The following is a 61911-nucleotide window of genomic DNA, read 5'->3' on the forward strand; positions in this document are numbered from 1 at the left end:
GTTGATATATGTGTCTATAAATTTATAGCTTTAATATTTCGATTGGGGGAGAAAGCTATCCCAATGAAATGTTAGACCAAGTTGACCCATACTGTGCCAAACTCAATGCCAAATTTTGGCAACACATTCTTGGTGTTTTAGCAATTGTTGATCTCCATCGTCGTAGTGGCCATTTTCTTCTCTTCTCTTATTCGGATTTTGCTCGGGATCTCTCCCATCTCAACTGCCATCAATTTAATGCATCGGAAGCGAACTGGGGATGGGATTGTGCAGGGGATGCACAATACCGTGTTGTAGGCATCTGAACTGTTGATTTTGACAATCAACTGTCCAGATTAAAACCAAACTTTTACAAACTCAATAATGATCTAGTACGCCACGATAGCTCTACCATAGTTGCAGCTTAATATCTCTATGTCTCCATCCTGGTTTCCAGTGGTTCTTGCGACCAGATCATGACTTTTACAAACTCAATTGAAAGACCTAATTCTGATTCACGGGGATGTTAGCCTAATATTAGGAAATATTATATGCTACCACAGTTTGTAGAATACATTATTCTGTCATGTTTTAATTCTAATCAGTCTAGGTTTTATTACTATGCATGTTTAGTTAGTTCGTTTAAATTTAATGGTCATCAAGTTTTGTAGTTTATATACTGTATATAATTAAAGGCATCTAAATGTTATGTTCTAATATATGAATGAAAGCGAGGTTCTAGACAATTTAATTTGCTTTCTAGCATTGTACGTATCAGACATCACTATTGATCAATAAACTAACGCTTGTACTACTAATCACGGCTTCTGTTTTCTTGCGTGATTAATGTTCTTTTCTCGTATCTTTTTCATGTAAATCAGATGTTGATTGAGCCGGTCGTCATTCGAGACTACGCTTTCGATCAAAAGTTACTGCATTTTCAATTTTTTACGTTTTGTGTAACGCAGTATATTAGTAGCTGATTTGTCCAGGGAAAAAGGCTGTAAAGGAAAAAGGTTAAAAAGTTTCTGAATAATTGATCAAAAAAAGAAAAAAAAAAAAAGGAAAAGAAAAAGGATTCATGTCGTGTTCCAGAGGAATGAATCTTTGACCACCTTTTGGAGGACTAGGATGTTTCACTAGGTCCTAATTTGTAAGACAAAATTGAAAAAATTAACTTTAGTTTTCGTAATATATATTTATAGCAAATTTTTTTGACAAATTGAATAATTAAATCTCAGGAAACTACTAATTTTATATATCAATGACACACGATATCATAATGCATATAATTAAATCACCATGTGAGCAGACAGAAGAGTGTAAAATTGGTCTAAATATTGTCACTATGGACGACATTTATGCAGTTTTTCCTTTGAGCACATGAGAAATTATATAAAAAAGAAACAAAATTAGGACAAATTAGAAAAAGAAACACCACCGCGCGGGCCTGGTTCCAATAATGCAAAACTTTTTGTCAATAAAATAGAATGCACGTACGTAGGTACTCTCAACGTGAAGATGTATATTGAAAGGTTTATCCAAAAAACTTTTTATCAGATTGATGGGTTGAGTGCAGCATATGCCAAAAAAAAAAGAAGAAAGTGTCCACTTCAGTTTTATTTTTGTTTCTTGGATCGATGTTTTTAAAACAAAGAACTCTTCTTGTGCTAGCACGTACTGTTGTATTCATCTCCCTTTATGAATTGTCGTCTAAAAGAAGATAAAAGTTAATGGTAGACAGTAGACTATATACTTGCTGACATTGAACTCCATATATGCATGGACGAACGACATTGAGCGGGCTAGCTAGTAGTGTTTATAAGAGTTACTGATGATATAGTACTGTCTTATTGGACGGGGTAGCTTTATAGATAGAAATTGACAAAGCTCACATGCTTTCCGAGTTTGGAAGCTGAAATCTGATCGAGCCGTATACAGAGGTTAATTTGACTATTATTCTTGAGAAATGCTTGCCCAATGTGGAGATTGAGTCTGATTCCCTCAATGCCCTCAAGCTGATCAATGATGTCTGTAATGAACTTTACTATGCTTGCACTTCTGATGCGATACTCTGTTTCGATCTAGTTTGAATGAGTTTCTTACGGTCTGAATTAAACATGCATTAGATATGTAATTTCACGTATGTAGTAAGAGACATTCGATCCATGGTAGAATTGTCAAAATAGGGTACGCAGTAGTGGATGGAGGAGGTAGGGCTATAGCTACATGAAAGCCGGTTATATGTGCATCACGCAATTGTTAATGATTAATGGTGATATATATATATTTGTCTTGATTTTTGAGAGAGAGAGAGAGAGAGAGAGAGAGAGAGAGAGAGAGAGAGAGAGAGAGAGAGAGAGAGAGTCCTTAAAAATAAATTCATTGTCTTCTGAAACCCGTCATTTAACAAACTATTCGGTGTTGAATGTGGCACTCCCTCTATATTTGGATGCCCATAATTGTGAGTAAGAACCATGAGAATTTTTTTTATTCGGCAAAAAGAAGATATTTACTGATAGAAACTTAATAAGGGTATGTACATCCAAGAAGAAATAAAAGAAGGAAAATCACCTACTTCATAATACTGATGCATGAAGCAAAATGCATATGATTAACCAAACAAAACAAACATGCGATTATCATCATTAATGATATGATTAACCAAATTAAGGAGTATTATAGTGGGCTGATTGTATCTAGTTTCCATGCATATGGATGGTGGAGCAATTGGTAATTGGTGTGTGGCATGATTATCAATTTTCCAGCTGCATTGAATTTAATATATATATAGTGGAATCTAACGTACGCATCGATCAAAACAAAGTAAAAGATCACTACTGAATTTGTCCCTACCCTCTGCCAACTCTACCACAGAATTACTGTAATTCCAACATCCGAGGGAGACAACTTGCTGCCCCTGCCCCACACGCTCCCCTAATAGTTCCCTTCGCTCCACTTCCTAGAGCTAGACAAGTAATTTTTCAAATGGTCTTGGGGCACCGACATGTCCCGTTCCATTTCACGGTGTAGGATATGCCCCGTCCTACGTCAAAACTCTCTCCTAGGGCATTCAAGCCGACTCATTATGTCCCGATTATTATTTGTCCTTTTTCTGTCACCAATAATACTGCCCAGATATATATAGCCCGGTAAGGCCCTGAAAGCCCCAATCACTTCATATATTGTGACCAAGATTACCCCGACCATGTCGTTGCTCCAGTACTCGATCCACATGTGTTCCATCAGAATGTGTACAAAAAACATGCCTTGATCTTTTGGACTTTTTGGAGGGCTGTTGATCTGTTGCAAATCTACAAGAGTACTGCATCCAAGATCCTCATTAAATCGGCAAAGATCACGAAGAAACCTGGGATCATCGGGAAATTGCAACTGATGTCTAGTACCATGTCCATTGGTTAGGTTTTTTTGGTGTTGTGTGTCCATTATGGTGTATTGTAGTTTTCGTACTTTGGTTTGTTTGGTTGGTGCATGTCTTGCAAACTTTGCTCGAGGTTTGATATGCACATCATTTGTTGGCACATCGATCATTGGATTGGCAGTTTGTATCGACTATACTTCGTTGACAATAATGCTTATTGTAATGTCTGCTCAAGTTAATAAAATTCTTTTCCTATTATGAAAAAAAACCCATGCCTTGTCCTTGTTTTGTTTTAAAATAACTTAGGATATCAAGAGTTGTTCCTATGGCACTGCCAACAATGCGCCCCTTAATATCATACATTATTGTGTGGTCTATACACTTGGTGGTAGATCTCACAAAATTAAATAAAGGAAAATCACTGTGATGTTTGTATAAAAAATATGTAAGTAATTAGTCCAACGATGTTTTCCTTGAAATAAAGGGATGGAAAATATTCATGAACATGATTTCATTAAACAATCCCAACCAATGTAAACTCTCTTTTATTCATTTTTATGGTTTACACTTCAAAATTGGACCTTTCTCGCGTCCACCTCAATGATCGGGACCGTTCACATCTTGAATCTTGTAATTCATTCCGAAAGTATATCAAAGGTCTGATTCGCATATTTTCCGGTTATATTCATCTTCTCAATGAGTTCTAAAAAATGAATTGTTAAATTATTGAGATAAGTCCGCAAAAATCCAAAACGACTTGGAATTGAAGTGAACCCTACATGGAGAGAATCCAACTCCATATCTCCAATCTACTCAAATTATCAAAGGGGGGCTTAAGGTAGACCCCATGCGTGTTCCCTTACATGAGGGGATCCTCTTGAAGCTTACCCCCAGCCCCACTCCACCATTTTCCCAATGCATTTCGCATTGTAGGACACCTGATTACTCCAAAATCACACATTTATGCGGGGTTTCTACACTTAGTTATGCATCCTACGAGATTGTGTAGTTGTGGATTGGTCCAGAGCACCACGTGGCGATGCTTCCGGACTGTTGCATAATTTCACCCCCTCCTCTATAAGGAAAAAATTGCTCCATGGTTTTGGGGCACCACGCAACACCTGCACACATTGTGTGAATCCCATAGAAATGTGTACTGGAAAAAGGTGTTGCGAGGTGCCCAAAATCACTGAAAAATTATTCCACCCAAAAGGGCACCCCACTAGTTACATCACACTAAACTACACCTTTTCTTTTCCTTATTAAACCCTGTGGCCATGGATTTCCTATAATAAGGTCCTTACGACCCTTATCATTGTTGTTTGTGACGAAAATGATGGGACAATCCTTAGTTGGGTTTCTGCACTCGTTGCCTCTCAATTGTGTCGGGCCTTTGCATATATGGGGGAACGATCGACATGACCAAGCTGGTGTCGAGATTATTGCAAGCTGAATCGGATCCCCATTTTGGCTTTCTAGCTGGGTGCTACCTCCACTTTTCTTCACCCACCCCAACTCCCTTTCCTCTCGACTCCCATGCCCGACCCCAACTTGTCTCGCGCGGCCACGAAAGCGGTCAATGTAGTCATTTCACGTCTACAAACGTCTTGTTGTCGCGTAATGGTTTTCGTAAGAAACAGTGTTTTATTAATGAGTGTACTACTGTGTACAGGATATCTCAATGGTGAAAAAGGACATTATCATGAACAGGGGAGGCATGCACTTCTGTCTATACGCAAAAAATCGAAACTTCGGCGTGCATTTTCCGATAGTTCATGATGTGCCAAGTACTGATGATCCCTATTCGTCGAGCAAAATCTAAATCTCAGTACTCTACTAAAAAGGGATGCATTAATCCAAATAAACCGGTAAAATTTATCGAGGACAAAAGAAAAGAAATGAGAAAACAAACAAAATTAATGGCACTTGTAGAAAATAATTAAGCTAATTAAATTCTCTGCATTTGTTTGCTGAGTAGAGATAACATGGAGAAAATGATTCTTGTACCCAAAAAAATTGAAGAAAATTATTCTGCTTAGGCATTAGCTAGTTAGATTATTATTAGGGGTATTGTTGTTGTTCCATCAATATAAACTCAAGGTCTCACAGCACAAAGTGATGCTAAACGAACACCAAACCAATTGTGTCAGTGTTTTATCTAAGTTACGCCAAAAAAAAAAAAAAAAGACAAGACAAAAATTAGTAGTTCTATTTTCCTTTCCCTCAACAAATTAGTCAGAGCATCCGGTTTAGAGGAGAAATGTAATTGAGTGATATGAAGTGGAGTACTGTTTCTAGCCCCCGTTTAATTTTGTAATCTTGTTTAGAATAAATGGAGGATGATGGAATTGCTGATATGGAGGACAGTGCCTCTCTCTCTTTGGAGTTCTGATTCCTGCCTCTTCTCTCCGTTTGATTGTTCTTCGGAATTGTCCATGAACTAGCGAGAGTGTTGTACATGGGTTTCTTAGTCGGTTTTGGTGTTTTATTTTTTGTTCTTTTAGTCATATGGATGCTTGCTGGTTCTAGGCAGTTATAACAGGGTCGTGGGTGTTGGCTGTTTTTGGTGCTTTGCTTCTGTTTGGTCAGGTTGTTCCTGCAATAGTATATGTTTATTGGTTGGGTTTCCTGGGTTGGAGGTATTTGGGTGTTTGGTTTGGGCGTTCTTCAATTCTTCTTTATTATTTTGATTGTCACCTTACCTTCCTGATTTTTTGGGTTTTGTGTGGCATTTGCCTTGGCAGATCATGGTTCGTTTAATCTTTACATAAACTTTTCAAAGATTAATAAATTTCAATTGCCGAGAACAAAAATAAAGACATCTTTCCAATTTCCTTTTTTCTCAGTAAAGGAAGTTGTGCTACTCTTGAGTTTCATTAATTTTGGTTTGGTGTTTGGGCCCCGAAAAGCAGCACCAAAAAAGGTTGGGAATCAGGAATCAGAATACTACATACATATGAAGCTACACGTAAATCAATCTACATGTGGATCACAGTTTTAGCTATCAAAAGCATCCAATTACTTTGGATGGCATACGCAACAGATGAAATTGTTGGAAATTCTTGAGGGAAAAGGACATCCAACTATACATTTCTTTGAGACATTCGATCTGCACATAATGGAACGTCATTCTAATTGAAGCTAGCAAGCAATTAATTAATGGGTTGGCTAACATTAATTAGTTTATATACCAAATAAGGAAATTAATTAATTATTACGTACACATAAAGTACACATGCATATATGCTAATTCTAATTCCCAAAAGAAATTGAACTTAACCCTTTGAAGTTATAAGCTCTTGTATACTTATTGTTTTAAGCAGACAACGATAAGAAAGAAAGACCAAACATAACAGACAAGATCAAAATTAAGAGTCCTTAATTAATTACTGGTTAATATATGTTGAAATATACATGCAACTATATAAGTGGACCCTACGAGTTGGGGTAAGCCGGCCATTGTCTAACCCTAGCTAGAGAATAGATCGAGAAGCCAAAGCTGGAAGCAGAGGAAAATGAGATTCGCATCTTGTAAGAAGCTAGCTCAGCCTCCGCCCAATGGAGAGCCACTTTGTATGATGAAATACACATTCATAAACTTTTTATATATAGCTTGTCAACAGAACTATGAAAAGGATACAATACACACAAGATTAATTGTAACATTTCCTTGTCTTATTATATAGTACTAGATATACTAAAAAGAGACCTAATTATCCACTAGATCATCCATAGCAATCTTAACTTTTCTGCCCTTTTTACCCCCAATCTAAATTCATTTAGGCACGGAATCAATTTCCCTATATCTGCATATATGGCATTGTAGCAACTAAAAATTATGCCCAAAATATTGTTGTATTTCTTTTCTTCCTTTCCAGCATTTCGCTAGATTTACTTCCATGCCTCTGCTTTGCTAATGAGTACTTCTCATTGGTTTGGTTTTGGGGCTTCCCCTCGATGTATATATCCTTTGTAGAGTTCTAATAAATAAATTTTGTTGCAGGTAAAAAAATAAAATAAAATAAAAACTAGATTATGCCCAAATTATCAAAAGTGCGTACTCTTTATATCTAATTGTGGCCAAGGTGTTGGAACACTCAGATTGTTAATTAGTCCAATCAAGAAATTAAGTATGAGCATCATAAATTAAGCTCCCATTGAAACATATATAAGATCTTGGGTAATTAATTAAGCTAACATGTACATGCATGCATGTTTGAATCCACTCTCTCTGCTTTTAAAAGCAGAGAGTACTCAACTACTCAATCCCGGCCGGGTTCTTTCGTCGAAGAATATTATTAATCAGCTAGACAAAATGGTAGTGATCACTCAAATCATCAAATGGATTTTCCCTGCCCACGTGTGGAAATTCCTCCATCAGTTAGTGGGTACATGTATATATATATATATATATGCCTGACTAGACGTTCACGTTCAATTAGATATGCCCGGCTGGATTAGGGTACGTTGTGTTTTGATAAAGCAAGCAGATTATGTACGTTTTTATCATTGTTAGGCTGTTTACGAGATTTGTAAGTATTACATTTGGGGCAAGACGAGAGTGCTAGCTAGCTAGTGCAAGATGTCCGTTCATTCGAGATACGTACCTTATGATTAATTTACGTATCATTGCTAAACACCTTAATTCTATATTAGTATCCATATTTTTGGTTGTATCCATATGCATTCCCTTTTCTTTTTTTACTCTCATGTGATAATTGATTCGCAATATATTCGTTTGATGTCGATCTTAATTAAACAAATGAAAGGGGAGTAACTTTATAGAAAATCTATGGTATCTCCCTCTTATGATGTGACCAAAACATATGATCATGTTATGTCTTTTCTTGTCAAATGTTATACTCCATCTTTCGTCCTTTTTTTAGAGTTCAGTATTTTATTTTGGGTTATCATTTAATCAGTATCTATTTTGGAAAGTTATATAGTGGGTAAAAGTTAGTACATTTTTCATTTTGCCCCTTAAAGTAGATTTTATTTTGAAAAGTTAGTGAGTAAAATAGTAATAATAATATCTCCATATATGGTAAGTAGGAAAAGTTATAACTTTTAGAGTGTAACGATGATGTCTTCATAAAAAGTTGAATTTATGAAGTGGGGCTCTTAAAAGGGACGGAAGAAGTACCATTTTGTGGTGAATTTTATGATGAGAGATACCGTAAAACCAATTGATTTTGAAAATGCTATTCATGCCATTTTAAAAAATTATTACGCATGATAGGGTGAAAATGTTATACCTTCTTTTGATAAATGTTATGTCATTTTATGGCATTAGTTTGTTAGGGCATTAGCGATGTTTTATTACATCTTATGGTTAATGTTATGTCTTCTCACAATGAAAGTCAAATGAGGTATGGATCCCTAGACAATTAGAGTATGAATTTGTTCACACCCCACAAAAGAGGGCCGGATGGATGGATGGATCTGGGGGTGCTGTAGTGCACCCCTGTGTAGTGCGCGTGTAGGGCGACACACAACCGTCGATCTCATCAATCGACGATTCAAATCAAAAATCAATTATGACTGGTAATAAATGATCCTTATCGGTCATAATTAAAAATCATATATCAACCATTCATTGTCAAGATCGATGGCCCGTGTGTGCCCTACAAGGTGTCTTGCAGGGTCTTGCACTACAGGATTTTCCAATCCCGAATGAACAATACCCTTCACCCTATAATTGGCTCTTACCATCTTATGAGCACCCATAATTTCCAAAAATCACCAAGGAGTCCCTATAATTTCCAAGAACTTTAGTGGAAGTCCATCTAATTGCCCCTAGAATTTTGAAAAGTGGAAGATCACCGAATATCGTTCAAGCAAAAAAAAAAAATTTATTGAAAACAAAAGCATTTTTTATTTTGCTAAAAAACGTTGCAGTGGAATTCTATGCACATAGCTACGTGCCAGTACTGATCATTTGGCTGCTCTATGGAATAGTGTATCTATTTTGTCTCTCAAACAAAATACGCAGGATAGAGAAATACGTGCTTTATAAAATCTTGTTTCTAGAAACTTTAGAAAAATAAAATAAAAGAGGGACCCAAAAGTATCAAATGTGGGCGGGAAGAGAATATTGCAGTGGCATAGATGCAAAGCTCACGAAAATCAAAAAAATAAATTAATATATGTACATTCATGATATGATCCCATGACTTATAAGCGTATTAGAAATTCTCACAATATATACAATTAACGAATAAAGTGACGATGCCGAATATTTGGTAAAGACTACTCAGAATATGAGACATCATTCAGCTCCTATACAACCATTTTTTATTTTATTTTTTATAATCGAATGTTCGGGCCAGTTTGGCACACCTCGGCTAAATCTAAAGTTAACGATTAGGCAAACCTTCCAGTGACCCCAACGTTTGAAATGTTCGGCTTCATTGGAATTCGAACAGCTAATCTCATGAAAAAACACTTGTTTAGTTTCTTATGTCAGGCCCCTCGGCCAAACTCGTTGGGATTAACTGTATAATTTTGATATACCAAATTAACGAATTATATTAATGTAGAATCTCTCTGTTGGGTTGAAATTCCTCTCTATCGCAATCCTGCAAGTGGGTATTTTGCGAGCGTAATCAGCTTCCCAAGTGCTTGGTACAAAAGGAATCTGGAGCCACCCCACCCCCACAAATCTCTGCTACTGAGAATACAAATCTAATTGAAAACCCCCCTGATAAGGTTCTTGTTACATCATCATGGTTACTTCACATGAAACACATTAGCCTAAACGAATCCGAATTGTTTAATGTGTCATTGCGATGCATATTGTTCCAATTAGGTGTGTGTCGACAAAGTGATTCCTACTAGGGATGCATTCTGCAACTTAAAAGTATATCGTAGATGCGAAAATGATGGTGTTTTGCTGAATTCATTTACAGAATCATTGCCAAAAATTTAGGTTTCTGCAGGATTGTTTAGGGTGTGGGGTTGGCTTCTTGCCTTCTTTTTTATTTTGGTTTTCAGATGGCGTTTTTGTTGGTGTGCCCAAGATATGTTTAATCTTTGTTATCTCTTTTTTTTTTTTTTGAGGGAGAGCAAGAGGGTAATTTCACCTACCAAACTCACCTAGGCAATTGCTGACTAAGGAGACTTTGTTATCTCTTTCAAAGACTAATAAAATCTTTTTAGCCTAGCAAAAATGTTATAATTGACAGTGACACCTAGCAAGTCGCCAAAAATCACAACCTTAGTTATGTATCTCTGTCTTTTCTCTAAGGATGCTGATTTTAGTGCTTTATTTTTGTATGCTACATTTTTAATGTGAAGTTACAAGTAACTTCATGTATATAGTAGAGCGCCTGCATGCAAAAGTGAAGCGCGAAAATCAATTTCCTTTCTCTACTGGCCAAAGCAAAACTATGGTCTTTTCGATGGGTGTCGGCTCAGTCTCGCCGTAATTGTTAACTATTTATTTTGTTTGAACACCAAATTTTTCTTATTAATTTTGAAATTGTTACAAGACTAAAAGGAGCAAGAAAATAGCATGCTCAAAGGATAAGCATCTGTCCAATCCGAGAACTAAAACCTCAATTGGCTTGTTCATTGAGCATGCTATTTCATTGCTCCTTTTAGTCTTGTAACAATTTCAAGATTAATAAAATTTTACTGGACTGAAATTGTTAACTCTCTATTGATGCAAGCACGGTAATTGCATGCGCAACTTTGCTCTTATATATACCCCTATAACGCCCTTTAGAACCTACACAAGAATTAAAAAATAGTAAGAGTATGATGGTAAAATGTTAATTCACAATTCAATAATAACACCCGGCCAATGGCACTTAGTTATTCACTTTCATTTTTCCTAGAATATATAGCAGTGATATTATTGGGCAATATCCATATATACATAAAGACATTTTGGGAACCTTGATGGAATCTTTTGCTTCGAAATTGATGAGACCCAAATCTGCCCCATTATTTTCTTCGATCTAACTACGTACAGATTTCTTATTCCGTCCATACGGTGCAAACACAACATCTCCTAGAAGTGAAAATGCATTTCTTATATATATATATATATATATATATATATATATATATATATATATATATATATATATCTCTACAACTGTATACAACTTTTCTCAACTAAATTAGAATAGCTAGGAAACTTGCAAAGGAAACGCAAAGTAACCTTCTTTAAGAAAGTGGGCAAAGTACCACTACAGGCCATGGAAAAATAACCATCAACAACGTAACACTTTCGTGTATGACAATGCAACCAACCCAAACAGAGGAATCAGAGGAGCAACTCAACACAACAAGCAATATTAAATATTGGGGAGAAAAAAAATGAACAATCATTTTCAATTAAGTACTACTATGAACTATTCTATATTTTCCACAGATCGATTATGGGTTCACCAAATGTACACCAGATTGTGGGGGTCAGCCGTCAAGATGCCACACGAATGATTTGAGCCGTTTCATTCATTTAAAATATTTTTCTAAGGATATTGGATCAAATTAGTTCAAGTGAATATCAATAAAAGCTTGAAAGATTCATTAGATATTTGTCTCTTGAAATTCTGGAACCAAAAATTAAATGAACTGGTGAAGCTTTTAACGATATTTAATTGAACTGATTTTTTAAACTGACTCTTAAAAAAAAACCATATGAAACAAACCGAATCATTTGTGTAGAAATCCGAAGTAATGCCATACAATTACGTGTACACCCGTAGGATTTGTTTATACTGTATATATATTTTGCATTAGTACTTCGGTTTGCGTCACTCGACAAGCCATACTCGGTACATAATCAGATAGCACTAATTGAAACGAAACAGTGCGTAACTATTTAACAAAGGTTCGGTGGAAGAACTGCTCCGATGGATCGGACGCGTCGGAACGCCGCCGCGTGGGGAAGAATAGGACCCCCACAAATAAGTTCCACCACAACCAACTTGAGGCCCCACAATTAGCATCAGCATTTCACTAAATCTCACTCATATCAGTTTCCCACTGAACAAAAAACAATACTACGTAATTACCAAATTAAAAAAAAAAACATGCGGAACCCACTTAACATAATTAATCTCCCAGTCGATCCACGTGGAACCCATTTCGACCATTTGCAGATAGGGGAGTGATTTTCGCACCTCCCTTTTATCTGTATGCACTCCATTTTTCATCTTCATTCACATGAACTTATAAGATTGTTCTCTACGAGCGAAGAGCTTAATTAAAAAGTAACACTAGCTAGTTTTGTAATTGCACAAGAATAAAGACAGAAATGAAAGTGCGTAAGTACATCTGAATAAAAGAAGAGTGTAAAAATCATTTTACATGTGGATATATACAAATTATACATACGACAAGGCAGAATATTCAATGTTGGATGCAGGGGGGTTAGTGCGTGTCTAGAGTGAGCAATATGCTCGCACGCTTGAAATTCCTCCCAAAGTGAACATGTGAGCCTATTCCTTTGGGGATAAAACATTGCTACATACCCAAATTTATGCATCCAAATTCATAAATAATTGTGCTCGAAATCGTTTGATTCACGTGAATATCCAAGACAATAATATTGAACCAACGTGCAATCATATGACCCCGAACACAAATATAAACCCCAAAGGGTTAATTTGGCCAGGTAAGAATGGAAAAGCAAAAAAGTTCTTGTCCTCCATGAGGCCGAACACTAGAATCTCACGGGGCCAAACATTCAAAACCCTTGGGGCTATTAGAAGATTTGCCCTACTTTAAGACCTTGAATTAGTCAAAATGCGCACAAACTGTATGCCCTGAATATTTGGTTATTAAAAAAACACAAATTAATATATTCGCAAAAGAGAAATATACACTAGAATCCATGCATACACATAAATCGGTATATATGTATAAACTTTTTCATTTAGAGATAGTGGTCCCTCTCCGAAGTGCTATAAATAGATGAGGGTATTAACATCTATTCCTCAGGAGAAACACAGGCAAGCAACAAATAGCTGTCAAAGTGTTCCTTCCCCTCTCTAATTCTCTCTCTCTCTCTTTTAATCTCCTCTGCTTCTTTCATATTCTTTAGTTGAGCCAAACAAATTAAAGAAGAAGAAGAAGAAGAAGAAGAAATGGAGGGAAAAATGGGGTGTTTCGGGGACTTTATTCAGAGGGCAAAGCCATACATAGCCATGATATCCTTGCAATTTGGGTATGCGGGAATGAACATCATAACCAAAGTTTCACTCAACAGAGGAATGAGTCACTACGTTCTTGTTGTCTATAGACATGCCTTTGCCACTGCCGTTATTGCTCCTTTTGCCATTATCCTTGAAAGGTATAATTTCAATTTTAATTTATAAAACTCGATCATCAAACTGTGACTCTACATCTTTTTCTTAATTAATATATATAAGTTAAGCCTGATTCATTTATTTTCATGTGGTTTTGTGGGATATAGGAAAGTGAGGCCAAAGATCACATTTCCCATGTTCATGCAAATATTTGTGCTGGGCCTTCTTGGGTGAGTAGTCTTTACTTCTTAATTAGTTAGCACGCCAAATTTCCATTACTATATATCTCGTTAAAAATTAAGTACTGCTCCTATATGAATTTTTATTCATACGTTTGAAATTTCGACAGACCTGTAATAGATCAGAATTTCTATTACGCGGGGCTGAAATTCACCTCACCCACCTTCTCATGTGCCATGAGTAACATGCTTCCGGCAATGACATTCATCATGGCCGTCCTTTGCCGGTATAACTCTCTCTCTCTCTCTCTCTCTCTCTCTCTCTCTCTGCGTAGAATTTGATAGTTTATTTAGTGAAAAAAAAAAAACCTAAATTATAATGTTTTTTTTTTTTCTTGTTTGGGTGAAAAAAATAAAATAGGATGGAGAAGGTGGACATAAAGAAGGTGAGATGCCAAGCAAAGGTGGTGGGAACAATAGTGACAGTGTGTGGGGCCATGTTGATGACACTGTACAAAGGACGCGTCATCAACTTTGTGTGGTCCCAGTACATCCATCCTCCTCACTCATCCTCTCCTCCTCTCTCAGCTGCGGCTGCTGACAAGGACTGGGTTAAGGGCTCCATTCTCCTTATAATTGCCACTTTTGCATGGGCCTCTTTCTTCATTCTTCAGGTATATATATAATCTGCCTTGATTTTTTTAGGAAAAAACAAAAATAAAAAAACAAGAAATGAATACCTTAATCTTACTATTATGCTAATTAAATTAATTATTGGCAGGCAATTACAATGAGGAAGTACACAGCACATTTGTCGCTCACATCCCTCGTGTGCTTTATGGGTACTTTGCAATCTATTGCTGTCACCTTTGTAATGGAGCACAGACCCTCTGTTTGGTCTATCGGGTGGGACATGAACCTCCTAGCTGCTGCCTATGCTGTAAGCCTCTCTCTCTCTCTCTCTCTCTCTCTCTGAGATATTAAGAAATTAAATTTGGTGTTTGATTGCAGGGTATAGTATCATCAAGCATTGCATACTATGTGCAAGGTTTGGTCATGCAAAAAAGAGGGCCTGTGTTTGTGACTGCTTTCAGTCCATTGATGATGATTATTGTTGCAATCATGGGATCCTTCATCCTCGCTGAGAAGATCTATGTTGGAGGGTGAGATTAATTCTCATTTATTTTCCATCCCTATCGAAGGAAACAAATACCCACTTTCTTTGTCAAATATTCTCAATAAAATGTTTCTTTTGCCGATAAAAAACAAACAAACAAACAAGGACCCACTTTCATTTCTATCCTTCTCAACAGTACTATGTCCTGAATATCATTGTTAAAGGGCATAAACATTTCAACTAGAGTCAAAAATCGAACGTGTTTATTTCTGCAAAACAAACCATTTATAGTTTCAAATTTTAGCCCAACGTACTGATCATCTTTTCCGCTCGTGGGTACTGCAGTGTTCTTGGAGCTGTGTTAATCGTGGCCGGACTTTACTCGGTTCTGTGGGGCAAATACAAGGAGTACAAGGAGAAGGAAGCCGAGGCAATCCCGGAACCAGTAAAGCACAACGGAGGAAACAACCAGATGATTATGATAATCGATGACCTTGAAGCAAACGATGTCGAGATGCAGAAATCACAAGTGAACAGGAATTTTGTACCAGCTATCGCGATTAGCGCCCCGATTCCACAACCCCCCATGTTGGCTGTGGCAGCACCAAAACCCTAAGCAGTTGGAAAACGTGAAATGAACAAATTAATTAAGACAAGAAAAAGAAGAACAAGAACAAAGGGCGTAAGCTAGGCAGGGGATAAGGGGCTTTTTTTGTACTTTTATTAATCTCACCGCGTTTTTCCAACCTTTTTTTTTTTTTTTCCTTTTTTGGGAAAATGTCCTTACTTATTGGACTTGTTATGCTTTATGTGTAACCTAATATTCTGATGAGAACTTTACGAGAAGAGAATGAGGATTTGGGAATTGCAGATTTTCTTAGTTACCATGTGCACTGACCCACTGAATAATTTTTTCTTTTTTTGAAGAGAACTGAATAATTCTCTCAATTTCCCTAGTAGTAATTTGCACAAGTACTGGCAAAAGTTGCTGACGTCTGATTCAGATTCCACTAAGAAGGCTAGTGCTTGAATTTTTATTCCAACTTTTCATCAACTGGTTAATTTGGATATCAATTTTGATGCCACCTTCCTCATTTTGTAGAACACAAATTCCTGGCTGAGAAAAAAACATGTACTCGTGGCTACCTCTGTTTCAAGAATTTAAAAACTGAAATCTTAGAGATCAGCTAATATTTATGAACAACTCTTTAGTACTATATTTTTTGATACTCGTGAACAATTCTTGAAAATAATTATCAATGCGTAAATATATAACGTGATCAAGCATTATATATCAGAAATTGTAAACCTGTGTTACGGTCTTTTTTGTCAAACTAAAAGCCCACATACCACCGGTGGCTCGACATTGTTCACAAGGCGATCAATTGAACACCCTTTTAAGAAGAAAAATTTTAGAATACTTATAGTCATTTTGGTGTAGTCATTTTTTAACAACCAATCCCAATAGTCATGAACGCCTAGCCGAAAAAATAATTGAACACCTAACAGTGGAAGCTGAACATGCAGCCATCTTTGGTGTGTATCTGAACACCCTACAATTTAATTATTCTCCCTAAACTTAACTAGTATATATATCGAGCCAAAATTTTATATAGAAATCGATCATCGGCTGCAAAGCCATCTGCGACGCATATGGTTCAAGTCACAACTCGTACTGTATAATATAGAAATCAATTTGTTTATAACTTTAATGAGGAAAGACTATAATACACACCCTTTATTTGGGTGTGTATCATATACATACCAAAAAATGTTATGAATTATAAAAAAAATGTTACGAATCGTATAAAGGTTACGAGATATATCAAAATGCTATGAATTACAATAAAAATGTTACGAATCGTACTGCTGAAAAGTTATGAATTTTAAGACAAAAGTTGTGAAACACGCTAAAATGTTATGAATAAATTATAAAATAAATACATATGATACACCATTTTAAGGGATTTTGTGTATTGTAGACTTTTCCGAAACCATAATATATATATGGGGAAGGAAATTGTAGGAGTTTCTTTTAAGATCATCATCAAATTCTTCGCATATGGAAGTAGTAACCAAAGTTGCCGACGAATTGGCCTATATACTTTGTGGGGGTGACGGTGTCATTAACCGAATTGTGGTTTTTAACTTTTCTCTCTCTCGAATTTCTCTCTCTCTCCCAAAATTCTACCCGTCACATTTACCTTTCTTCCCCTTCCCCTCTCCCAATGTTTCACAACCCTAATACAACGGCAGGAGAGGAAGATCATGATACTAGTTTTTGTAGCAGGCCGAGCAAATGGCTCGAGCAGCTTCCGAACGTGATCCAGTATTCCTTCCAACTCCAAGACATCTTTCTTTGGACGTTCGGATCAGCAACCGTAGCCGAGGGTCCCGCTAATTACCATTTCCCTTAATGCTCCATTCCCTGCACCTGCTTGAGGTGGAGGATACGTTCGTTTGGATAGCTGCCGAAGGTCCCACAACATGTTCGGTGCCGAGAGAAGCTTGGCCGACGATCCAGCTCATCCGCATCAGAACAGTAGCCATGGCAATGATGATGGTCGTGACGTCATCCAAACGGTTATGAGGACAATGATGGTGGCACGTGAAGGTGCCAGCTCATCATGAAAACGGTTGTAAAACCCTAAACGTGATACAACAGTGACATCAGCCGACGCGTGTTGAGCGTTGGTGCAATCTTGGAGACCAAGCTAAGGGTTCCCTATAAATATCCCATTATGCCTATTTGGAAGAGGTACGCTCAAACGAAACCCTAGCTCTCAATTCCTAACTCTTCCTTGCAAGCAAACTGACTCTTGCACCAGAGGGCCATCCCGGAGAACCTCCGGCGTGGTCTCTTAGTCGCGCTTCGTTTTTGCAGGACTGAGCAAGGAGCCAAGAGCTAATTTCGAACCAACATTGTGAAAGTACGAACCATCCGGAACGGAGCCCCACAATTTGGTGAACCCGACGTGAACCTTGTTTCTCAGATCCACGGCAGCTCCTCCACCTCGACCACCTCTTTCGTACCTAAAAACTCCACCCCTCCAGATCTCCACCAGTCCCCTCCAACCAAAAATGGGCGGAGCACCCCCACCTCCTTTTTTTCAACCCCTCAGTTCCTCTTTGCATATCACCTCTGAAACCGGTATCAACGCTGCCTCCCCATCTCACCCTCCTGGATTTACTCCACCAGGCGTGAGCTCTTCCATCCAATGACCAGTGGGCTTGAGTGAAGACGCTCTAGCATACGTACAAATGCTAGAACAGCAACAAGAACAGACCAACGCTGATGTAGCCATCCTAAGAATGGAGATCGAAAAGATTAAGGCCAAAGAATTTCCTACGGCATCCCACTCTGGATCTCAGGGACGGCGCCGGAGAGGAAATCTGCCACCCCCTCCTCCTTTGGGAGTTGATTCACGGCCAAAAAGAATCTCAGTCCACGACCGCCTGGACCCACCATTGACGGATCACCGAGCTGGGGATAACGCTCGCTTTAGGCAGCAACTTTCCCCAGTTCATCAACGTCTCGGCGATGGTGCGGGACTTAAAGGCAGAGAAGGGCGAAGAGAAGGGAGCCCACACACTGTTTTCTTAAGTTCATCGGCTGGAGACGAATACTCTCAGGGCTCCCAAAGCTACAATACCGTGGAATTCCGAGACAACAACCAGGCTCTTGTCCCGTACAAATCCGAACGGCAAAGAAGCCGAACTCCTCGAAGAAACGGGAAAGGTCCCCAGAGCCAGCATATTGGTCAAGATGAAGTCCCTCGGGAGAATGCCTACAAAGGACGAGCAACAAACTCGGGAAGCGCTTGGAAGCTTCGCCGTGAAAAAAGCGTAAGCGTGGTCGTTCGGCAAGACGATCGTCCTAGCCGACGAAGGATCTATCATACTGAAAATCTTCCAGAAAAGGACTACAGAAGGGTCCCCATCTCACCCTCATGGATTTACTCCACCAGGCGTGAGCTCTTCCATCCAACGACCAGTGGGCTTGAGTGAAGACGCTCTAGCATACGTACAAATGCTAGAACAGCAACAAGAACAGACCAACGCTGATGTAGCCATCCTAAGAATGGAGATCGAAAAGATTAAGGCTAAAGAATTTCCTACGGCATCCCACTCTGGATCTCAGGGACGGCGCCGGAGAGGAAATTTGCCACCCCCTCCTCCTTTGGGAGTTGATTCATGGCCAAAAAGAATCTCAGTCCACGATCGCCTGGACCCACCATTGACGGATCACCGAGCTGGGGATAACGCTCGCTTTAGGCAGCAACTTTCCCCAGTTCATCAACGTCTCGGCAATGGTGCGGGACTTAAAGGCAGAGAAGGGCGAAGAGAAGGGAGCCCACACACTGTTTTCTCAAGTCATCGGCTGGAGACGAATACTCTCAGGGCTCCCAAAGCTACAATACCGTGGAATTCCGAGACAACGACCAGGCTCTTGTCCCGTACAAATCCGAACGGCAAAGAAGCCGAACTCTTCGAAGAAACGGGAAAGGTCCCCAGAGCCAGCATACTGGTCAAGATGAAGTCCCTCGGGAGAATGCCTACGAAGGACGAGCAACAAACTCGGGAAGCGCTTGGAAGCTTCGCCGTGAAAAAAGCGTAAGCGTGGTCGTTCGGCAAGACGATCGTCCTAGCCGACGAAGGATCTATCATACTGAAAATCTTCCAGAAAAGGACTACAGAAGGGTCCCCATAGAGAAGAGAGAGAGGGGATCTCAACGACAGCAAGACGAGGAAGAAGGAAAACAAAGGGAACAAGAATACCGAGCATCAAAGAAGTCTCGGAACGCTCGGGAAGGTCTTCCCCCTCGGCCAACCCACGAGTACCAATTGAAAAAGCTGACAGAATCACCCTTCTCGGCGAAGATCCAAGCCACATTGCCAAAGCTAGGTCTCTACCTTCCAAAGTTCCAGAAGTTCGACCCCAGCACGACCGAGGCATACACCCATCTCATCAGTTACAGAAGCACCATTTCATGCATCACCGACGACGACGCCATCATGTGCAAAGCATTCCCCTCGAGTCTTGAGCGCCTCGGCTTGCTTTGGTTCAACCAATTAGAGGCTGGATCGATCCATAGTTTCAGAGAGCTTGAAAGAGCTTTTAACTATCGGTTCATTACTAACAACAAGCAAGCCAAGGAAGAAGATGTCTTGGCACAGATGAGGAAGAGGCCCGGCGAAACGCTTCGGAAATATGTCGAACGTTACTGGCAATTGTTTAACGAAATACCCGGTGTTGATCAATACTGAGCGGCAAGGAACTTCAAGAATGGGTTGGAAACAGGAAGCAAGATCTTGGACGAGCTGGCAATAAGGGCGCCTCACGGAATGAACGAGCTAATGAGGACGGTAGAACAGTTCTATTCCTATGAAGAGTTCCTCGCCGAGCGAGAACTCCAAGGAAGGCAAAACTCAATCGTACCTCAAAGCCTTCATGTCCCCACGCCCCAAATCGCACCACCAAAGCCTGTGGTCGCTGTCCAGCCGAAGAAGCAGGTCAACACAGTCAAGGTGGCAGACAAAAAGGGTCCAAAAGCTCATGACTACATAGCTGAAACCACCGTTTTCAAAGAGCCAATTTATTTCCTCCTCCGTACGATAGAGAAGGAACCGTTCTTTGTTTGGCCGAACCCTCCCAAATTGAACACAGAAGAAGGCAATAACAACAGTCGGAAGAGATGCTCGTACCATAATGAGCTTGGACATTACACCACGGCTTGTGCTCCCTACAAAGCACTTTTGGAAAATCTAGCGGCACAAGGACTTCTTGATGATCATATTGACTGGACTAAAACGCCGAGGAGACAGCCGAACGCTGGTGGGCAAAACCTTATTCCACGACCAGTCGGAGTAATCAACGTTATTCACGGGTCAACAACAAAGCAGGCAGCAAAACAGCTTCGCCAAGAGCTTGTCAAAGCTGAGAAAGTTACCCAAATTTTTTCCATCAATCGTGCTCCTAAAAAAGCCAAATTGCTTGAGCTTCCCTGGTCAATCACTTTCACCGAGCAAGATCTACAATGTGTCCAAACCCCCCATAGTGACGCTCTGGTGGTCACAATCCAAATCTCAACTCACTCTGTCAAAAGGGTGCTTATTGATCAAGGAAGCTCGGCAGAAGTAATGTACTTGTCTCTCTTCAAGGAGCTCAAAATTCCAGAATCGTGCCTTCTCCCGGCTGAAGTCCCTCTGATCGGATTCAGTGGCACTCCCGTTTGGCCTCTTGGAAGGATTACCCTCCCTATTGTTACGGGCTCGGTTGCCTCTAATCTCGAGTTCGTCGTTGTGGACACGCCCTGAGCCCATACAACGCGATCCTTGGCCGAAATTGGCTCCATTCAATAAAAGCCGTCGCCTCAACCTACCACCAGGTGGTCAGGTACATCGGCGCAAACGGCAGACAAGAAGATCTGTTCGGAGACCAGTTACAAGCCAGACAATGTTACGTCTCGGCCATCGGAATATCATCAAGCTCCAAACGAGTACATTGGGTTGAAGTCCCTGACAAACCAGTCCTCGAAGACGTCGGATCTCTTCCTAAAGAGAAATCAATTGAGGATCTTATCAAATTCCCACTTAACGAGGATGCATCACGATATTTCATGCTCGGCGCTGGTTTGCGCCAAGCCGAGAGTGAAGAAACCTTGCAGTTCCTCAAGAGCAACATTAAAGTTTTCACATGGACGCCGTATGATTTGCCAGGCATTGACCCAAAGCTCATCCAGCACTCCCTCAAAGTTTCAAAATCAGCAAAGCCTGTGATTCAGAAGCCCCGGCGGTCGGCCACTATTCATGCCGATGCAGTAAATGAAGAAGTGGGCAAACTCCTCGAGGCTGGCGCCATCAAAGAAGTGCAATACCCTACTTGGCTCGCGAACCCTGTGGTGGTGAAGAAGAAGAATGGAAAATGGAGAGTCTGCGTGGACTACACCAACTTGAATGATGCTTGTCCTAAAGAATGTCTACCCCTTCCAAAGATTAATCAATTGGTAGATGCAACGGCGGGTCATGCTCGGCTGAGTTTCTTAGATGCTTATCGAGGTTACCACCAGATAGCCATGGATCCCAACGATATGGAAAAGACGGCATTCATCACACCAAGAGGCCTCTTCTGCTACCTGGTTATGCCGTTCGGCCTTAAGAATGCGGGGGCCACATTTCAAAGAATGGTATACCTGTTGTTCGGAATTCTCATCGGCGAAATCATGGAAGCTTATATTGACGATATGGTCGTCAAAAGTCTGAAAGCCGAGAACCACCTCTCTCATCTTGCCGAGGTCTTTGCAATCTTGAAGAAGCACAAGCTACGGCTTAACGCCAACAAATGCGCCTTCGGAGTAAGCTCAGGGAAGTTCCTCGGCTACCTGGTTACTCGGCGCGGTATCGAGGCGGATCCGAACCAGATCTCAGCTATTCAGCAATTAAAACCACCATCCACTCCTCGGGAAATTCAGAAGCTAACTGAGATGGCAGCGGCTCTCAACAAGTTTATTAGCCGCTCGTCAGATAAATGCCATGTCTTCTTCCAAACTCTTAAGAAGCAAAGCCGACGAAGTTTCAAGTGGACGGAAGATTGCGATGCAGCCCTCACCGAGCTGAAATCTTATCTTTGTTCGGCCCCTCTTCTTGTCAAATCAGTAGCTTTTGAAACTCTCCATCTCTATTTAGCTGTCTCTCCACATGCCGTAAGCTCGGCACTTGTCCGACGGGAAGGCCTTGAGGACCAACCAATCTACTTTTCTAGCCGAACCTTACTCCCAGCACAGACGAGATATCTGCCACTGGAGAAGCTACTTCTAGCATTGGTTACAACAGCTCGGAAATTGCTCCCTTATTTTCAAGAGCACCCCATCATAGTTCTTACAGAGTTTCCACTTAAAAATCTCCTGAGGAAGGCTGACCTATCAAGCAGAGTGTCCCAATGGGTGGTCGAATTAGCAAATTTTGATATCCACTTTGAACCTCGAACTGCAATCAAGGCCCAAGTATTGGCAGACTTCATTGCTGAATTCACCCCTGGAAGCCCGGACGAAGAAATATTGGTCAAGCCTAATTATGGGATGCTAGAACAACAAGAGGCTCGGAAAGCTTGGAACTTATTCAGCAGAGACGTTTGGAAGTTGCATGTTGACGGGGCATCAAACAGCAATGGCGCGAGTGCAGGGGTTGTCCTTGTAAACCCTTGTGGCATCCTTCATGAAAGTGCTATCACAATCAACTTCCAAGCCACAAACAACGAAGCCGAATATGAAGCTCTGCTTGCTGGTCTCCGAGCCGCAACAAGTTTACAAGTTCAAGACCTACAAGTTTTCTGCGACTCTCAGCTGATCGTCAATCAAGTAACAAGTGATTATGAAGCTCGGGATGTAAGAATGATTAAGTATCAAGCTACCACTCTAGAGCTAATCCGAGGGTTCAAAGGATTCCAAATCGAATAGATCAACAGAGAGAACAACGCTCATGCCGACGCTCTGGCAAGTTTGGCCTCGGCAAGCAAAGCTTCTGAATACCGACACATTAGCCTCGGCGAGATCCACCAGCCAAGCTTCGAAGTCTCGGAAGAAGTATTCAACATTTCCCTCGGCCCAAGTTGGATGGATAAAATCGTCTCGTTCCTCAAAGACGATACGCTACCCTCGGACAAAAAGGAGGCCCACCGTGTACGCAGTAAAGCAACCTACTATTGGATCTCTGAGCACGGCCAACTCTACAGAAAAAGCTTCACGGGGCCATATCTAAGAGTGGTTCATCCAACCGAGGTCCCAATTATTTTAACCGAACTTCACTCTGGAAGCTGCGGTTGTCACTCTGGCGGGCGCTCCCTTTGTCAAAGAGCTTTCAGTCAAGGATACTTTTGGAAAGGAATGAAGAAGGATTGTGAAGAAGTGGTCAAAAAGTGCAAGCCTTGCCAACTTTTTTCCCCTATACCAAGGCAGCCCGCTCAATCTCTCAAACCCATCACTAGTCCTTGGCCCTTTGCCCAATGGGGCTTGGATATAGTTGGTAAACTTCGAACTGCCCCTGGGGGCTTCAAGTTTTTGATCACCGCAACGGATTACTTTTCAAAATGGGTGGAAGCCAAGCCATTAGTCACAAAGACTGAAGCAGACGTTCGGCGATTCGTTTGGAGGAACATCGTCACGAGGTTCGACGTGCCTTATGCAATCGTTTCGGATAACGGCTCCCAATTCGTGGGCAAAGAGTTAACTGGACTCTATGCTGAGTTCGGAATTAGATTCTTCAATTCAACCCCATCCTACCCCCAAGGCAACGGCCAGGCCGAAGCCACCAGCAAGACTGTCTGCGCTGGTATCAAACGTCGGCTGGACTCTAAACGAGGAAAATGGGCCGAAGAACTGCCTCGGGTCCTTTGGGCCTATCGCTCCACTCCAAGACGTTCCACTGGCCAAACTCCCTTTGCAATGGCCTTCGGCATGGAAGCTGTCATCCCACTCGAATCAAGGTTCCCAACCCTACGCACTGAAACTTTTGATTCAGATACCAACAATGATGCAGTGGCAACCGAGCTTATTTTAGCCGAAGAAAAGCGAGACGATGCCCAGCTCAAGTTAGCCAACTATCAGCAGGAAGTCGCTCAGGGCTACAATCGAAGCGTAAGGCTTAAGAAGTTCAGAGCCGACGACTGGGTTTGGCGGAAGGTTGTCCGAGCCAACCAGAAGACAAAATTCAAACCGAATTGGGAAGGACCCTACAGGGTGATTAAAGAGGTTGGCAATGGCTCGTATAAGTTAGAAGACAAAGAAGAAAGGGAAATTGAGAACCCCTGGAACGCTCTGAACCTCAGGAAGGCCTACCTTCGAAGTCTCTCATCGGTCTCAATCTATCACAGAAGCCCTCAAGTCTATTACTTTTCTCTTTCAAAAATACTGTACTTGTTTTGACCATCTTTTATTTAATGGAAAGTCTATCCTACTTCTGAAGCATCAATGTTCTCTACATTTGATTACAATGTACAAACTCCGATCGCTATAAGCTCGGTATTCTGACAATTACAGCTACGTTCGGATTTCTTTAATGCAAACACGTTATGGCTGGACAATTTGATTTCCAGCCACAACTCAATCAAACATATTGGTTCGGCTATGTTCATACTTTGACTTGAACAAATTGCCACTTAAGACATTTACTTAGCATATTACGTTGGCACAAGACTGGCATTTGAAGCCGAGCCTTATACCAACGCAGGGGCTGTTACAAGTAAATAAACCTGGAAACAAGCCAAGGTTGCTTGACCTTCGACAGGCAAACTCAGAAAATATTTCTAAGGCATAGAGAAATATTCAATACAAAAACAAAGTTGAGAATTTTTTCTTAGTCATTTAAACATAAACTTGAAATTCAGAAACTCCTACCAAGAGGGCTCGGCTTGGTAAAATGTTCGACGCCGACCCCCTTAAAACTATTACATCTGGCATGGCAAAATTCCAAACGTTCGGTGCCATCCAGTCCAAAGAAGCAAAGTTCAAAATACTCAGAAACAAAAAAAAAAAACAACTTAAAGAGAATCCTAAACTTGGGCATCTTCGGCAACTTTGTCTTGAGCCTGGGGATGGCTCTCATCATCTCCAGCCTTCTCCTGTTGATCGGCCAAAGGCACGTTGGTCATTTTTTCATCTTCATCCTCAGGAGGCAAGGGTTGGCACTCCTCTTCGGAGTAAGGAAGCTCTAGATCCGGCATGGTCGGCTCAGGAAGCTGCTTCAAAAAGCCAGAATCGGCTTGAATTGCCATTACCGCAGCCATCGCCTCGGCACCGGCAGTATAACCCAGCTTAAAGAAATCTGGAAGCCGAGCCTCAAGCTCATCATTCACCATCTTATGTGCTATCTGGGTATACTCCAGTGCGACTCGGTTTATTCCGGCCTCATAGCCTTTGGCGTCGGCAGCTTTGAGTTTCTCTTTCTCTTCCACGCTCATTTTTTCGGCATCGGCCTCGGCAGCAGCCTTAACGTCGGCAAGCTCCTTCTTCAGCCTCTCCACCTCTACCTCCGCATCCTTTGCTTGCTGATCTGAGATCCTCCACTTGGTTCGGTAGGAATCTCGGTCAGACCTGTATCGTTCACGCTCGGCAGAGACTTTGGTGGCCTTGTCATAGGCTTTCAGGGCAGCCTGTCCAGCCTGTCAAAAACGTGGAAAAAAAGATTACCACAAGGAAATTCCAAAGGAAAAATCACAAGTACAAAATCTAAGCACAAATAATACCTGCACAAGATGGGAGCACATTTCCCCGAGCCCAGGGATCAGATCGGTCGGCACTTGGTCATAGTCTCTCGGAAGAGCTAGACCCCTGAGGAGCGTCACTGCAAGGTTTGGTTCTTCCTTAACGGAATCACTCAGCTGCAGGACTCTTCCATCAGACATTGTATAGGAAGGACTGAATTGGCGTCGGACGGCAGCTTCGGTTGCAAGGTCGGTGAGGTCGATGTGAGGTTCGGAAAGATTCCTTTGTTCCTTGGGAGGAGAGGCTCGGGCTACGCTCGATGGGGCTGGCTGAGAAACGTTCAGTGGCAGAACATCCTCGGATGTCTTCTGTCTTTTTTCTTTTTGCTGTAGCTGCTGGTCGGAAGAGCCTCGACTGTGACCTGGGTTAGCCGACTTTGTTGGTGTCACTGGCCTTGGGATGTTTCTTCTCGACATATCTTGGGCAGCAGGGTCGGTAAAATCGTCGGATAAAAACGGGGTGAGCCACTCCTCGGCGGTAAACCCAATCTTCGGCAATCGTACTCCTTGTTGCCGCTTCTCCCGAGCGCCTTCGATGTTTGAAGCACCCCCCTTTAGATGCTCCGGTAGTCTTGGAGGCACCTGTTTTCTTCTTCCCGGGTTCGGCTTCGGCTTCTTTACTCTTCTCCTTCCTTCTCAGCACACCCTTGTATGAGGGTTTATAATCGAGAAGGGTTGGAGCGTGTCGGCAAGCTTGGGCGAGGAGCGTGTCACAAGCTTTCTCTCGAGAATTAGTGTGAGTCCCTTTGATATAGGACCAAGCTCTGCAAACGGAAGATAGCAGAAATGAAATCGTTAAGCAACAAATGAAAAGCCGAACGAAATTTTACTGAATTAAAAAAGGAACGGTTCGTTGGTACCTCTCGTATCCTTAACCTTAGGGACTGAGTACCGACGCAGACCGTCGCCAAACTCGAAGTTCCCATGAACTTCAAGGTAAAAATCGGCCCATTTATCCGTGTCGGATAATCCCTGGATCAGAGGGCTCTTTTTGGGTCGGGTTGAAAGGTACCGATGGCCAGATTTACCATGACGAGACATGGTGTATGTGAAGAAGAGGTCCGTCGGCCTGAAGTCCAGATCTTGGCTCTCGATCAGGGCAATTACCGACATGATGATTCGGTAACTATTCATTGCCAATTGATGGGGTGCCAAACTAAACTTCCAAAGAATCTCCCTAAGGAAGGGGTGAAGGGGGAACCGAAGCCCGGCCTCGCAGATGGCCATTAGAGGCATGGTTATATGCTCGGGATGGTGATCCCTGTGGTCTTTTATATCGGTGTTCTTGACTCTATGAATCAGAACATCGTCGGGAATGTCGTACTTCGTACAGAACGCTGCATACTCTCCCGGATCGCCACTAAAGTAGTGAGCATAAGGGCATAGCAGTCCCTTATCAAAGAGATCAGCATTGCTCGGCGCCGACGTTGAAGCTTCGGCCCCTGACATGAGCCTTGATTTAGCTTCTTCGCCCACCCGTGGCTCGGTCTCAGACTGGGTGTCAGAAGAAAAACTAATCTCAGGCTCCATAGTAAACCCGTCTGCAGCGTACTCAAAATCACGCTCGGCGTTAGAATCGTCTGTCACTGGAGAAGTTGCCGACATCCTCGTTGAAGAAGATACAATCGCTCGGCTACTCCTCAACCTACGCAGCTCGAGAAGTTCGCTGATGAATTGACGATCGGATTCGGTTTCCGAGCAATCCGAGTCTGAAGACACGTCGATGACCTCGTGAGCCAGACCTAGGAAAAGAACAAAGGGGTATTAAGCTATTGAAATCTGCGTCGGCAAAGAAAATCGTTTGGAAGTTCGATTCGTCTTATCGGCTCACGAGTCATATGCTAACCTATAATGGGCTCAGTACTTCTTTAAAGACTCCCTACGTTCGGCAAACAAGAGAATTGGGGATCGTTCGGTTATTTATCCCCATCAGAAGAAATCGTTCGGCGAGCCCAAGACATCCTATGGGGGCTCGGAAGAACAAGATGAGTTCAGGGATGAACATCATCGTTTTTCCCAGTATTCTACTGTTCCTACAGTATAAACCCCCCCCCAAAACCCCAGAAAATGTGCATGAAAAGAAAGGGAAAGAGTGAAACAATAGGAATTGATGACATACCTGAAGATTTCTGTTGGAATGGGGCTTGAAGGTGAAGATTTGTATTTAAGTTGAGTTCTGAAGTGGGGTTATAGAGAGAGAAGCTCCAAGCGCTAGAGAGAGAAAGTGCAGAAGAACTTTCTCTCTCCTCCTTCACCGGTATTTATAAACGGAGCGGGGCTTTTCGAATTTCCCGCCCATCATTTCACCGCCGAACCCCTCGCCAACCTCTACGTGACACGTGGCGACTGAAGTCCTTGCCCATGCCAGCCGTCTCTTCATCTGCCAAGGCGTCCTTTCAACTGACACACCCGTTCAAATTCTTGACAGCTGTCACCTTATGTGGGGCTCGGATTAATCTGTCGTAGGTTCAAGCTCGGCCAAATCTTAAATCAACCCATACCAATTAAAGAGCTTCGGCATGGGTTGAGGGGCTATTGTAGCAAGCCGAGCAAATGGCTCGAACAGCTTCCGAACGTGATCCAGTATTCCTTCCAACTCCAAGACATCTTTCTTTGGACGTTCGGATCAGCAACCGTAGCCGAGGGTCCCTGTAGCCGAGGGTCCCGCTAATTACCACTTCCCTTAATGCTCCATTCCTTGCACCTGCTTGGGGTGGAGGATACGTTCGTTTGGATAGCTGCCGAAGGTCCCACAACATGCTCGGTGCCAAGCGAAGCTTGGCCGACGATCCAGCTCATCCGCATCAGAACAGTAACCATGGCAATGATGATGGTCGTGACGTCATCCAAACGGTTATGAGGACAATGATGGTGGCACGTGAAGGTGCCAGCTCATCATGAAAACGGTTGTAAAACCTTAAACGTGATGCAACAGTGACATCAGCCGACGCGTGTTGAGCGTTGGTGCAATCTTGGAGACCAAGCTAAGGGTTCCCTATAAATATTCCATTATGCCTATTTGGAAGAGGTACGCTCAAACGAAACCCTAGCTCTCAATTCCTAACTCTTCCTTGCAAGCAAACTGACTCTTGCACCGGAGGGCCATCCCGGAGAACCTCCGGCGTGGTCTCTTAGTCGTGCTTCGTTTTTGCAGGACTGAGCAAGGAGCCAGGAGCTAATTTCGAACCAACATTGTGAAAGTACGAACCATCCGGAACGGAGCCCCACAGTTTTCAATCTCCTTGATTTGTGTTTCTCGCATCTCTTTAGATTAATGACTTGTCGTTTGATTTGTGAGAGTTTTGTATCTCTTTTCTGTGAGAATTTTGTCTCTACTTTTGTGAGAGTTAATTTTAGTTTTGTCTTTGGGCGAAGATTACGTCTCAAATACATCTACCGATCGGTTTCTTTGAGGTGGTGATGCTTCACAACTGCATCCGTTTCAACAGTGTTCTACTACTCCGCATGATGTTTTTGTTGTAGCAACTCATGATGGCTTGTCAAATCTATAGCTTTGGGCGTTCATTGGCGCGTTCATACTTGGTTGGACCGATTATCTGGGTATTTTTTGTCTTTCTTTTGACTACCACGTACTTTATCTATTTTTTAGATTGCTAGAAAATATGAAATTTCTTGTGCGTCGGGAGATATACCTGGGTTAGAGTGAAAGATATCAACCATCTTGTACTTTTCTCGTTTTTTATCAGTTAGATAATTAGTTTGGCTTTGTCCAATATATTTATAATGAATTCCGTATTGAAAGTGTCATTAGACTTATATCAATACAACTTCTCAGTTTTGTTAAAAAAAAATAAAATAATAATTGCCCACGTTTGATGGCATATTCCACGAAAGTTTTTTGTTATACTCCTACAAAAGACAAAAAGAGTTTTTTATTAACTTGATAAAATGATGCAACAAACTAATACGCGGAGAGAGAGAGCATCAAAGAAAATGCTATCAAACCCCAATAAAAGACAGATACCAAATTAAAAGCTTTCTTGATAAGTTAGATGGAAATTATAACTGGAAACATATCCATGGAGAATGATTCTCCATTGTTAACAAAAGTGAGATACCAAATTAAGCTTCCGTTCACTTCACTCACTATACTAAAAGTGACCAAATTGCTACGGAGAATACCACCACCCACCACCACCAGTACCACTACTAGTCTACCTCCATCACATAGAGGCAGCCCTAATTTTTTCAAGAACTTAAAGCGAAAATTAAAAAAGAGACTATTTTCTTAGATTATTATATGGGGTAAAAAGTAGCAAGAGCTTCTGAAATGCAAAAAAAAATAAAAAAATTTAGAAGCTTAAAGCAGCTGCAACACAAGCTTTAGGCTAAGGCCGACTCTGCTACTAGGGCACCACTTCTTCCCATTCCCCAGCTTCCACCCACTTTGAATCACATTATGCACATGGGGCGGAGGTCAAGTGGGCCAAGCCTAACATACTATTGTGGCGGAGGTTACCTGGGCCAAGTCTCCGTCAAGGTTTTAAATTGCGGGGTATCAGGTATGGCAGCGATGATAGACGGTCATATATCTAACGGTATCGGAGAATCAAAATTTTATTACGTAATGGTCGTTGCAATATCTAACCGCATTTATTTGAAATCATAGTTTGTTGTTGATCCGTTGACGCGTGGGTTGGCCCCACCTTTATAATATGATTTGTTTATTTCGTGTGGTCTAATTTTCTTCATAGAGGTGCTATGTACGATAAATAGTTAAAATGTCGAGATCTCTTAGATTCATATCTTACAATCCAAATTGGGTGGTTCGGATAGGGCCAACCAAGTAGATTAATTTTGACGTAATTCCTGAAAATCCACTATTAATGAATCATATGCTTTATGATTGTATGGTCACTTTCTGTCCCGTACGTTAATCTCTCAATTTTTATTCAACTGGACAAATGGGTTGGCCTCCTCAAATATTCACCAAGTATTTTTTTTGTGGAAATGAAGCTTTCAACACACAAATTTTCTCCTTATGTGATGATTTCATTGTACTATATAATAGTCATCAATCATTTTATGCTAGCAGAGCAGACCGATCCCTCTCAACTATTTCGAGAGACGAAAATAGAACGCGCGCACTCATATATAGAGAGCATTAAAAAAGAAACTAAACAGAAGTGAGAGAGACCGAAAGAATGCCCGAATTTGCTCGAGAGGGCTGGGCAAGTGGGGAATAATAGTACTTGGTGCAAATCATCTTCATCAGATGGGTATATGATCTCGAATTAATTTTTTCACAAGCACAATAATAAAATTAAAAAAAAAAAAACTTGGGTAGTTTAAAAAGGAAACCATCAGTAGAGAAAGAGAGACAAATATAGGGAAAATTAGGCAAAAATTCCTCACAAGAGACCAAATTTCATGCGCCTATGCATGCATTTTGCTTTCAAGGTCAGGCCCTTACGAATTTTAACCTCTTTTTTTTTTTTTTTTTGAGAAATCAGCAAAAATTTCATTAATATGAAGAGTGCAAGCTACCATGTTCCACTAATACAACTGTTATAGCGACCTATTACACACAGGGTTACAGCTAACACATCCAAATCAAATGAAAGATTCGAGTCCAGCGATAAATTGATCATATGGTCAGATGTCAAAGCCTCGCACGTTATCTGCCGACGTCCAGTTGTCACGGTAGTTCCACAATTGACAATTAATGCTTCCCACAGAGACCGACCAATTCCAACTCAGTGCGACTAATGCCAACTGAATGGTTGTTTTTTATATTTTTTGATAGAGAGCACCGCATGCATAGAATAAACATAATGCAATTAGATGGCCAAGACCAAATACAGCGCAAAATCTAAACTTTAGAAACTCAAGTAACAATTTAAGCACGTTTGGAAAATTACGATTGTACGTATTGTATTAACGATTTCTATCTCCAAAACTTCTCCTCTAGATCCGTTTCTCGCTCCCTCTCTGCCACTTATGAAAAATGCCACACCGGTGAAACAAAACAGAATGTTTAAGTGAAACTTTACTAACTAGTAATTTTAGTGGAACATACTAACTAGAACATTTTACGTTATTTTAAGAAATAGAGTCATTTTTTGTCATTAATTCTAATAGACCATTCTAGAAAGAAAATTAAGCTCACTTCTGTACTTAACAACCTATTAAAAAAAATTCAGCGCATAATTGCAAAAATTAAGAAAATGTCACTAATTTTTGGTGTTCCGAAGATGCTCATCGGTCATAGTTAGATATTGTGTGCTCTTAATGGGTAGTGGTGGTATGGTGATGAAGGATGATAATGAGGTCGCTAGGGGCCATACAAGAAAGTAGCCATTGTAGTAGAGGGTGTAGTTTGGTCCCAAAAAAATTAAATTTTAGTCTCTGTTTTAAAATATTAAGCATGTTGTTAAACTTGAAAAAGATAGAATAATTTTTAAAAAAAAAGGTGAATGAGGCTGGCTAGAAAAGAGAAATAGTAGTAATTAAATAGATGGTGGAAAAAATATCATGAATGTCCATGTTTGATTAAATTAAACCCGTTTAGAATTTCGAGGAAAGGCATTTAAATCACCCAAGGATATGACAAATATTATACTGTAGTAGGAGTAGCATTCAACTTGGATAATGACTGAAGCATTATTAATAGTGCTAATTGAAACTAACATGGTTAATCTGCATGGAAGTCACTAGCCGCAGGGATAATATATTGGGCATTACAGGAGTATATTAATTAATTAGGATTTAGTAGTAATGCATCATCGATTCTCCACATAGCTTTAAAAACACACGCGCGCGCACGCATGCCCCAAATTAATATAATCTGTTCCCTTTTGTTGTGACTCTCTAAGCACTCATAAAGACCCTTTGTCCTATTGTTAGGAAACATTAATCCAACAAGGCCTTTTTGATCAAGATTGGCACCCTCGGCCCAATCCACTGTCTCTTATTCAATTAATTATTCTTGGGAAAATTACAGCCTAAGACGTTTTTTGATAATTAATACCCGCCAATGACATACTGAGAATATTTGTTAATGCTGAAAATATCATTGACGGGTATTAATTATCAAACACGTTCTTGGCCGTCATTTTCCCATTATTCTTCCCTGCAATTATTATCATTTGAGATGGATCATGGATGCTACAGGGCACTCCCTGTAGTACACTCTATAAGGCAGAGCCGGACAGTCCATTTTGATAATTAATGGTTCAGATATGTTTGTTAACTTTTACCGATCAAAGTTAACCAATAAAAATTAACAAACATATATGAACCATTGATTACCGGGATGGCCGATCTGGATCTACCCTACAGAGTACACTATAGGAGCACCATGCCGCATCCTCCCATTTGAGATATGTTGTTCTGACTTTTTGTGGTTTGAAAAAACAATTGCATTCACATCGTGATATCAGATCTTGACACACACACACAACTGACGAGATATACGGAGAAAATTAACAACTGTGCTATACGCACAGATTTTTCAAAACAGACAGTCCCGTACAGATGAAATTTGGACCCATTTTGGGTTTCAAAAAAATAATCGGAGCCGTTCATTTTGTTCAAAACATCTTGTTTAAGGTCTCCGTAAAAAATCAGCTTATTTGAATGTCGGTAAGGGGGTTTACGAAACATCCAACTTTGCTTCAGAAAATAGCCTGTTTTCTAAAGCAAAGTTGGATGTTTCGTAAACCCCCTTACCGACATTCAAATGAGCTGATTTTTTACGAGGACCTTAAACAAGATGTTTTAAACAAAATGAGCGGCTCCGATTATCTTTGTGAGACCCAAAATGGGTCCAAATTCTCAACGTAGTTCATGCTAAGCCAAATCAAGTTTTTGATCTTTTGTAAACCAATTGGGGCTAGCTCAGTTGATTAGGACTCTTTTATCTTACTAGAAAATAAGAGTTCGAATCTCCCTACCTGCGTATGGGTATTATTAATTTCTCTTGTATTTGTTGGTGTTATTTGTTCTTTTAATGTGGGCTATTAGTTGGGTGGAGCTATAGTGATTGTGGCCTTGTTTCCTGTTTGATGTAATTGTGATACTTGTATTCTCATATCGTTTGTAGTCGGAAAAAAATAAAAAAATAAATCCGTTGATCTTTACACGTGTGAAGAAAGATGGTAATAAATAATAAGTTTAATGCAAATCAAAAGGTAGAATTAGTACAAATCAAAGATCCCTTGCATAAACTTTTTTTTTTTTTTTATAACTCAGGTGTCCCGGCCCCTTAGATAACATGCCATTTTCGTATATAAGTTACTCTAAAATGCCATGCAAGTACATGTACTATAGATATGTCATATGTATGGTGGAGAATGGATGATAAAATTGGTACAAAGTTAGAGTTGCTCTTTGGGTGAAAGGAAAATGCAATCTTCCCATCAGGTGCAACCTGGGCTGGATGGCATTAGAAAGCATAAGCTCTACTTCATGTCATATCTGTGCTGCTTGCGGCTTCTTGGATGTTGTTCTTCTCAGTTTTTTATCCAATTTTTGGTTGGATCACCCGTTTCGGTTTTTCTCTGTTTTTGCTCTTGGTTTAGGTTGTGGGTGAAAACCATCCCACTTCCTTTTCGTTGTTTTTTTTTTCTTTCTTTTCTTCTCTTCCATTGATGTAAGGATTATCGAGTTCTACCAATAAAATTCTCTTTGCCGAAATAAAAAAAAATCTTGGTACAACTTTGCTAATTCACACATGAACCTGCACACACACACACACTTTGTGCAAGTCATTGTCCGAATTGAGTGTGGTTTTAAACTTTTTATAGCTGAATTAGGCCAAATGTCTGTTGTACTCTGAGTGCCTTATATATGTCTTCAAAATGGGACCCTCCCGAAACTTATCGATGGATTTGTAGCGCTCAATCTGTAGGACTCGTTGAGTACATCATTAATATTGCCAAAATTCGAGTTAATCGAATATCAGTAACCATATGTTCAATCATGTTTGTCTCGAAAGCATTGTACAACAAGTATGATTTTGAAATTGAACCGTCTATTTATATTTAAAAGATAAAGTAATTTGATAATAGATTACTCATAGCTGATCAACCTAATTTATTTACGATACCAAATCACTCTAATGAACCACATACAAGCCGTCATTTATTTTTATTTTTTTCACAAGAAGACAAGATTTTATGATACCTTGAGTAAGAAATTACAAGATAATTACTTTTGTTTAGAAAAAAAAAAAAGTAATAATTTGAAGAAGGTGGGACTTTCTTTTTTTTCTTTCTAATCTTAGTGAGCGAGAGAGAAGAATGTGAACTTGTAGTAGTAGCTAATTAAATTAGAGAGAACTCCATAGTCTTGTGATGATGCATTAATTAGGAAACTACTGCTAAGCACTCTTCTTATCCATAACTGTAGCACTAATTACTTATTCTAGAAGTTTGAAGGCATTTTTAATCACCTGAAATGTTGCCTAATAGTGGAAGTATTGATTCGAATTAAAAAGTTTAGATCGAATCAATACATTTGCGTCACTCTAGGATTGTAGTGGTGGGTGGGTGGGTGGGTGGAATGTTGTTAATGGGGATTTTTCTTAATTAGATGCTGAAATGAATGGGATTTACATACCCGATTAAAAAAACTGAAAAGCACAATGATCAACATCCCAAGAAAGTATACGAGTTTCGAAAACTAAATAGTGGGTATGGCATCTCTCCCTCTCTCATCCCTGAACTCAAACATAGATATGCTAACAGATTTGTAGCCCAACGTCGCTTCCTTACCTCTTCCACATGGAAGGTGAAGGCTCGATTCTTACCAGGAAAGCAAGTATTTGGTGTGGCGGTTGATGCCCTTTGGACCTGTCCCACCCGTATGCCGCTTAGCGGTACCCCTTCTCCAAAAGAGTAGCCTAGACTAGACATCCATCTAGTGAAAAAAAATAAATGGATATGATATCGCCCACTCTCTTCGTAAAATTCTCATCCACTAATTTGCTCCTGTCACAAATGTAGAGATATGGTTCAAAATTCAACCAAAATATAGGATAGAAGTTGAATTTCGTCACAAATTTTTTTTTTGTTATGTCGCCAAAATGGTAATTATTGATAAGCTGAAATGATCCAAATACACGGAGGGAGTATAAATTACTCTAGAATACCATGCAAGTACATGTACTATAGAGATGTATGGAGGAGAGTGGATGGATGTTGCTGCTTAGCGACCACCAGGCCAACCTCTGGGGATTCACCTAGGGCAGTAGTTGGCCTCTTTTACCACGTAGTATTTGGAGTTTCACATTCAATGCCTAGGCTAAACATACACTTTACTGCAGTGAGACGTTAATTTCGGGCCCTGACATAGGTGTGGTGAGATTTCCTACTGATGACTATGTGATGCTAAGAGCAATACTAAGTAACAGATGCATAAAATAAGCTACTTGCATATTTTTATTAGTAAGAGTCTGCGTGGGCAGGTTTCTTTTTTTGTGTCTGTGAGGGAGAAGGGATAGTGTGACACCCTGCTTTCCGGTGGCCGGCAGTACTGCAAGAAGCAGGTTCCGTCCGGACAGAAGGGGGCAAGTCATGGTTTATAAGAAAAGATCTCTCCTACTTATACAAGACATTTTAAAGCCGTGAGGACGGGCCAAAGCGCATAAGAATTTCACAGTTAAGCGTGCTCATCCTGGGGTAGTCCAAGGATGAGTGACCTACTGGGAAGTCTATGGGATTTGGGCGTCCAAAGCGGACAATATTGTACAAAGATAGAACGGGTCGTTACAAATAGAGACAGAAAGAATATGAATATAGCACGACCAAATCTCCAATCTTCATGTTACTTGTGGCTCTAACACTAACAGAGAAGGATGACATTTCCCCATGGGCGTGGCTTTCAACCACAATAAATAAATGGTGAAATGGACAATCATTTCAGGTACATTTCATACCTTTGAATATGACTTCTAGTGCGTAAATTCACGGCTTATGTCAAGGCTCCTCGTCCAGTTGATTATCTGAGGAATAGACTGGCACAGCACGCCTCAACAGCAATGAATTCATTGCGCAACAACTGAATATGACCCTGGTCTCCTGTCCTCCTACAGAATATATGAATCTGAAATTTAGAGATCAGGGGGTCGACTCTTCCCAAATGCATTTTTGATTGTCATTATGATGCCAAACTTAATACAGTTACAATTACCGACTCTGTCTACCCTCATTTCACATTGCAAGGATTTCATTTTCGTTTCATTTTTTTGGGATCTGAACTCAACTTATCCTCTAAAAGTCTTTTCCTGCTTCAAGTTGCCTACGTCTTTCTTCAAAGAATTTCCTAAGATGTTTATGATATTATTTCACTTTCGTTTTCATTTCCTCTCTTTTCCTTTCACTGTGGAAAATCCAAGATCCAAACATAGGGTAACTTGATTTTGTATGCCAAAAGAAGTCGACATGAAGGAATAGCTGCTCCTATTTATAAAACTACAAGAAATTACATTCATTCATCAAAAATATACAGTCAATTAACACAAAACTAGAAGGCTTCAATAACATGATAACAAGCCAGTATAGTATAGAGTCGGCATCAACATTTCTTTAACAGCACAAAAGCGGTACAAGTTTACAGATTTACAACTACCAGCGGACCAAGTGCAAACGTTTTTTTCTGGTTCGATATCAGAGTAATCGTGAGAGAAACATCAGCACACGTTTAAAACATACGTGAAGTATTTATCTACATATCTCTATCACAATGGAAGCGGTAATACCTTCAGGAGTGATCTTCAACCATCTGGTTCACAAAAAACTTTCCTTCTATGCTCTTATTTACTATTACCTTGAACTTCACTTCTTTGGTTCCCCACTTAACCTTCAGAAGCATATCAAATTTGGTGTAGTTTTCAATTGCCTACAATGAACACAAGAATGATTGTCAATGTCATGTTATCCTTTTCATTTAGTATCGAACTCCAACGAGACATGGACAAAGATAGAAAGGGAGAGAAACTAACTAGTGAAATAAGGAGGAAAATTTTGACAACATAACACTGGGAAAAAAAAAACGTTGCTGACCTTAACCTTAGCTAGAAGGATCTCTAGCAGTTCATACGGAGAGAGGGAGTTGGACATCTGTTGAATGGTCTTCACAGCATGATATGCCGCACCTTTGACCACAGGATCATAAGTTGGCACAGGGCGCCATCCTTGTTCAGGACCATCTGATTACAGCAAAGGCGTGATTATTCCCTACTCATATATTCTATCAAGGAAGAGCGGAAAAAAGGACAAAAAACTCTAGATGTCAGATGAACCCTCAGTGAGTAAGGGTCAGATTGGCCACAACTAAAATTTTGAAGCTGCATCAGTGGATTTACAGTGAGGAGGAAGACAACTCTATGTTTCCAAGAGGTTAAGGGGACAAAGATACCTGGGAATCAACTGGGATACGGAATTTAGAAGAAAATTCTCGAAAGAGCTCATCCCATATTTGATATGAAGTATCTCAAAACTAGTATATGAGCCTTGGTGGCCTCTCCACTCAATTAATAATTGGTTTTGAATTAGATCCTTGACTTCTGGGCTAGATCCTTGATTTCGTCGTCAATTAAATCCCCCTTATTAGTGTCACAATTCCCCTTTTGCTAGACAGTCATCAGCTAATATGAGCCTTGGTGGCCTCTCCACTCAATTAATAATTGGTTTTGAATTAGATCCTTGACTTCTGGGCTAGATCCTTGATTTCGTCGTCAATTAAATCCCCCTTATTAGTGTGTCACAATTCCCCTTTTGCTAGACACTCATCCGCTAAGAAGCACGGATACGGATACGGGATACGGATACGATACGGATACGGGATTTTTTCAAAAAGTAGGATATGATACGTTGGGGAATACATTGTATATAAAAATAAAAATAAAAAATTCCATTATTGAATATAGGGAGAAAAAAAAAAAACCTAAATTCAAAGGAGAGAGATGACAGTCGAGCATTGTTAAAAAAAAAAATCTAAAATCAGATGAGAGAGATATTTACATGACACGTATATATATGTACAGTCATTTACAAATAAAGAGGTCCTTATTTCTCCATTCCTCCCATTTCCCGTTCGAATTTCAATGATCCGAGCCGCTCAATGTGTTCAGAACGTGATTTTAAGAGTACTCGCAAGGAATTAGCAAAAAAAATGACCAGGAAGGGCTTCATCCGAGCAGTTTTTATTTGAACCGTTCGATAAAAAACAAACAAAAACTGCTCGGATGAAGCCTTTCCGATCATTTTTTTTTTGCTGATTTCTCGCGAGTACTCTAAAATCACGTTCTGAACACATTGAGCGGCTTGGATCATCGAAATTCTATCGGGAGAGAGAGGTCCTTATTTTATTAAGTTAAGGTGGTCCTTATTACCCCCTACGTGACAACTCTACAGAGTGGGTGCAGCTACAAGTGCAAGAGCATGAGCGCGAAAGCACCTCTTTGCAACATATCTAGAGAGTGGGAGTATCTCAGAGCATTTATATCCATATACGTATATATCCATTATTATGTATATTGCAGTTTTCTATATCAAAGTGGTTGATATCTTGAAACTCTAGTACTTATCAAAATAAAAATAAAAAGATATCCTGAAACTCTAGTGCACACAACGTACTGTGTTTCTTACATGGTTGTTAAGTTACCCATTGTCTCATAAGCTTAAGTTGTTAGGAAATGATCCCAATAATGTACATCAAGCTAGCTAACACCCTCCCTCCCTCCCTCCCATGCAACCCCGTCTTGCACGTAGAGAGCATAAATGCAAAGGGGAGAAACATAATGCAAACAAGGAGTCAATGGAAATAGAGAGAGTCGAACCCAAGGCCTCTCCCAACCTGAGCTCTAATACCATGTTAACTTATTGATTGTCCCAAAAGCTAAAGCTTTTAGGAAATGCGCCCAACAATGTGTATCAAGCTATCTAACAATGATGCATAATACAAAACAAGATACTATCCCAGATTCGCGAGGTAGTCTCGTAGCATAAGTTTTTACACTCCATCTGTCAGGTCACACGTTCAAAGATGGGCAAGGCAAAGAAAGTCTTCATTTCTCTTCGGCATCCGTTCGGGTTGCTGTAAGGGCGTCTCTTACTCAGGTGAGCTTGCGCACATGGGCGACTTCTTGTTGGTTGAAACTTGAAAGGAAGTTTGTTTGTTAACTCGTGAATTAGATGTAGTCGGTCCCCAAATTTTGCCCATTTTCAATCTCAGGTCGTGAAAGTGCGACCTAATGTGCAGTTCAGGACCTAACATACATGGATTGTGTGACTTAGTATTCTGTCCCCATGCCAATAGGCACATTATCATGTTTAAATAAATATGCATCAGGATATTAAATTTCTGTACTCTGAACTGTTGGGGCGTAGCTTTGTTACACTAAGAATGGCTTGATCCCTTTCATCCAGGGGTAACGAAGTTCTTATAAATGACAAGATTGTGTAGAAAAAGGCGCAAAAGGGGAAGCTAATCTCGATCCATTGGGCGATGCAAAATAGCAAGAGGCTTTCAATCCACAATGATATAGGGACACAGAACGAAGGGAGACGCTTGTCGAGAAGCCTGTAGTGGGAATACAACAAAAACACATTCTGTCTGTCCCAAAACTTTTATCCCTTTTTGAGAAGTCAACATTGGAGGGGACACAACCATAACTGTTCAAAACATATGAATTTCCAAAATTACCCCTTTTTTAAGGCAATAATTATTTACTCCAATGCATTTGTCTCCCTCCACTTATTGTTTGTATTTGAATACGAGGATGAAGAGTAACAAAGGATATGGTTCAATTTTTCATCCTTGACTAGTCAAAATGGACAAGGATTACAGGATAACCAAAAAAGGAAGATGGACAATTTTTTTGGGACAGAGGGAGTGACTAACATCAAGGAATACCAGTATGCCTTCTTCCCGACCAAAAATAAAATAAAATAGAGGAAATCAAAGAGAAAACGAAAAGACTGCAGCATGCTAACAAACCTAATTCAAATATCATGGAATGTGCCTCCTCATTTTTCATCTATTAGATAATTCATTACCTCCCTTCAAACTGAAGTCAGCAGAAATATATGAATGGCCATCACACGTATGCTTGAATTCCTTCAACTGCTTAAAGTTCAACCACGGCTTCACCCAAACTTTTGCTTGATATATCTCTCTCTTACCAGCATCAATAGCCTCCAAAGTAAGATGGTACATCATACCAGCAACCACCTGTTCTTTGGCCTTCACCACTCGTGTGAACTCCAGAAGTGCATTCTGTACAAAAGGATTGTGTCAAAGAGATGCAAAAAATCACAATTAATGAACATGAGTAAATCTAGAAAAGTGAAAAGAGCATTACAAGAATGAGTAGACATGTAACGCCAGTATTGAACTATTAAAAAGGCATCCCTCCGGAAGCAAACTTTCTCTACTAAATAATCTTTATAAAAAGGCATCTCTCCGGAAGCAAACTTTCTCTACTAAATAATCTTTCTGCATAATTTTTCTTTTGCTGTAGGTTGTCATTTTTAATGAGATAAAAATTACAGGTACAAGTTGATAGATATGCCATTTCCATCTCCACCATCCAAAGCGTCATTCTTCAAATCAGTAAAACAACACACTAACTTGATTGCATAGAATTTGTTCAAAACCAAATAGAAAGAAATCATAATAAAGTTTACGAAGAAATGGTCATAGAAACCCGAATTTGACTGACCCGGAAATCATCCCAAACAAATAGTAACAAACCCAATGAAACCATGGAAAACACAATTAAAAGAAAAAAAAAAAAAAAAAAAGAAGCTACAAGACACACACAAGAAAAACACAAAACACCAAAAAAAAGATTTAAATTAAAATACTAATTTACCAATAGAACCATAAAAATAAGATTAACAAAGAACCTAAAGATAAAGAAAGCTGTCTCATACATAAATACATACCTGTGAACTATAAAAACATGTACCAGTCATTAAACAAAAACACATCCATAACATATCTACTTCCTTTCTCTATCGTCCAAGCATTAAATGAAAAGGCAATCCAGATACAGTTTACAGTCACATATCTATGAAGGGTAAATCAATTTGAGTCGAGACCTGTGAAGGCATGCTAATTGGTCAAGATTGATGAAAGAATACACCTAATATCATTTGATATGATTTTGAAACACAGTTATCTTGCAAAAAACAACACTAGATTGAAACCCATTTCAACCATTTTTATTACAATATAAATAAATGTGTTCTGGAATCATACCAAATGATATGCGATCTAACTTAATTTTTGCACGCATGATGCTCTCAATAAGTTCATAGAACGGTCCCAATCATTGAAGTGGGCATGGAAAAAACCATTTTCGGGCTGCGATTGTACTCTCTAATCCATTAGAAGGATTGGATAACCCAAAAAAGGGTTGTCTCCACTGGCCTTTGCTCCCATCCTCGAGGGTTGAGTTTGATCTTAAGGGTAGGCCAACCGGTTAGGAGGTTAAAGTTTAAGTGGGTAGCCTCATGGGCGCGTTCAGTGGTCCCACTCCTAGCTGCTTCTCACTATTTACTGTGGGTGTTCCCCGCTGCTGGCCTAGGTTGATTAGTCTCATCCCGTTTGGGTGTGAGGATACCTCCAATGTTGTAAAAGAAAAGGATTGGATAGGGGCTGGACCCTATAACTAAACACCGATATGGAATTAAAGAACAAAAAAAAAACATCTAATGGGAAAAGAAACAAAACAAAACAAGGTAAGAAATTTAAAAGACCTCTCGAAGTACCTCTTTCTTGTTGTGTTCATCGACGGCGAATCGGCCAATACTCTCGATCTCGGCGCTGTTTTGCATCCCTGCGACATCGCGAACGCCACCTACGACGACGGGTTTCATCCTGATGAGACCGTCGTCTTTGGAAAACCCTAGATCACAGAAAGCAGAGAGCACGACCAACAACATAAGTGACACGGATCCGACCAAACGATAGGGGTTACAGAGCTTCATCATCGTCATCTCTCCCACTTGCGTTTCAGAATTCACAGAGTGATGGATTAATCGAATTTCTTTCGAATTCCAGATGCGTGCGTGGGTCTGAAAACCTTGCTTCGGAATTGAGGATTTGATTGTTCGGGTTTCTGTCGCTTGTGTTGGGTCGGTTTGACCCGATTGTCCCTCTTTTTTTTCTTCTTTTTTTTTTTTTTTGACAAGTCGAAAAACCGATTGTCCCACTTGACTTACGTATAACTTAAACGAGTTTATGAATAGAGTACCGATTTTATTTAGTTGTACGTTATATGTATCGGTGTTGGTGAAAAATCGGATACTGTTGCGAATTTATCACTACTATTGTTATTTTTTCTACATAAAAGAATTTAGTATAACATAGTCATTTATGAACAAGAAAAATAAATTTAGAAGTAAGTCGGTAACGTCCGAACATTCACTACTGGCCAGTATTGACCATTAATTGAAGAGAAAAATAAAATTAGCCAGCCTAGTCCGATACTAAATAGTACGGTCGGTATCGACTGGTATTTGAGCTGCAAAATTAAAAAATGTAAGATACCGAATTTGGTTAATACCAGTACGTACCATCTGGTAAGGTACGAGATTCAAAACCTTGGGCAAAAATTAGGAGAACTATATTTCACCTGTTTCTATTTTTAAACATGATATTTACTTTGAGGTTTGTAAATTTATTTCCATTTGGTTTGAGAGAGAAGATGAAAGAGAGAAAATGGCAAAATGGAGTTTCAACCCACGCTAAAATTTTCCTTTTCATTTTCCTTCTTAATCATTTTCCTTTTTTTTTTCTCACTCTCCACAAGTTCTGAATGGAGCATTGGCCAATTCACGATGTATTAACTTTCTCTTATGACATATTGAACTCGCAATTTCATATCACTACGTAACCGTTAAAACTTTTTAAAATCATTTTTTAGATTATAATTAGTGTCTAATAACTACTAGAGAGAGCATCGATCTTTTATAGTACTAACGCATGGCACGTGCTCGATATCCATCACCATATGTTGTTAAAAAAATTATTATTTCTGATAGAAAGACTCGCAAATATTAATATACGGTTTTGTTAAAAAATTTACTACTACTTTTGTTGATTAATAAGATCAATTTCGCCAACAAACAAAAAACATCATTGTCCACCATTTCTTATTATGCTTCTATTATTCATAAAAACCTGAGAAATATTGTAAGTATTTCTATTCCCATATCATTAACATTGTCTGTCTAATACTTTTATATAAATCTTCATTTTGCATCTATGTCGTCTTAGCGTTGGATCCCATAAGTCCAGACTTATTATTTAGTATATTTAATTTTCTTCATTACCAATATTGACTGTGTTATGCCGAAACGTTAACAAACTCAGAAAATGACGTGATTAATTGCTTTGTAATTGAACAAACCACAGAAGAGAGAGAGAGAGAGAGAGAGAGAGAGAGAGAGAGAGAGAGAGAGAGAGAGAGAGAGAGCAATCACAGAGAACACAGAGATATACGTGATTCGGTAATGAATACCTAGGGCAGTCAGACGATCAAGGGTTTCACTATACGGAAGTAATCGGATGCCCAAAGGGATACAGATGAGATCTCTCAGAGTTCCTCTCTTTGCCTCTCACAGAAAAGCTGTTGTGAATGCAATACTATAAGCAAAAAACTCTAAAATATGCTTATATACTAATCTGTCCTATCCACGCTGGTCCATACCAACTGTGTGCTGGGCCGGACCAAAAAATCAGCAAGCTCCAGAAACGTAGAACATGCGCTAGTCTGGACCACCAGGGCCTTGGTTCGGACCACGGAGGTTGAGAAGTCCAAAATGAGCCAAAAACTACAAATCTCCACCTTGGCAAGATATTGGACTACGAACCAAAAAATCAGACATGCAACAACCAGAAAATTAGATAACCAGAATACCCAAACGAATCGTGCTCTGACTGCCATCAGAGCGCCCAATGGCGCATGCACCCGAACGTGCTCAGATTTGCTGCATGTGGATCAAGTCCACACAACGCTGGAACTTGACCCCAGTGACAACCTTAATCATCATATCAGCCGGATTGTCCGCAGTACCAATCTTCTCCAACAGAATATCCCCCTCATTAATGATCTCACGAACAAAGTGAAAACGGACATTAATATGTTTGGTCCGAGCATGATGCACCTGATTCTTTGCAAGATGAATTGCACTTTGACTGTCACAATGAACAACGACGTGATCTTACCCAACACCCAAATCAGCCATCAACCCATGCAACCATATCGCCTCCTTTATGGCTTCAGACACAGCCATATAGTCGGCCTCGGTAGTGGACAGTGCAACCGTCGACTGCAAAGTACATCGCCAACTCACAGGCCCACCAGCCATGGTAAACACATACCTAGTTGTTGAACGACGCTTATTCACCCGCATAATCCGAGTCCACAAAACTAGAAACCAGATCACAAACTGATGCGCACCTTTAGAACTTCAAACCCAAATTCACGGTCCCCAGAACATACCGCAAAATCCACTTAGCCACTTGCCAATGCACCTTACCAGGATCGTGCATGTAACGACTAACCATACTGACGGCCTGTGCCAAATCAGGCCTCATGCAAACCATGACGTACATCAGACTTCCAACCAAGCTTGCATAAGGAACGGTCCCCATGTATTTTCGTTCCTCATCTGTAGTGGGAGATAGCGAAGCACTAAGCTTAAAATGGGGAGCCAGTGGTACGCTCACCGGTTTTGAACTACCACCTACACCGAACCGCTCAAGCACCATCAGGTTGAGACATAAAAATCTCTTCCTCCAAATCACCATGTAGGAATGCAGTTTTAACATCTAACTGAGCCAACTCCAAATCAAATTGAGCTACCAAAGCTAGCAAAATGGGAATTGAAACATGTTTCACAACAGGAGAAAATACCTCATTGTAGTCGTAGCCCTTGGCTACCAGCCTAACTTTGAAGCGAATACCACCCTTCCTTGTTGACTCTTCCTTCTTGGTGTAGACCCATTTGCAACCAATCTCCTTCTTACCTTCGGAAGCGGAACCAAATCCCATGTCTGATTCTTGTGAAGAGAAGTCATCTCCTCACCCATTGCTTTCTTCCATTCCAAAGTTTCTGGACTACCCATAGCTTCTTTGAAAGTGGACGGGATATCAGCATCTATAACCGGCAATGCATAGGCAACCATATCAACATACCTTACGGGTACACGGATGACCCTTTTGGGTCAAGATGTTGCAATGGAATTTTTCTGCTGCTGCTGTTGTGAAGAACTGTCTGCTGGAACTTCACCCTCAACCGTATCACTATCATTTGATTCAACCCCACTGTCTTCTTCAACTGACTAAATCGGATCTTGAGGAACCACCGAGGTCTCTAACTCCACCTGTTTCTGAGCAACTTTATTACCCACAACCTACACAGGTGGCTTGACCATCTCAGATTCATTGAAGGTCACGTCGCGGCTAATGATCGCCTTCTTTGAATTGAGACACCCAACTTGTGTCCCTTAACACCCTTCATAAAGCCCAAGAACAATGCCTTCCTGGCTCTAGGATCCAGCTTTGATTCCCTAACATGATAATAAGCAAGACAACCAAAAATATGTAAGGAATCATAATCTGATGCAGGTTTACTTGACCATACCTCCAATGGTGTTTTACCCTTAAGTGCAACGGATGGCAAACGGTTGACCAAATGACATGCATACGTCACTGCTTCGGCCCAGTACTATCTACCCAAACCAGAAGTCGATAGCATACACCGCACCTTGTCCCGTAAAGTACGGTTCATCCTCTCTGCCACACCATTTAGCTGTGGTGTGCCTCTCACCGTAAAGTGTCGTGCTATACCAAATTTTTCACAAATATCGAAGGGAGGATCAGATCGATACTCTCCCCCATTATCTGATCTGAGGCGCTTGACCTGTCTACCTGTCTGGGTCTCAATCAACTTTTTCCACTTAAGGAAAATATCACGCACCTCATCTTTATGTTTCATGATATAAATCCAAACACGGCGAGAGAAATCATCAACGAATGAAACAAAATAATATTTACCACTCAAAGAAGCAAACCTAGCTAGCCCCCAGACATCCGAATGAATGTAGTCAAGTGTACCTTTCGTTTGGTGAATAGCAGTGCCGAACTTGACTCTAGTCTGCTTCCCCAGAACACAATGTTCACAGAAATCTATCTTGCAAGTCTTGGCACCTTTCAGCAAATTCTGCTTCAGCAGGCCTTACATGGCCTTTTCGTCAGCATGACCCAAACGCATGTGCCACAGTCTGGTAGTGTCCGAATCATCCTCCCCGACGTTGCTATAGACGGCAGTTGACCCATCTACAACTGCAATACCCTGTAGGTAATACAAATTGTTCTGTCGAATGCCCTTCATCATAACCATAGCACCTTTTGAAACCTTTAGAGCTCCACCTCCAATGGTAATCCGGTAACCTGTGGAGGCTAAAGTACCCAGCGATATCAGATTCTTCTTTAAGTCCGGTACATACCGAACATTAGACAAAATACGAATGGACCCATCATGTAGCTTCAGCTTGATCTTCCCTACCCCGATTGTCTTACAGGCATGATCATTACCCATAAACACTGCTCCACCATCAACCATGTCAATGCTGGAAAACCAATCCTTGTTAGGACACATATGGTAGGTACAGCCGGAATCCAAAATCCATTGATCAAATTGACAAACTAGCGACGAACCCAACAGAGCTAAATTAGAATCATTATCTTCATCAGAATATACTATGTTGGCCTTGGAACTATCCTTGCCCTTTTTCTTAGGACAATCTTTCTTCCAATGGCCCTTCTCACGACAATAGGCACATTCATCCTTAGCAACTCTACCAGAAGTTGAGGTCCCTCTCCCCTTAGAGTTGGAGCAACCTTGATTACTGCTATTCTTCCTATTTTCAGACCTGCCCCTGACAGATAAGGCTTCTCCAGAATCTCCATGTGCCTGCATATCCCTCTTGCGATAATCATTATTCACAAGAGCATTGGAGACATCATCAAATTTAATGGTATCCTTCCCATACATTAAAGTGGTAGACAGATGGTCATAATCTTTGGGCAAGGAATTTAACAAAAGCAGGGTTTTATCCTCATCTAGAATCTCAACATCTAGTTTCAACAAATCAACAAGTATTTTATTATAATCATTCAAGTGCTCGGTCATTGATATACCTGAACGACACTGAAACCTAAAGAGTTTCTTCTTCAGATAAAGGCGATTCTCCACGCTCTTGGTCAGGTACTTGTCCTCGAGCTTTTTCCACAGGACCTTCTCATTCGTTTCTCGCATAATAAAATACTTATGACCTTTGGCAAGACACATCCTGATAAAACCGCACGCCTGACGGTTGAACCCATCCCAATCCCTTGCATCAAGGTCCTCAGGCTTGTCTTCCAAAGTAAAATCCAACTCCTGTTGGATCAGAACATCCATAACTTCGCACTGCCACATACCGAAGTTATTTTTGCCATCAAGTTTTTTCACATCAAACTTCGCACTCGACATAATCGGCCTCGAAGCCCCAGGCCGATAACTCGATTAAGTTTTGGTGGATTCTCCATCTTTTGGAGTTTTACCAGATTTACCGGATTCTTCAGACATCGTTCTTCAATAACAAAGCAAAAATCACAAGAAACAAACCCTAGATCGAAAACCTAGGGCTCGGATACCAGCTTGTTGTGCGGAAGCGTTAACAAACTCAGAAATTGACATGATTAATTGCTTTGTAATTGAACAAACCACAAAAGAGAGAGAGAGAGAGAGAGAGAGAGAGAGCGCGCAATCACAGAGAATACAAAGATATACGTGGTTCGGTAATGAATACCTACTCCATGGGCAGTCAGATGATCAAGGGTTTCACTATACGGAAGTAATCGGATGCCCAAAAGGCTATAGATGAGATCTCTCAGAGTTCCTCTCTTTGCCTCTCACAGAAAAGCTATAGTGAATGCAATACTATAAGCAAAAAACCCTAAAATATGCTTATATACTAATCTGTCCTGTCCACACTGGTCCGGACCAAGTGTGTGCTGGGCCAAACCAAAAAATCAGCAAGCTCCAGAAACGTAGAACACGCGCTGGTCTGTACCACTAAGGCCTTGGTTCGGACCACGGAGATTGAGAAGTCCAAAATGAGCCAAAAACTACAGACTGCTTCCATAGTTTCTTCATAGTGACCATCAAATTATATTTTCTGATCTCCTCCAAATAAATTCAGATTGTTTTGATGAAAAACTGGAAAAAAAAAAATCAAAAATCAACTCAGCTTAATTGATTTTAATTTCCCATTATTATCCCATACATCATAAAGAATGGTAATGTCATTTGAACTACCTTGATTAAAATCAAGTTTTCTTAATGTATGGTTGCACATATCTGAAGTAGAAGTAAAGAAGACTCTCCTAGAGGTGTTTTACTATTATTTAGAATTCTAGCTCCCAAGTGTGCAACTAGACCAAAGGCTAAAGCCAGAACAAGACAAAGTAAGGCCAAGGGGATAGCCTTGAATCCCCAAAGGAAACAGGCACACGAAAAACCAACCGCTAAAAACTGGTCTTAGAAACATGAGACCAGAGACAAAGAAACACTTCCAAGACACATTTGCCTAGACTATCAAAGAGGAAGGAAAAGTAACCCCAGCCACCCCTACTTCCATGAAGGTACAAAGTCCCTCCAACACCTTTTTGACCTCATCACAATGAAGAAGCTTCTTCCATCATACTAAACAAGCTCTGATGTCAAAATCTGTCCTTTTTTTTTGTAGCAAGCCAATTTTGAACCGAAAAGCCCTTCCAAAGCTATAAAGTTTTCCTTTTCCTGAGGATTTTAAACGCATTACATGTTCCCTCCATGGACTGCCACCAAAAGGAGTTGCGTTTTCCCGGGTTTTTTTTATAGCAAGCTGATTTTGAACTGTAGACCCAAAAAGTGAAAATTTGATTTGGAGAGCCTAATTATAAATGGGTAGGATAAATAAGTAGTTAAGGAGTCAAACAGGCTTTTGAAACCTGGGTCATCTCGTTAAATCATTGATCTCGGTACTAGATGTAGCTTCTCCGGCGGACAAGATGCCTACCATCACCTTTTTTACGTAATCAGAATGAAGAAGCTTCTGTTGGAATGTGAAGACAATAAGTTATTGTGACCTTGGTCCGGACCACCGTGAGATTGGTCCGGACCACCGCGAACAGAATTCAGTTTTGAAGCTACTGGAATTTTGGTCCGGACCAAAGGTAAAGCTGGTCCAGACCAGCAGGACGCGAGAAAAGCCTTTTTTAGGATTTTTTGGTGTGCTGACTTGCTTGGACTATAAAAGCAAAGTTAGGGTTGCCTCCCATTGTAACGTTGTTCATCTTTTCATCATAGTGAACCCTCCAACACCTCATGGAGTACGATTAGGCAAATTGCTTAAGTTAGAACCACATATATCGCGTGTCTTGTCTGTAGGGAGGTATTCCCGAATAAGATAAAACAATGGCCGAACACGTGGTACGAAAAACCACGGGATAAATAAGATAAAAAACACCATGAGCGGTGATCGGCGATATAAACAAATGGCATGAAAAGTCGTTGGTCCAAGCTGTTTGTTCGGCAGAAAGGGACATGAGGTGACCGGTTCAGGTGGTCTGTTCGGCGATGAGATAGCCGAACAAGGAAAGAACTCCAGTCAAAAGTAGGAACAGAGGAAGTACTCTGAAAGATTCCAGAACCATAAGATCCCGTAAGGGATAAGATCCCGAGAGTATAGGATCTGAAAAAAATACCCAACGAGAATGGGATGTTCGGCCAGTTATGGAAAAGAGTCCTAAAAGGACTCTTAAGTAATAAAACTGATAAGGGACCGAAAATCCAAGATATCCAGAGTTTCCTATACGAGATAGGAATCCTAGGGCAACAGGGATGCTTGGGCGGCAAGCATATATGATTCTATAAATACGAGGTAAACCTAGAGGCAAAAGGTACGCAATACATGGCATTCATATTGTTTTCCTACTAATAATTAGGGTTTTTCTGCTAAGTACGTAATACTAACTGAGGCAACGGATTGCCTTTGCCACGAGAGGCAAAGGTGCACTCACCCCTCGTTTGTTTTACAAATTAGGGTTCCGACAAGAAGCTAGGCTTTCGGTCAAGCATCGCGTGAGATTGTTATACCAATATATTGCTATTCATAGAGGACAGTTTTTGTCCACCTACAATTGGCGCCGTCTGTGGGAAACGAAAGAGTTCCCTTTGAAATACGACCATGGTGGAAGTAGATCCAGCAACACCACACGATCCGAAGAATCTGCTAGATGGAGGAAGAGATAAATCTCTATTCGGGGCTCCAAAAAAGCCCGAAGTAGGACCTAGAAGGACCACGAGCAAGGGTCGCCCCCTTACTGATCATGACAACTCAAAAAATAGAGAGGGAAGAACAACCTTAAGATCCACGAGAAGGAGTAAATCCCATCAAAGAGATGAGTCGGTTACACACTTAAAAAGTGTGCACTACAGCGAGGATGTCCTCGATAAAAAGAGGCAGGAAATCGAGGAATACGCTCTTTTAATCAAGAAATGAGAGTACAAGATCCGGGAGTTAGAAAGGATCCGAGAACACCAGGAGGACTCTGGACTCTCACGGAGCAATTCCAGGGGAGATGAGTATACCATGGTGAAATACAGAAAGGCTCATTCACGAGGAAGAAGGAGCAGAAGCAGAAGTCCCACCCCAAGGCGACATAGAGTTTCTCCCCAAAAAGAGAGGAGCCGAACACCAGAACGGCGAAGGGCTTCTTCAAGGAGAAGAAGGAGCAGGTGCCGAAGTTCTACCCCTGAAGAGGAGGGGACCAGAAAACATCATAGGGACAGGTACGAGAGACCTGATTCCGATTGGGAAAAAAATAGACCCAATAAGACAAAGGGACTAGAAGACGAGACCATGACTGCACGGAAGGCACTCAGTAATATTGCATCTTTCCCCTTTTCAAGGAAGCTACAGGATGCTAGGTTGCCGAGCAGGGTAAAGCACGGGACGTTTGTCCTCTATGAGACAGATGCTGATCCTGTGGCACACATCCAGCACTACCAGCAGGCAATGTTTATGCATGAAGGGGATGATGCAATTATGTGCAAGATGTTCCCATCAAGGTTGGGGAAGGTGGCTTTATCTTGGTTTCATAAGTTGGGTCCACGCTCCATCCGAGGATGGGTGCATTTGGCCGAAGAATTCACTGCCCGGTTCTTGACTAGCATAAAGGCCCTAAAGACTTTTGAGAGCCTCTCCGTTATGAAGCAAGGAGATGATGAGCCGATCAGGAGCTACGCAAAAAAGTACTGGGAGAGTTTCAATGAGATTGAAGGTTGCAGTGAAGAGTACGCGATAACAACGTTCAAGACCGATTTACCTATTTAGGGGGAGCTGCGTAAATCCCTGAACATGAGTCCTGTGCGAACACTGGCAAAATTAATGGAGCGGATAGAGCAGCACGCCAGAAACGAGGAGGACATACTTCGGGAGAATGGTAAGATAGCGGTCGAGCAGGTAAAGGGGCTTGTGAAGAAAGCAGATAAGCCAGAACCCAAAACCTACCGAGAGAGGAAAGACTATAGGCAGGCAAAGAAAGAGCCATACAAGGACAAACAGGCTCTGGATCCCAAGTCTTTCTTTTCAATAAACACAGTTTGGAAAGAACCCATCTATAGGATTATTTATCGAATAAAGAATCAGCATTACTTCAAGTGGCCTCCAAGTCTAGGTGAAAATAAAGATGCAAAACGTGCTACGAATCAGCACTGTAGCTATCACAAGGACTAGGGCCACATGACTGAAGACTGTGAGATGTATAAGAAGCATCTTGATGATCTGGTCTCTCATGGCTACCTCAAGGAATTTATCCAGGAGGACCCAAAAGATAAAGGGAATGCCTTGGAGATGGATTACGAATAGAATCCTAAGGGGATAATCCATATGATACATGGATTAGCCATGCCTTATACGAGAAATGAGGTTAGGCTTCTTTAGAAGCAAATCAAACACGACCAGCATGTTATGCGGTTAGGAAAGAAAAGAGGATGAGAAGACGACAAATGCAACGATGGCATAGTTTTTACAGATGAAGACTTGGAAGAAGTCCAAGTGCCTCACAATGATGCTTTGGTCATAACTCTACGAATTAAGGAATATGACATTGAAAGAATCCTAGTGGATTCAGGGAGTTGCATAGAGGTGATATATATGATGATGTGTTCAAGAAGTTGGGTCTGGCCTAGAAAGATTTGGAGCAATTCACAACACCCTTGGTCGGGTTTGGTGTAGGTGCCGTCTGGCCCCTGGGGAAAATAACGTTGCCTGTCTGGGCTGGATCAGTGGTATTGAGAACAGACTTTCTGGTGGTAGATGTTCTTTCTTCCTATAACGCAATTATAGGAAGAACCTGGTTGCACAAGATGAGAGCCATCTCTTCTACTTATCACCAAATGGTGAAGTTCCCAGGGTCTAACGGGGTTGAGAAAATAAAGGGTAATCAGAAGGTAGCCCAACAGTGTTTAATTTCCACCATTAAAAAAGTCCCAAAGGCCATCATGTTCACACGTTAGAAGTATCGGATCAATCGACTATCGAGGACGTCTGTAGAAGTCCGACAGAAAAAGTGGTTGAAGGCCTGAAGAAGATACAAATCAACGAGACTAATCCTGAAAGAAGAGATGCCCGGAGTAGATGCAGATGTGATCTGCCACTACTTAAATGTTGATCCACAACACAAGCCAGTCATTCAAAAGAAGAGAAGGGCAGCCGTGCAGCATGTTGATGCTGTGATCGAGGAGGTAGAACGTTTGTTGGAAGCCAAAGCAATAAGGGAAATTTACTATCTAGAATGGCTATCCAACACCATGGTCATAAAAAAGAAGAATGGAAAATGGCGTATCTGTGTGGATTTCACAAATTTAAACAAAGCATGCCCAAATGATAGCTTTCCTCTTCCAAGGATAGACCAGTTGATGGATGCAACCGCTGGGTACGAACGGATGAGTTTTCTCGATGCGTATCGAGGATATCATCAAATTGCCATGTTTTTTTTTTTTTGCTCGGCACAAATTGCCATGTTTTGGCTTGATCAGGAGAAAACTTCTTTCATTACGCCACGAGGGATGTACTGTTATAGTGTCATGCCCTTTAGATTGAGGAATGCAGGGGCAACATATCAAAGACTGGCAACCATCATGTTCAAAAAGCTGCTTGGCAAAACTATGGAAGTTTACATAGACGATATGGTGGTAAAAAGTAAAACGAGCCAATGCCATATAGCAGATTTGAAGGAGGCTTTTGACATCCTGAGGAAGTACAAATTAATGCTCAACGCCTCGAAATGTGCATTTGGAGTCAGCTCTAGGAAGTTCATAGGCCATCTGGTGACTGTAAGAGGGATCGAAGCTAACCCTGATCAAATAACAACCTTGCAAAGGCTGCAAAGTCCCAAAACCACCAAGGAGGTCCAGAGGTTGACTGGAATGGCTGCAGCACTCAACAGATTTATCAGCAGGTCAAGTGATACGTGCAGACCCTTCTTTCAGTTGTTGAAAAAGAGGGAAGGATTTGAATGGGGAGCGAAGTGCGAGCAAGCCTTCCAGGACCTGAAGAAGTATTTGGCCGAGGCCCCACTTTTGTCAACTCCACTGCCAGGTGAGTCTTTAATTGTGTATTTGGCTATTTCTGAACATGCTGTAAGTGCAGTCCTATTAAGGGATATGGGATCCGAGCAAATCCCTCTCTATTACATGAGCAAAACATTGCTAGATGCAGAAACGAGATATCTGCCACTCGAGAAATTAGTTTTGGCTTTGAAGACAGCATCTAAAAAATTGCCGCATTATTTCCAAAGCCATAAGGTCGTAGTTTATACTGAATTCCCATTGAAATCACTGCTACGAAAAGCAAACTTCTCCAGAAGAATTTCAACTTGGTCCGTTGAGTTAAGCCAATATGATATTGATTATCAGCCGCGCACGGCAATCAAGGGCCAAGTGTTGGTTGATTTTATGGCAGAATTCTCACCTGCAGTAGCACCTTTGCCACCTACGAGAAAGGGGCAAGAACCACTAGCAAAGAAAAATCAGGTCCCAGCTGAATAGGATTCCTTGGAATGGAAGCTGTTTGTTGATGGATCAGAATGTAATACTGGATCAGGAATTGGGGTTATGCTTTTTCCTCCTGAAGGAGTGATGTTGGAACTATTTGTTCGGCTAGGATTCAGTGCGTCAAATAACGTGGCAGAGTATGAGGCACTTTTAGCTGGCATAAGAAGTGCAAAAACCCTGGAGGTTAAACGAGTAAGAGTTTATTGTGATTCACAGCTTGTAGTTAATCAACTGTCCGGGGAATATGAAGCCCGGAGTGAAAAGATGGCGGCATATGTGCAGGCAGCCAAGGATCTGCTTGATACCTTCGAAAGGGTATACATCGAGCAGATAAGTTCTAGACAGAATGCTCATGCAGATTCACTGGCCTGGTTGGCTGCGGCCATACCAACTGAGTTTAAAAGGAAGATAGCCGTGGAGTATTTGACTGAGCCGAGCATTGGAAGAAGTGTGGAGTTGGTCTTAGACGTGAACCAAGGTCCAAATTGGATGGATCCAATTATGGAGTTCTTACGAAATGAGATACTCCCCACTAATAAAAAGGAGGCTCAGCAAATAAGGACCAAATCTGCTAGGTTTTGGCTGTCACCTGAAGGGAAATGGTACAGAAAGTCCTTTACAGGTCTCTATTTTGCTTTGTGTGTACCCTGAGATGGTGCAGAAATTCCTACACGAAATTCATGAAGGGACTTGTGGAAGCCATGCTGGGGGTAGATCCATTGCCCACCGAACAATCACTCAAGGATATTGGTGGCCATACATGCAAGAAGATGCAAAGATGTATGTAAAAACTTGTGAGAAGTGTCAGAAGTTCTCACCAATGATTCGAACACCAGCAGAAGACTTAGTGCCATTAACGAGTCCTTGGCCATTCGCTCAATGTGGAATGGACATCGTGGGTCCACTTCACAAAGCAACAGGAAACAGGAAATTTCTGTTGGTAGCAACAGATTATTTCACCAAGTGGATTGAAGCAGAACCATTGGCTAAAATCACTGAACCTATAATAGAAAGGTTCGTATGGAAAAGCATCATTACTCAGTTTGGGGTCCCCTATTCGTTGATTAAGGATAATGGATCCCAATTTCAAAAAAAATTCAAAGCATTTTATGCCCAGTATGGAATAAGGAACTACTACTCAACCCCAGCCTATCCTCAGAGTAACGGGAAGGCAGAAGCTTCCAACAAAACCATTCTTGATGGGATTAAGAAGAGGTTGGATAAAGCAAAAGGGAAGTGGTCTGATGAGTTACCACTAGTACTATGGGCACATCGTACAACGCCTATGAGGTCTACGGGAGAGATCCCCCTACTCATTAGCGTGCGGAACAGAAGCAGTTATACCTTTAGAAGTTGGCCTTCCCACCAATAGGACTGCATTGGTGGAAAGTGAGGGCAATGACATGGCCCTTGAAATTGAACTCGACCTAGCCGAAGAAAGAAGAGAGAGAGCCCTGGTTCATTTAGCCTCTTACCAGGAGCAACTAATGAAGAGCTACAACAAGCACGTTCACCCACGGGAATTCGGTGTTGAGACCTTGTGCTTTGTAAGGTGCTCGGCAACACCAAAGTGGCAAACGCAGGCAAGTTGGGTGCCAATTGGAAAGGCCCATATCGGGTTACAAAAATTGTGGGCATAGGGGCTTACAGATTGGCAAACCTGGACGAGAATCCGGTGCCAAGGCCTTGGAATATCCATAATCTGAGAAAGTTCTTTGTTTAAAAGACTTCAGTCTATTTGTGAAGAACATTGTGATTATGTGGGAATTACGAATATAATTCCCTCGTTTTTATTATCTTTTAGTTACAAGGGGTAACGGGCACGAATGCCACGAACGAATACACGTATCCAATCCCTAGATATGTGAGACTTAATCTGTTTTTAACCATACAAAATACTTGGTTTGCATACGAATACATGCTTGGAAACTTGATTTACATACGAACACATGTATACTTATTCGATCTGACTAAGTACGAGAAACTTAAAAACATCTAAGTATGAGACACTTAGATATGATTTGCATATGCATATATGCATAAGATTGCCCAAGAGTACATAAATCATATAAGTACGAGAAACTTAATATGTCCGTGCAAAAGGGATTTATCCAAGCATGTGACACTTGGAGGGCATACGAGAATATGCAAATTATCCAAGTACGAGAAACTTGATATTCCAAGTACGATTACTTGAGTATTTTTCCGTAAAGCACGAGTACGCTTATTGGGTGTTTATTCAAGTACGTGATACTTGAGCAAGTATGTGAGACTTAGATTTCCATACGCACATGTACACAGGTTTGCTAAGTATGAAAACACTTGAGCACAGACATAATGAGATGTGTTAATAAATTAAACTAAGTATGAGAACTTAGATAAACATTCGTACGTACAAACAATTGCATACGAAATATCCACAGAGATGGTATGAGGTACTAGGCTAAACATTCAACACAACAGTTTATGGCCATGAGGGGCCGAGCAAAACATGTTGTTACGCCACATTGGGCCGAATACCTGTGTTACCAAAGTATGAGTATACTGATGCCACGCAAGGCTAAAAACTACGGTCACACAGGACCTTCAAAATTGTTCTAAATGTTTGGGAGGCAGGAGTACTTACTCATTAGTCCACATTTTGGACCTCCAGAGGATTCTCAACAAAGACTTCGGCACCAACCTCTGTGTTGGGACCACGACCAGTAACATCTTCCTCTAGATTGATTGTCTCGTTGGTTACCTCCCGAGCAGGTGAATGATCAGTAGTTGCCCCAAGAGACTCATTAGGTGTACTCTCATCAGCGTCAACGAATTCATTAATCTGCTGTTCAAGATCATCAGCTTGTTGTTCCACGGATTCGTGGGTAAGTGCTGCACGGTTGCTTGGTAGGTCATTTTCAACCCAGAGAGGTGAATCGTCTGCAACCCCAACTTTCGTCAAACACGCTTCCCAACATGCACTCCAAATCTGGTCCTAAATGGCCGGCATCTATTCCACGTAACTAGCGGTCGCAGCGTCAAAACCTTTTTGATACCCATCATCATAAGCTGCCTTTCTGTGCTATCAATTTCAGATAGAGCGTGGCTAAGATTGTCCTTAGCGGTTTCAAGCTTCGCCTTCATTCCGTCTACTTCTAGCTTCGCCTTGCCTCTTTCCCTTTCTAGCTTGGAGACAGTTTGCAGCAGTCTGGTATTGTCCCTGAGCAGCCTGTTGCATTCAGGTTCAATCTCCTGCATCTTTTGACCCAACACCACCATTTTTTGGATAAACTAGCCAGAACCGAGCAGTTAGCAAATGATATGGACATACGTGATAAGTAAAGAATACAAAGGAATAAATGAGATACCTTAATCCCACTAACAAGGCCAGTGGATATAAGCCGATCTGCAGGGGACGCAGATTCCTTTTGCATATCAACCGGCAACATCAGGCCTTGGGTGAGGGCCAATGCAGTTTTCTAGGAGCTGGCGCTATGCCCGGTGTGTACTGGTCGATCTCCCCTAATGAATGAAGGGGCCCAAGTTGGAGGAAGTACTTGGGTAGCCGGTAAAGGAGGTTGTTGAATGGAAGTAGCGATTTGAGCTGTAGTATCCTCGGTATCACTTCTGGGACATTTGTCCCGGTGAGCCTCATCTGCCTCTAGGGAAGTATCACGTTCCCGAGGATATGAGAAAGATCGAGTAAAGCCCCCCCCGATTACGACGGGGTGGAGGGGGAGCTTGCCCGGTCGATGCTGCCCTCCCAGCACCACGACCCCGCGCAAAGACGGTAAGTAGAGAGCTCAAATTCAAAGGTTGGCGAGTCATCGTACCTGAATTTGGTGGGGATGGAGAATATCCATGTCACGACCTAAAACCTACCTTGAAAGTCGTGACCGACCAAGCGGGTGTTAAGCCGCCGAAGGCCTGCTCATATTCTAGTTTAGGGATTTCTCGCATAATTGACATAAACCATATATAAGCAACGTATGCGGAAGCGTAGAATAAATAACATAATCCCAGAGCTTCTAAGTGTACAAGTATAAAATTACAAACCATTAGACTACACATGATTCCCCACGGTTATTCTAGCACCTCATTCAGTCCACAACTTGCTATCTACCTTAACCTGAAAAATTGGAAAAGGTTTTCATAAGCCGAAGCTCGGGTGAGAAACGTATACCAAAGTTACAAGTTTGACCATGAAAATACCCCACATTATGAAACAGTTCAAAGCAACAATCCAAATATTTCATTGAACATCCAGTACATGCATTTTAGCTCGTAAGCTCATTTCTTTGGTCCAAGGACCTTTTCATTTCATTTTTCTTTCAACTTTTGCACTTTTGAGCGATAATATCATTCAACGGTATTTTTGCTAGTCGGTTGGGGAGCGACCCCATTGAAGAGTGGTAAGATATCGTTACCCGGTGATGCCTGGCTGCATCTCCTACCTTATTACTTCATGCCACTAGTTTCTTTACATGTCCCCTAGCGCTCGAGACACCGTTCGAATGATTCATATTATCACAAGCATGTACTAACAAGAAGTGAAATTCAAGTTCCCAAAACGTATTGCCATGGTCTAGATTAACTGTAACACCAAAGATTTAATAAACAGGCCATCACATGTATTTTACTCAACATCACCAATTAAATCAAGTAAGAGGATCGAATTCCACACTTTTCAGCAAAAACAAGCAATGGCATTTTATCCCAAAATTCAGAAAAATACATGTAACCAAGGTATGCGCAACTCACCAAAAAGAAGTAGCGTTTAGCTTTAACACGCGATCACTTGCACCTAAACACATAATTATCGTGACAATTACTCACAAAATCACCTTTACTACCAACTTAGATAAAACTAGAATAGTATCATTTTATAACTTAGTTTCAGCCATCTTCGGACAAAATTCCCAAGTTCAGGCTATTTTTCGACGTTCCAAGCTCGGGGTTGTTCCATCATAACTAGAAGGCTAGGGTTGAATTTTGTCTTCTTTAATAGCGAAGGGGTTTCAATAGGATTCCTGGAGAAATCTCAAATTCACTTCAGTTAACTCAATCAGTATATTTTTATTTCCGGCTTCGACTGCCAGCAACGATTTGGTATTACAGGCACCTAGATTTCTAATGCTTCAGTTAGAGACTTAGTTATTGAAAATTTCGTGTTAATCATGTCGAGTCGTAATTTCGGAATTTGCCGAAAAGAGGGGTTTTCTGTTTTGAGCAGATGGCGGAGAGAACCCGAGAGAAAGTGAGGAGTGAGGTGGAAGAGCGATGGTTTGCGATGTTGTGCGTGATTTGTGTGTCCTGTACGAATCACTCTATTTCCTAATGTAGATACATGAAATACACATTTTAATGTAAATTAGAGAGTAAGAGAGTCAGATTACCAGAAGAGAGAGAAAAAGAGAGTTCGGCAATGGAGTCTTCCGACGAGCGGCGTGTTCGACGGGATAGTAGTCGATTACAGGAGTTCATTGCTCTTCTTTTCTTTTTTTTCCTTTGCGCTCTCTCTCTCTGTGTAATCGGTGGAAGAAGACAGGGGAAAGGTTGATATCCTAATTACTAAATGTAATTAACAAATATAATATCCTTCTTATACATGAATTTATATACTTCGGTGGCCGGATTCAAAAGGTGAATCAACGCCCATTTCACCCATGCATGCCACATGTCACCACGTTGCACCATGTGGCGCTTCGCGCCCGATCGTTGCTATTCTAGTCTGTTCGCGTACAAATTTTGGTCTCCAAAAATTCTTATAATTTCAACATAAACAAATAAAATATGAGGATCATCGTAGCGGTGTTCGATTTTCAAGGAAAAATCCTAACTTAAAATAACTTGTATAGTGTATCAGATGTAACTCAATTGTCCCTTAGTATTTACAAAATTAAATTAGAATTCACACATTCATTCGGATCACGATACACTTCGCGTAGCCTAACTTACTATTAGAATTAAATTAGAGTGTCGAGTTCCTATTCGGATCACGTGACTAGAATTTTAAAATTTCAGGATTTTACAATCCAGATGAGGAGGATTGGCTGGTATCTCGTTCAAGAGCTGGCTGTTCGGCTTGTTGTTGGGATGCCCTTCTAAGGATTAAACGAGGCAGTGGAATGCCCTCGGAGATGGGTACTTCACCTGGCTGCCCGGCAACAGTAATCCCAGCATTGGATCTCAAACTCCTTGATTGGGGAGCAGTTGAAGTTGAGGCAGCACTAGTACTTGGGTTGGCAAGTCGTCTATCAATAACACCTCTGTAAGCAGGATGGTAGCCCAGTAGTACGTCTGCGTTACGACCCCGACCAACTGACGAAATACCAGGTTCCCCTATATATTTGAGCACCCTATTTATGTCCGCTGTTCGGATGTAGTTGGGTTCTCTTCTGGGCCGCTTGTTGGCATTAGTTGCTATGGATTAAAGGTACAGACAGAAGTTAGAGGGTGCAGAAAAGTAATAAATAGAAAATTCAAGAAAGCGAGAAGCAAATAAAGGAGCATACGTGGGTAGCCCCAAACATGGGGACAATGGAGGCCCACCACTTGGCCATCTTCCCTTATTGGCTCGAATGCTTCGGTAACGTAGAGGAAGTCAATTTCGTGATCACGAGC

General features: G+C 41.0%; 2 protein-coding genes and 1 long non-coding RNA gene across 3 annotated transcripts; 2 read left to right on the forward strand and 1 right to left on the reverse strand.

Moving 5' to 3' along the window:
• Window positions 1–13305: 13305 nt before the first annotated feature.
• On the forward strand, window positions 13306–15799 carry LOC131323132 (WAT1-related protein At5g07050-like). Its single transcript, XM_058354775.1, has 7 exons — window positions 13306–13667; window positions 13791–13853; window positions 13973–14089; window positions 14224–14476; window positions 14584–14742; window positions 14814–14965; window positions 15265–15799. Exons 1-7 carry the CDS (start codon window positions 13462–13464, stop codon window positions 15533–15535), a joined length of 1221 nt encoding a protein of 406 aa, XP_058210758.1. The 5' UTR covers window positions 13306–13461; the 3' UTR covers window positions 15536–15799.
• Window positions 15800–36221: 20422 nt separating this feature from the next.
• Window positions 36222–38001, forward strand: LOC131322776 (uncharacterized). The gene is made up of 2 exons (XR_009198958.1): window positions 36222–36642; window positions 36917–38001. It is a non-coding gene; the product is annotated as an uncharacterized LOC131322776 (long non-coding RNA).
• LOC131322775 (cysteine proteinase inhibitor 12-like) lies at window positions 37653–43359 on the reverse strand. The gene is made up of 4 exons (XM_058354234.1): window positions 42919–43359; window positions 41200–41419; window positions 38203–38348; window positions 37653–38038 (listed from the first exon to the last, which is right to left on the reverse strand). The coding sequence occupies exons 1-4, from the start codon at window positions 43144–43146 to the stop codon at window positions 37901–37903; spliced, it is 732 nt and encodes a 243-aa protein (XP_058210217.1). The 5' UTR covers window positions 43147–43359; the 3' UTR covers window positions 37653–37900.
• Window positions 43360–61911: the final 18552 nt, after the last annotated feature.

This window comes from Rhododendron vialii, chromosome 4a (genome assembly GCF_030253575.1).
Source record: "Rhododendron vialii isolate Sample 1 chromosome 4a, ASM3025357v1".
Classification (NCBI taxonomy): domain Eukaryota; kingdom Viridiplantae; phylum Streptophyta; class Magnoliopsida; order Ericales; family Ericaceae; genus Rhododendron; species Rhododendron vialii.

Excerpts from the sequence above, each read along its gene's own strand:
- LOC131323132 (XM_058354775.1), top strand. The coding sequence starts at position 13,462 with ATGGAGGGAAAAATGGGGTGTTTCGGGGACTTTATTCAGAGGGCAAAG. Across the intron at positions 14,743-14,813 it reads TCCTAGCTGCTGCCTATGCT|GGTATAGTATCATCAAGCAT; the intron begins GTAAGCCTCTCT and ends GTTTGATTGCAG. Across the intron at positions 14,966-15,264 it reads GAGAAGATCTATGTTGGAGG|TGTTCTTGGAGCTGTGTTAA; the intron begins GTGAGATTAATT and ends TGGGTACTGCAG.
- LOC131322775 (XM_058354234.1), bottom strand. The coding sequence starts at position 43,146 with ATGACGATGATGAAGCTCTGTAACCCCTATCGTTTGGTCGGATCCGTG. Across the intron at positions 41,420-42,918 it reads ATGAACACAACAAGAAAGAG|AATGCACTTCTGGAGTTCAC; the intron begins GTACTTCGAGAG and ends CCTTTTGTACAG. Across the intron at positions 38,349-41,199 it reads TGACTTCAGTTTGAAGGGAG|ATGGTCCTGAACAAGGATGG; the intron begins GTAATGAATTAT and ends TGCTGTAATCAG.